At 41.5% G+C, this 71,711-nt stretch overlaps 2 protein-coding genes across 2 annotated transcripts in view; both read right to left on the reverse strand.

Moving 5' to 3' along the window:
* Nucleotides 1-2,879: 2,879 nt before the first annotated feature.
* Nucleotides 2,880-44,071, reverse strand: HAL (histidine ammonia-lyase). The gene is made up of 20 exons (XM_001364336.3): nt 43,641-44,071; nt 39,537-39,597; nt 39,422-39,449; nt 37,781-37,855; nt 37,609-37,681; nt 37,439-37,505; nt 37,197-37,234; nt 36,970-37,095; nt 35,464-35,603; nt 31,088-31,135; nt 29,536-29,683; nt 28,736-28,831; nt 28,563-28,621; nt 25,835-25,915; nt 18,075-18,140; nt 17,829-17,994; nt 13,082-13,216; nt 9,193-9,301; nt 8,903-8,972; nt 2,880-5,032 (listed from the first exon to the last, which is right to left on the reverse strand). Exons 1-20 carry the CDS (start codon nt 43,885-43,887, stop codon nt 4,871-4,873), a joined length of 1,995 nt encoding a protein of 664 aa, XP_001364373.1. The 5' UTR covers nt 43,888-44,071; the 3' UTR covers nt 2,880-4,870.
* Nucleotides 44,072-49,890: 5,819 nt separating this feature from the next.
* Nucleotides 49,891-71,711, reverse strand: part of LTA4H (leukotriene A4 hydrolase) — a 34,500-nt gene continuing 12,679 nt past the window's right edge. Inside the window, exons 4-19 of the mRNA XM_056798670.1 lie at nt 71,033-71,101; nt 69,556-69,660; nt 65,260-65,312; nt 63,856-63,928; nt 63,324-63,464; nt 62,562-62,585; nt 61,479-61,549; nt 60,208-60,319; nt 58,039-58,183; nt 57,134-57,237; nt 55,861-55,931; nt 55,277-55,331; nt 53,845-53,940; nt 53,061-53,143; nt 52,014-52,118; nt 49,891-50,161 (exon numbers count right to left, since the gene is read on the reverse strand). Of these exons, the coding sequence (XP_056654648.1) occupies nt 50,044-50,161; nt 52,014-52,118; nt 53,061-53,143; nt 53,845-53,940; nt 55,277-55,331; nt 55,861-55,931; nt 57,134-57,237; nt 58,039-58,183; nt 60,208-60,319; nt 61,479-61,549; nt 62,562-62,585; nt 63,324-63,464; nt 63,856-63,928; nt 65,260-65,312; nt 69,556-69,660; nt 71,033-71,101 (1,425 nt within the window). The 3' untranslated portion in view covers nt 49,891-50,043. The remainder of the gene's footprint in view (nt 50,162-52,013; nt 52,119-53,060; nt 53,144-53,844; nt 53,941-55,276; nt 55,332-55,860; nt 55,932-57,133; nt 57,238-58,038; nt 58,184-60,207; nt 60,320-61,478; nt 61,550-62,561; nt 62,586-63,323; nt 63,465-63,855; nt 63,929-65,259; nt 65,313-69,555; nt 69,661-71,032; nt 71,102-71,711) is intronic.

Raw genomic sequence — 71,711 nt, forward strand, 5'->3', positions numbered from 1 at the left:
TCCATAAGAAAAAGGTCCAGATGGATTCACAAATAAATTCTATCAAATACTGAAATCAAATACTGAAATCAAATACTATCAAATATAAAAAAATTCTATCAAACACTGAAAGAACAACTAATCCCAATATTATACAACTATTTGACAGAATAAGCAAAGAAGGAGTTCTACCAAATTCATTTTATGACACAAATATGGTGCTGATCCAAAAGCCAGGCAGGTCCAAAACAAAGAAAACTATAGATCAATCTCCTTAATGAATATAAATGCAAAAATCTTAAATAGTATACTAGCAAAAAGACTCCAGCAACACAAGGGTTATTCACTATGACCAGGTAGGATTCATACCAGGAATGCAAGGATGGTTCAATATTAGGAAAACCATCCACATAATTGACCATATTAAGAAGCAGACTGACAAAAATCACATGTTTATCTCAATAGATGCAGAAAAAGCCTTTGATAAAATACAACACCCATTCCTGTTGAAAATACTAGAAAGTATAGGAATAGAAGGGTCTTTCCTAAAAAATAATAAACAGTATATATCTAAAACCATCAACAAACATCATCTGCAATGGGAATAAACTAGAACCCTTCCCAATAAGATCAGGAGTGAAACAAGGATGCCCATTATCACCTCTATTATTTAACATTGCACTAGAAACACTAGCAGTAGCAATTAGAGAAGAAAAAGAAATTGAAGGTATTAAAATTGGCAACGAGGAGACCAAGTTATCACTCTTTGCAGATGACATGATAGTCTACTTAAAGAATCCTAGAAAATCAACCAAAAAGCTAGTCGAAATAATCAACAACTTTAGCAAAGTTGCAGGATACAAAATAAACCCGCATAATCATCAGCATTTCTATATATCTCCAACCCATTTCAGCAGCAAGAATTAGAAAGAGAAATTCCATTTAAAATCACCCTAGACAATATAAAATGCTTAGAAATCTATTTGCCGAGACAAACACAGAAACTATATGAACACAACTACAAAACACTCTCCACACAATTAAAACTAGATCTAAACATTTGGAAAAACATTGATTGCTCATGGATAGGATGAGCTAATATAATAAAAATGACAATCCTACCCAAATTAATTTACTTATTTAGTGCCATACCCATTGAACTACCAAAAACCTTACTGAATTAGAAAAAACCATAACAAAGTTCATTTGGCAGAACAAAAGATAAAGGATATCCAGGGAAATCATGAAAAAAAAATGCAAAGGAAGGAGGACTTGTAGTCCCAGATCTCAAACTATACTATAAAGCAGTGGTCATCAAAACAATTTGGTACTGTCTAAGAGACAGAAAGAAGTATCAGTGGAATAGACTTGGGGTAAATGACCTCAGCAAAACAGTCTATGATAAGCCCAAAGATCCCAGTTTGGGGGACCAAAACCCATTATTTGATAAAAACTGCTGGGAAAATTGGAAGACAATATGGGAGAGATTAGGTTTGGATCAACATTTCACCCCCTAAACTAAGATAAATTCAGAATGGGTGAATATAAAGAAGGAAACTATAAGCAAATTAGGTGAACACAGAATAGTATACTTGTCAGATCGTTGGGAAAGGAAAGACTTTAAAACCAAGCAAGAGCTAGAAAAAAACTCACAAAATGTAAAATCAATAATTTTGATTACATCAAATTAAAAAAGGTTTTGTATAAACAAAACAAATGTTTCCAAAATTAGAAGGGAAGCAACAAATTGGGAAACAATCTTCATTACAAAAACTTCTGACAAAAGTCTAAATACTCAAATTTATAGAGCTAAACCAATTGTACAAAAAAATCAAGCCATTCTCCAATTGATAATTGGGCAAGGGACATGAATAGGTAATTTTCAGTTAAAGAAATGAAAACTATTAATAAGCACATGAAAAGTGTTCTAAATCTCTTATGATCAGAGAAATGAAAATCAAAACAACTCTGAGGTATTACCTCACACCTAGCATATTGGCTAACATGACAGCAAAGGAAAGTAATGAATGTTGGAAGGGGTGTGGCAAAGTCAGGACATTAATTCATTGCTGGTGGAATTGTGAATTGATCCAACCATTCTGGAGGGCAATTTGGAACTATGCCCAAAGGGTGCTAAAAGACTGTCTGCCCTTTGATCCAGCCATAGCACTGCTGGGTTTGTACCCCAAATAAATAATAAGGGAAAAGGCATGTACAAAAATATTCATAGCTGCACTCTTTGTGGTGGCAAAAAATTGGAAAATGAGGGGATGCCCTTCAATTGGGGAATGGCTGAACAAATTGTGGTATATGTTGATGATGGAATACTATTGTGCTCAAAGGAAAAATAAAGTGGAGGAATTCCATGTGAACTGGAAGAACCTCCAGGAATTGATGTGGAGTGAGAGGAGCAGAACCAGGAGAACAATGTACACAGAGACTGATACACTGTGGTACAATTGAATGTAACAGACTTCTCCATTAATGACAATGCAGTGATCCTGAACAAGTTGGAGGGATCTACAAGAAAAACTACTATCCACATCTAGAGGAAACACTATGGGAATAAAAACACTGAAGAAAAACAACTGCTTGAATACATGGGTCGAGGGGGATGTGGCTGGGGATGTAGACTCTAAACGAACATCCTAGTACAAACATCAACAACATGGAAATGGATTCTGGTCAAGGACGCATGTGATACCCAATGAAATTACATGTCAGCTGCCGGAAGGGTGGGTGGAGGGGAGGGAGGGAAATAATGTGATTATTGTAACGAAGGAGTAATGTTCTAAATTGACTAAATAAACTAATTCAAATGGAAAAAAATAAAATTCATGTTACTCTTTAAATGTGAATATGACTATAAAACAATTAATCACAACAGTATGAGGCCAAGGTGAGTTTTCATAAATAGCTTTTTTTATTCTCATAAAGTAACATTTTTATCAGTCCTTTATTTCAAGAATAGACTCCCTATCCCTGTTATCTCTGACCATTGACATGTTGAGACAGATCTCCCTCCTCCGTGATCTTTCCTATTCTGAGTCAGATGAGATACTTCATTCCTTGCACTGTTTGATTTCTCCTAGGTATGCAATCTGTTCCTAACTTTCAATGTACTCTTTATGTATAAGTCTCATTCCTATTTTCCCCTTCACCCTCATATTAAAGATTTCTAGAAGCAGTGAGGAGTAATTCCAGAGTCAGATTGTACTTGTGTGACCTTGGGAAACTCCCCAAGCCTCAACATATTCATCTGTAAGTCAAGTCAATAAGTATGTCATTAAGCATTAATCATTATGTACTAGGCACTCTCTTAGGCATTAAGGATACAAATAGAAACAAAGGAGGACAGTCCCTGCCCTCAAGGAGCTTACATTCTAATGGGCAAAGGCAATACAGAAGAGAGAACTAAGAAGGGGGAGTGGTAAGAAAAGGATGCCCTACTCAGAAGTTCTTTCCACCTCCACATCTTGGGTCTATACCATTTTTTTATTTCTGTCTTCCATGGTACCTCAATTACAGTGGCTGATTAGTAAACAGAAAACCTATAATGAGAATTCCAAACTCTACACATAAGTTGATTTCACTGTTGGCATCTCTGTCCTTTTGGGGGAAAGATGATGCTGTTGATTTTGTGTGTTTCTTCTACTCATTTATTGATACATATATTGTATGCCTGCAGTAGAATGTAAGCTTCTTGAGGGCAGGGACTGTTTTTATTTATCTATCAACAGTGCCTAACACTGACTGAAATATAGCTGGTGCTTATTAAATGTTAATTGATTGATAAAACTTAGTTATTTTGGACTTGAACACACTATATATTTGCTAAGAATTCTTATAAACTATAATACTTGGAGTTATTGGATATTAATTTTAATATTACAAATAGAAGAAAGATTTGCTTTCTAACTTTTGTTGTTATTTAAGTTTTAAGTAGTAAACTCTCTCCCAAGATTAATACTTAGCTACTGAATATTTTTCATGAGACCAGAATTTCTTTGTGAAATTCACATCAGATTGATAGGATACAAAGGGAAAATTTTGAAAAATTTGAAAAAAAAACAGAAAAATTTGAAAAATTACCAAATATCCTAATAGCTTGAGCAATGTAAAAAGGCCAGTCAAGTTTTACCAATTTTTCTCCAGCACAAGAAAAAAAAATCCCTTCTCAAGATTGATTCTTTTCTAGGATTAATTTTTGGTCTGGTCTCTAGGATCATATTTCAAGTTGTAGGGGAATTATGATTTTTAGGCAGGTAGGTGGTGTAGTGACTAAAATGCTGGACTTGAAGTCAGGAAAATTTGCCTCAGACACTAGTTGGGAGACCCTGGGCAAGTCTCTTAACTTCTTCATGCCTCAGTTTCCTCAACTATGAAATAAGAGGTTTGGACTCAAGGGCCTCTAATGTGCCTTCCATTTTAAAATCTATGAACCTAAGAGATCTACATTAGTACATGGTGTATCTTATAAGGAATGAAATCTAAAATCCTTGAGGGACAATGTCCATCTACAGTAATCAATCTAATTAAAAATTTCCCTAACTTCCATTTTTCTCTGAACCACATAGTCAGCCTGGCAGTAAGTTATGAGAGAGAGAGAGAGAGAGAGAGAGAGAGAGAGAGAGAGAGAGAGAGAGAGAGAGACAGACAGACAGACAGACAGACAGACAGACAGACAGACAGAGAGAGACAGACAGACAGACAGACAGACAGACAGACAGACAGACAGACAGAGAGACAGAGAGAGACAGAGAGACAGAGACAGAGACAGAGACAGAGACAGAGACAGAGACAGAGACAGAGACAGAGACAGAGACAGAGAGAGAATGAGAACAGAATGAATCTGTAATCTGCTTGATCCACTATGAGAACCAGGGACCCCTTACAGATCTTCTGATTCAAGGGGATCATGCTTGGCATTTGCTCTGCTGTGTAGTGAGCCCAGCGAAAATGCTGTGGGAGAGATGGGTCTGGATTCAGGGAAGAGTTCTTGATTCTGCTCCATTCTGTATTTTTCAATGTAAGGCACAGCTACTTCCCAAACCTAGCAGGGACAAGAAAGACAAAAACAAAATTGTGACATTGAAAGGGCACTTCATTTTTTAAAATCTGTTGAAAGTCAACTACCCTTAGAGTCAGAAACTATAATTGACTGGAAATTTAGCAGCTAGTAGCTTATGGTTATCTCAAATTTTTGTGTCTCCCATTTCACTAAACCTTGGATTATGTCAGTATTTCTTAAAAATGCAAATTTAAAAAATTTTAATTGAAAAATTATAAACTTGAAAAGGTCTAAATGTCCATAAGACTTCATTCATTCATTCAATGAGCATTTATTAAGTATCTGCCATGTATAACATGTTGGGAAAGAAAAGACAAAAGGAAGAAAATTGTACCTTCCTTCAAAGAAGATACATTTTACTGTGAAGAATCAAAAATCACACAGATAAGCAAATGTAAGGGAGAGAACACTGGTGGGGTTCAGAAAAAGGTTTCTTGATGAGAAGGTACCTGATTTGAGTCTTGAAGGAAGGTAATATTCCTAAGAGGTGTAGGTAACAAAGAACGCAAGTTTGGGAAACAGCCAGCAGCCCATTTTGGCTGGAGTATAGGGGAGTAACATGTAAAAAAGATTGGCGAAGTAGATTGAAACCAGATAGTGAAGTGCCCAGTTGATGAAACGATTGTTGGCCCCATATTGATTAGAGCATTGGGACTGGAGTTAGGAAAAACTGAGTTCAAATTTGGCCTCAGACACTTACTAGTTATGCCACTCTGTGCAAGTCATTTAACCCTATTTACCTCAGTTTCCTCATTTGTAAAATAAACTGGAGAAGGAAAGAAGGAAATGACAAACCACTACAATATCTTGACCCAGAAAAGGCTAAATGGGGTCACAAAGAATCAGACCCAACTGAAAAAATGACAGAACAAAAATAACTGTGCTAGGTGCTGTGGACACATTAAAAAATCCAGACAGTCCTAGGGAAGGCTCTATCCACTGGGTTCTCACTCGACTAAGGAAGGAAAGTTCTGAGTACTTCTTTTTTAGTCAATCACTTATAATGTGGACTTTATAAATATCAATATATAATGATAGTATGAGTAGACATATACATATTATCAGTGTATAGGGATACTACATACATATACATATGTATATGAGAGAGAGAGAGAGAGAGAAAGGGGAGAGAGAGAGAGACAGAGACAGAGACAGAGACAGAGACAGAGAGAAAGACAGAGACAGAGAGAGACAGAGAGAGAGAAAGGAGAGAGAGAGAATGGGAGAGGGAGAGAGAAAGGGGGGAGAAATTGGGAGAGAGAGAGAAAGGAGAGAGAGAGAGAGAGAATGGGAGATGGATAAAGAAAGGGGGGAGAAATTGGGAGAGAGGGAGAGAGACACACACAGAGAGAGAGAGAGAGAGAGAGAGAGAGAGAGAGAGAGAGAGAGAGAGAGAGAGAGAGAGAGAGAGAGAGAGAGAATGGGAGATGGATAAAGAAAGGGGGGGAGAAATTGGGAGAGAGGGAGAGAGAGACACACACACACACACAGAGAGAGAGAGAGAGAGAGAGAGAGAGAGAGAGAGAGAGAGAGAGAGAGAGAGAGAGAGAGAGAGACAAAGAGAGGTATGTGTTTAATCAAAACTTTCCAGTTAGCATAAGGTGGCTCAGAGCTCTAATGGATGTTAGGGGAAACTGGTTTTCTCTTAACTTGCATGCTTGGTCCTCCTCGCTTTGCTCATCTGCCTTGTTCCTTTTCTTTCCTACCCACTTTCTCTACCCTCCTTCCAAAGATTCCAGCACTAATTATTGGTAGTAAACACTGGTGGAAGTACTCTTTCCACCCAACAGAATGATAAACAGAGTTCCTGGCACATGGTAGGCACTTAATAATTGTTTATTGTTTACTGGTAGGTTATTTCTCTATAACATAATAAACTGCCTTTGAGAATTGCTGTGGCCAAAAAAAACCTCAGGTAAAAACCCTCTCCAAAGACTTTGGTGAAAGACTTGTAAATACTCTCAGATTCAGTGGATAATTTAAAGTTAGTTTTATGGAAATGCTTTTTTTCTTTTTCATTTTCTTTTGTGACAAAGGATGACTCACTGGGTTGGAGAGGAGAAAAATACATTAGGCAAAAAAGCCAAATAAAAACAAAAAACTATTTAGAAAAAAAAGACTCATCCATCAGTTTCAAAGAACTTTTAGGGTTTGGGGGTCTGAAGCAGTAATTTCAATCATTTTAGTCATGTCTGAGGTTGGATTTGAACTCAATATGAGCTCAATAGAGTTCCATGGCCTGAAGTCAGGAAGACTCATTTGGCTGAATTTGAATCTAGCCTCAGACATTTACCTTGTTTGCCCCAGTTTCCTCATCTGTAAAATAAGTTGGACAAGGAAATGGCAAACTGTTCTAATATCTTTGCCAAGAAAACTCCAAAATGCGGTTATGAAGAAGTGGACATGACTAAAATGGTTGAACAACAACTGGTTCAGAGTTTGATACCTCTGCCTAACACCAGTGAAATTTATGATCCAGATCAAAAACACCTAAAAGTTCTTTGAGACAAATGGGCAAGTCTAGGCAACACTCTTATTGGTTTGTTGATTTACTTAAAAGAAAAACTACTTGACTAGGGAAGCCCTGGACCCTCTCTCCTCATCTCCCCATGAAGACTTGATCTTCCTTCCTTCCTTCCTTCCTTCCTTCCTTCCTTCCTTCCTTCCTTCCTTCCTTCCTTCCTTCCTTCCTTCCTTCCTTCCTTCCTTCCTTCCTTCCTTCCTTCCTTCCTTCCTTCCTTCCTTCCTCCCTCCCTCCCTTCCTTCCTTCCTTCCTTCCTTCCTTCCTTCCTTCCTTCCTTCCTTCCTTCCTTCCTTCCTCCCTCCCTCCCTCCCTTCCTTCCTTCCTTCCTTCCTTCCTTCCTTCCTTCCTTCCTTCCTTCCTTCCTTCCTTCCTTCCTTCCTTCCTTCCTTCCTTCCTTCCTTCCTCCCTCCCTGCCTCCCTCCATCCCTCCATCCCTCCATCCCTTCCTTCCTTCCTTTGAAATTTTTATTTAATTGATTAAGATAATTTTCTCATGGTTACATGATTTATGTTCTTTCTTCCCCCCCCCCCCCCGCCCCACTCCAGTAGCCAATGTGCAATTCCACTGGGTTTCACATGTAAGACTTGCTCTTTCTTGACTGAAAAAATATAGACTATGAGGCACTTTCCTCACGGTAGCCCCTGAACATTGTTAGTGCAAGTGCTATTACCATCCATTACTTTTCCCCATTTTAAAAATGAGGCAACTGAACTTGAGGGACTTGCCCAAGGTCATGCAACTAAGTTCTTACTTAGTTCTCTTGAACTGGAGCTCATGCCTAGATCTCCCAGCTTCAAATCCAGGGTAATTCCCACTACACAACAGTGCTTCTCATTATCAATGAGAATCAATGTTTAATGCACCCTAGCAGTGACTTGCCAAATAACTCCTTAGTGGTGAAGAAACATTCAGTTAATCTCATCTCTTCCAGTGAGGAGTCTGCTCCAGAAGGATGTCTCAATGCCATCAGCAATGGTGCCATTTTACTTTCTCATAATGACTGAGACCAATGTGGTACAGCAGAAAACATGCTGGATTTGAAGCCAGAGGTACTGACTTATTCTCTGTGTGTTCTTGGGCAGTCCCTTTACATCCCTGAGCCTCAGTCTCCCCATCTACAAAACAAGGGGACTAGAGTAATATGCCCTTCAAAGTCCCTTCTAGTTCTAAAACTATGACGCTAAGTTGCTTCTTCACCAATCTGGACCTCCATCTCTTCCCTTATCCGTAAAATGAAGGAGTGTTGACTCTGATGGGCTTGAAGATCCTGTCCAGTTCTAAACCATGAGTCTATGGCCAATTGATAAGGCCCAATGGAAGACCTTGCCTTTTGATCAACAAGCAGCCGGTGAGTTGCTTCAATATCTGGAGCCATGACACGATCTTTTATCCAAGGCCTAGAGAGAAGAAAGACCATGGTTCATTCATGATCATCATCATGGTAACAATAATAATGGAATTTTGATAGCACTTGAAGGTTTGCCCATCCAAGTACACAAGTTATGGCATTTGCTACTCACAACAACCTTGGTGGGAAGGTCAAACATTAGCAAAACATTAACCACCTGCCTTGGGTGACAGTTTTTAACCTCTTGGAAAGTGTTTGTTTGATTTTACCTTACAACAGAGCGCACAAGGTCGTAGACCTTCTCCAATGGAGTGGTTGTTCTCAGGGGGCGTAGAAACTCAATGCCCTGACAGGCGGCGAGAAGCTCAATGGCCAGCACTAGAAGATAGAATTGTGGAAAGGTGGGATTGGGTTTTTTACAAAGTTTAACTCAAGGATAGACTAAGCTACATTTTCACCAAGCCAAATGGATACCCCAAGAGGTGGAGTTTCATCCTTAGTCCTGACAGGTCTACAAGTATTTATTAAGTAAGTACTATGGGGGGCAGCTGGGTAGCTCAGTGGATTGAGAGCCAGGCCTAGAGATGGGAGGTCCTAGGTTCAAATCTGGCCTCAGCCACTTCCTAGCTGTGTGACCCTGGGCAAGTCACTTGACCCCCATTGCCTACCCTTACCACTCTTCTGCCTTGGAGCCAATACACAGTATTGACTCCAAGACGGAAGGTAAGGGTTTAAAAAAAAAAGTAAGTACTATGCCATTAAATCTTGTTTGCCTCAGTTTCCTCATATATAAAATGAGCTGGAGGAAGAAATAGAAAGTTACTCCAATATCTTTGCCAAGAAGACATCAAATCTGGCTTCAGACACTTCCTAGCTGTGTGACCCTGGGCAAGTCACTTAACCTTGTTTGTCTCAGTTTCTCATCTATAACATGAGCTGGAGAAGAAAATGGCAAATCACTCCATTCTCTTTGCCAAGAAGACCCCAAATGGGGGTCACATAAGAGTTGGACATAACTGAAATGATTGAACAACAACAAATACAGATGCCAGGCCCCATGCTAAGTGCTAAGGATTCCAAGAAAAACAAATGCAGGCTCTGCTCTCAAAAAATATACATGCTAATGAGAGAAAGAACATGCCAGTGATTATATACGAACAAGATATTTGCAGAATCAGTTGGAGATATTCCCAGAGGGAAGGCACTAGCTTTAGTGGGGATCATGAGAGGCTTCTTGTAGAAGGTGGACTTTTAGTTGAAACTCAGGGAAGCCGGGCATTTACATTCCATACATTCCATATGTCATCTCTAGCTGGGCAAACTTGACAAGTTATACCTCTCTGGACTCCATTTGTCAAATGAAGCAGCCTGGTTCTTTAATGTGTGCTGTCTTCTGTCATTTGATTGTGAGTTCCTTGAGGGCAGGGAATGTCTTTTTTAAAAATTATTCATTGAGGGGGCAGCTGTGTAGCTCAGTGGATTGAGAGCCAGGCCTAGAGACGGGAGGTCCTAGGTTCAAATCTTGCCTGGGACACTTCCCAGCTGTGTGACCCTGGGCAAGTCACTTGACCCCCATTGCCTGACCCTTACCACTCTTCTGCCTTGGAGCCAATACACAGTATTAACTCCAAGACAGAAGGTAAGGGTTAAAAAAAAAATTATTCATTATACCTCTGGTGCTCAGCAGAGTGCTTGGCAGACAGTAGGTGCTTAATAATTGCTTACTGGACTGGATTTATTAGAATAGATGATGTCCATAGAATCATAGGAATCCAAGCTGAAGGGGACCTTAAAGATCATAATTCTAATAAAGTGGAGGAATTCCATGTGAACTGGAAGAACCTCCAGGAATTGATGTGGAGTGAGAGGAACAGAACCAGGAGAACATTGTACACAGAGCGGATACACTGTGGTATAATCGAACGTAATGGACTTCTCCATTAGTGGCGGTGTAATGTCCCTGAACATTCTGCAGGGATCTAGGAGAAAAAACACTATTCATAAGCAGAGGACAAACTGTGGGAGTGGAAACACCGAGGAAAAGCAACTGCCTGACTACAGCGGTTGAGGGGACATGACAGAGGAGAGACTCTAAATGAACACTCTAATGCAAATATTGACAACATGGAAATGGGTTCGAATCAAGAACACATGTGACACCCAGTGGAATCATGCGTCGGCTATGGGGGGTGGGGGGAGGAAAAGAAAATGATCTTTGTCTTTAATGAATAATGCTTGGAAATGATCAAATAAAATATTATTAAAAAAAAAGATCACAATTCTGGTTTGACCTTTTAATTGTACAGATGAGAAAAGTGACTGGGGATGAAGGGATGGAGATGGGATTCCAGAAACCAGCTAGTTCAATCCCTTCATTTCACAGCTGATTTGCTCATAGCCACACAGTTAGTAAAGTGGCAGAAGGTAGAAGGATATCCACATAGGTCAGAACACAGTAGACCATACTTGCTTATTGTTTTGACCTCCGTTTTCCCAAGGGTGATTGTTGGGTTGTATCAGTCATATCTGACTCTTTGTGACCCCATTTGAACTTTTTAAAAATTTTTATTTAATTGATTAATTTAGAGCATTTTTTCAAGATTACAAAAATCATGTTCTTTCCCTCCCCTCTCCCCAACCCCCTCCTATAGCCGACGCACAATTCCACTGGATTTTACATGTATCTTTGGTCAAGACCCATTTCTATATTATCAATATTTGCACCAGGGTGATCCTTTAGAGTCTACATCCTCAATCACATCCCCATCGACCCATGTGATCAAGCAGTTGTTTTTCTTCTGTATTTCTGCTCCCACAGATTTTCCTCTGAATGTGGATAATGTTCTTTCCATTTGAGCTTTTCTTGGCCAAGATCCTGGAATAGTTTGCCATTGCCTTCTCTGATTCATTTAATAGATGAGGAAACTGAGGCAAATAGGGTTAAGTGACTTTTCCAAGGCCACATAGCTAGTTAATATCTGAGGCCAGATTTGAACTCAGTTATTCCTAACTCTAGGCTTTGTACTCTATCCACTAAACCACCCAGCTGCCACATCCTTACTGTATAGCCAAGTAAAGAGAATTGGGATAGTTACCTAGAAAGATCATGCAGTCCTCCAATCCCATCCCCAGAGCCCACAGCTTTGTTTACCTATATTTATTTATCCATTTGGAATTTGGAGTCAAGTCCAACCATGAATCACTTGGTTCTCTCTTTCACTGCTGGTTTAGATGGAAAGAACACTGGATTAGGCAGCAAGTCCTCTGCCTCTAACTCGGTCTATGACCTTCATTCAACAAGACCCATAGAATCTCTAAGCCTCGTCTCTTTGTGAAACAAGGGCATGGGGCTAGCTGATTTCCAGGGTCATTACATCCTGACATTTTCGATCCTGGGTTCGAGTTTCTTCATCTTGGCTATTCCTTTTTATTTGGGAGGGGAGGTGAAGGTGAAAACCAATCTGATTTGTATAGCTCAGACTTACTAGGCTATACAGTTAGGTGCTCTGTGAATGTGAGGACAGGCAAAGATGGCATCATCTCAGAAATCAGTGTGTGTTGGGATGCAGGGAGGTGGTTCAGTGAATAGAGTGCCAAGTCTATTGAGTTGGGAAGATCTGGGTTCAAATCTGACACCAGACATTTTCTAGCTATATGACCCCATTTGCCTAGCCCTTGCTCCTCTGTCTTAGAACTGTTACTAAGACAGAAAGTAAGGGTTTAAAAGAAAGAGAGAAATAAAGAGAGAGAGAGGAACAAAGGAAGAAAGGAAGAACGAAAGGAAGGAAGAGGCTTTGAGAGGTGATGGATCACACCATCAGAACTTTAGATCTGGAAGGACTTTAGAGATCACTGAATCTAATCCTCTCATTTTCTAAAGCAATTTGAGTTTGCAAAGGAGTTTACAAATATTATCTAATACTCATGACAGCCTTGGTGTTGGGGTGGGTGGGGTAAGTGCTATTATTATCCCCATTTTTTAGATGAGGGAACTAAGGTTTAGAAAGGGAAGTAATTAATTCAAAGTCACACAATTAGTAAGAAGCAGGCATGAGAATTTGAACCCAGATTTTCTGACTCTAAACCCAAAATTATTTTAACTGGCAATAACATTTTGATGAATGAGTCCTATGAAATCAGCAGTCTAGCTAGCATTACCTTGCTCCACATGTTCAATAACTCTGAGGGCTTTTCTCGCAGCCCATCCTCCCATGGACACGTGATCTTCTGTAGCGGCACTGGTTGAGAGAGAATCCACAGAGGAGGGATGGCACAGGGCTTTATTCTCTGAAACTGCGAAAGTCCAAGGTGAATCAATTAGATACTACTCACTCCAAGCAGGGGACCTGGAGTCAGGAAGATCTGAATTTAAGTCCATTCTTAGACTTTTATTAGCCATATAAATGTGGGCAAGTTACTTACCTGCCGTTTGCCTCAAATTTCTCATAATAGCAGTTAGGGCAGCTGGGTTGAAAGAGTGTGAGGAAGACTTCTTTTCCTGAGTTCAAATTCAGCCTCAGAAACTAATACTTGAGTGACCCTGGGCAAATCATTTAGAAATGTTTGCCTCAGTTTCCTCATTTGAAAAATGATCTGGAGGAGGAAATGGCAAACACTCCAGTATCTTTGCCAAGATAATCCCCCAAAATGGGGTCATGAAGAGTTGGACATGACTGAAATGAATCAACAACAAAACTTTGCTTTTGCTAGATAGGAAGGAAACAGTCAGGTCTATATAAGATAATGAGTTCCCAGGATGGAGTCGAAGCATTGAATGCCTCTGTACATTAATGCCTAGAGACAGTTAACCTAGAGGAGAGAAGGCAGGAAGGAGACTCTGAGGCTCTATCCAACCAAAGAGGTAATATACCTTTGGGTTCCTCTGTAGGAAGAACTGGCTAGACTGTAAGCTCCTTGAAGGCAGGGATAGTTTCACTTTTCACTTTCTTTCCTTAGTCTGGCAAACATAGGGAAATGATGAAGACAGCATTTAGCCCTTCATTCCAAACTCCTTGCTTGTCTCTGGGGCTTCACCATTCACCTTATCTTCCAGGTTCACAACCTTTGGGCCACCTTTGACTCATCCCCTTCATCTTAACCTCTTCTGTCTAATCAGTCGCTCATTCCTGTCTACTTGGTAACCTTGCTCATTTCCATCTTTCCTCCCCATTCCTGTCACTGGCCACCTGGCTTGATGGAGTGGATCCAGAGGGCCTTGAAACCAGGCAGGACTCATACCAAGGTCTGCTTATCATACAATGATTTTGGTCCTCTTTGAGGATAAAGGGCAATGGCCAACCAACCAACCATCAACCAACCAGCCAGCCCGCCAACCAACCAACAACCAACCAGCCAACCAACCAACCATCCAATCAGTCATGCAACCAGACTCTGGTACAGACATACTGTCTTTGGCACCCTCGGTGCATCACTTCATTTCTCTTCCTCTAAGGTTAGCCCTCTAGGTCAATAATTTGTGGAGGGGGTGCCCCTCTGAACTGGTGAAGGAGATTTCTTCATCTGGGAGTTTCCAATATCAATGGCTTCAATCTACCCTCTATTGCTATACTACCTCAATTGTGCTGTCATAACTCAGTCATTTCAGTCATGTCTGACTCTTCATGATCCCATTTGGAGTTCTCTCAGCAAAGATCCTGGAGTGGTTTGCCAGTTCCTTCTCCAGCTCTTTTTACAGATGAGAAAACCGGGGCCAACAGGGTAGAGTGGTTTGCCCAGGGTCACACAGCTAGTAAGTGTCTGAGGCTGGATTTGAACTCAGTTCTTCCTGATCCAGGCCCAGAGCTCTATCCAACATACCATCTAGTGGTTCATACTACCTCCATATCAAACCATTTTACCCCCTTCCTAGATGCTTGTGTTAGCCATTCTACTCTCTCCTTTGTCTTTGCTCCAATTCATCTTGCCAATTGATGTCAGAATAATCTCTCTTTGGAAGAGATCTTATCATGTCACTCCTCCTCTCTAAAATCATCAATGGTTCCCTATTGTCTCCCAATTAAAGTTCAGACTTACTGGCCTGACACCCCAGGTCCTCTTTAATCTGCTACTGCCCTGCTTTTCCAGCCATATGCCATATTATTATTCTCTTTAAAGATTTCACAGAAAAGGGGATTTGGTTCCCTAATATGCTGAGTTTGCTTCATATATTGTCACATCTTTATGTATGTTTTTCCCTATTTGTAAAATGACCTTTACACTCCATCTCCCCCCTTTACCTACAGTATTTCATCTTGTCTTCTAAAGCCCAACTCATTGGCTAGCACAGTGTCTGGCATCTTGAAGATCCTTAATAAATGCTTTTTGAATGAAAGGCTACCACCTCCAAGAAGCCTTCTCTGATACCCCTGATTGGTAAAGATCTTTGCATTTCTCCAATTCATTTATTGCAGCAACTAGGTAGCTCAGAATAGAATGTTGGAGTCAGGAAGACCTGAGTTTAAATCCAGCCTTGAACACTTACTAGCTCTGTGTCCCTAGCCAAGTCACTTAATCTCTGTTTACCTTAATCCACTAGACAAAGAAATGGCAAACCTCTCCAGTACCTTTGCCAAGAAAACACCATGGACAGCACCAGTGTGCTATGGTCCACCGAGTCATGAAGAGGCATGAACAGCAATGCATTTACTATTTACTATTGTATATTCTAGTTGTCCTGATGAGAATCTAAGCTCCATGAGGGCAGGTGCTGGGTCTTTACTTAAACTCTGCATCTCCCCTAATACCCAGTGCTTTGGCTTACTGCTCTGTACCTAGTAAGAGCTTAATGAAGAGCAGCAGTTAGATGACTCTAAATTGAGAGCCAGGCCTAGAGATAGGTTCAAATAGTCATAGGTTCGAATCTGGCCTCAGATACTCTACAGCTGGGTGACCCTGGACCAGTCACTTAACTCCCATTACCCAGCCTTTACTGTTCTTCTGCCTTGGAACCAATACACAGTATTGATTTTAAGATGGAGGGTAAGGGTTAAAAAAATGAGCTTAATAGAGGCTTAACTCTTTTACAGCATTTCTGATAGGTGATCATTGCTAGCCTCTTTTTAAACATTCAAATAGCAATGAGAATGTTAACTTGAAGAGGCCACTTTGCTCAAAACTGTCTCCTCCATTCTCTTTTGGAGAGTAAAATTCAACCCTGAGAGATTCACTCTTTAAGGTTTTTCCACATCTGAGAGGTCAATAAAAATGGAGATATAAAATTATAATAGTTGTAAAGCTAAAAGGGACCCCAGAAACCATCTCATCCAACTCCCTTGACTTATAGAGTGTGGTAGGTCTCCATTTTTTTTTTTGCATCTTGGTTTACAAGTTCTCTCTCTCCAGCCTCTACCACAAGAGGAAAGAACTAAGGCCATGCCTTTCTGGGCAGCGTCATGAATGGGATTTGAACCCAGGTTTAATGATTGCAGAGCCAGTGCTCTCTCTCTGCCGTGCGGTGCTCCCTTATAAAGGTGAAACTGGGGCATGGCATCAGGGAATCAGTAAGCGTCTGAGGGAGGCATGTAGGATTGTCAATTCTTTCGGAGCCTTTACAAGTCTTATATAGCCTCACACCAAGGAATACTTCACCCGCTGGATGCATGCAGCATGGGAAGGGCCCTGAGGGTTGGAACAGAAGGGAACTAATGGCTTTGTCACCCCTGAGATCTGACGGGAGGGATTCTCATTAACAACCTCCCAGGAGAATGATTTGCTTGTTGAGAATTCTAGGATTTTGTCTTTTCGCCCAATGGATACTCTGTCTGTCCATCCCACTCAAATGGATCTTCAGCTATTTGGAGCATCTTTGCATAGGGGATAGGATACTAGACTTGGGAGTGACAAAGACCTGGATTCAAATACTGCCTCATCAGATGCTTACTAGCTATGTGACCCACCTAACACCTTAAGTCCTCCCAGCTCGTATTCCAAGAGTTTCTAGACCAAGATGGTAAATAAAAGAATTGGGATTTGAACCCAAGTCCTCTGCCTTCAGTCTCATTGCTCTTTCCACTGTTCCTTATGTCTTATTTCTGCCAACATAAACAAGACAGTAGTTATTAGTTGTTCTTTAGTCATGTCTAACTTCTTTGACTCGTTTGGGATTTTCTTGGTAGAGATACCAAAGTGGTTTATCATTTTCTTCTCCAGATGTTTTTACAGATGGGGAAACTGAGGCAAATCAGATTAAGTGATTTGTCCAGGGTCACAAAGCTAGTAAGTGTCTGAGGTTGTACTTGAACTCAGGAAGATGACTCTTCATCAGACCCTAATATATCTCATATGCTGTTCAATCATTTCAGTTGGGTCTGACTCTTCATTACCAATTTGGGGTTTTTTCTTTGCAAAGATACAGGAGTAGTTTGCCATTTCCTCCTCTAGCTCATTATACAGATAAGGAAACTAAGTCAAACAGAAATAAACTTGACCAAGGTCAGTAGCTAGATAGATAGGACATCCAATCAACAGGACCACAGGATATCTATCACCCAATCACCAAGCACAGTTTATGGAACTTTGTGCCTAGAACAGTAAGACCTGAGTTCAAATCCAACAATTACTAGCTGAGTTGTATAACCCCTGCCTCAGTTTCTCCAACTATAAAACTAGGAATTATAATTGTCCCTATTTCACAAGGATTGTTGTAAGGACCAAATGAAATATTTGTAAAATGCTTAACACATCCTCTGGCACATAGGAGGCACTTAATTAATGCTCATCCTCCTCCCTTTCTTTCTCTTCAGCTGATTCTCATGAGACATGGCTTCACCTTCCTGAGCTTCCTTCCATCCCTAGGCACATCTGGGCTTGTCAGGGTCTCTCTTCCCCAAATGCAGTCTGGCCAGAACCCTGGGGAAACAACTCCTGCCCACATGCTGGTTCCTGAGGCAATAGACGGAGTTCTTACCCAGAGCCGCCGCTGTGCAGTGGGCAATCATGAACCCCGAATTCAGGCCCCCTTCAGCCACCAGGAATGCAGGCAATTCACTGAGTGCTGGGTTGCACAGTCTTTCAATTCTCCGCTCACTGATGGACGCCAGTTCATGGACGGCTATCGCCAAGTAGTCCAGAGCCTAAGGAAATAACTCTGGGAAGTTATGTTGTCTACTCTTAATGATATTTCCAGAGGAAGAAAAGAAGGTTCAAGACTTACTTTTGCTGGGTATTCACCATGGAAATTCCCCCCAGAAATGGTCTCTCCTCTATTGGCAAAAACCATCTTTTTCAGAAATGTCAAGGCTTCAATGGAACAATGGAGCATAAATCTAAAAAAGTGGGCTTCCAGGCTCATTTTGGACAGGGGGAGAAGAGGGAGGAGGAATCCCTTTGGCTGGGCTCACATGAGGGCGAGCAAGCACATACATCATCTTTCCTCAAGTTACCAAGGGGGCTGTTAGGTGGTACCCTGGAGAGATCATTGGGCCAGGAGCCAAGAAGACCCGAGTTTAAATATGGCCTTAGACTAGCTGTGTGACCCTGAGCAAGTGACTTCACCTCTGTTTGCCTTCTCTGTAAAATGGGGATAATAATAGACCCTACCTCCCGGGGTTGGTGTGAGAATGCACTTTGGAAACTAGACATGCTAGTTTTACACACGCACACACACAAAGTTATACATATATAAATATATGTAAATTCCCTTTCTCTGTCTATATATATCTCCTATTAGGCATATATCCATATAAATAGTAAATCATATATCTAGGATACATTTATAATCATATAATAGAATTTGTATAGATGTAAAATTAATATTTATTTTTTAATTAATAAAATATGCAAACATATTTTTGAAGTATGCCTAATTAAATATTTATAAATGTTATGCTATATTGTTATAGGTGTATAATTAATATTTATAAATATATAGCCATAGACTATATGCAAATTACATGTTTATATTATATGTAATTATTATAGAGATGTGATTATTCTAATTGTATATTTATAGTTATATTTAATTATATATAAATTATATATGTATATATATGCACACACACATATATATGCTATTTATTATTTATTAGAACAAAGAAAGGCATGGTATGAATTTTGACCTGGTGCTAAGATTTAATCAGTTTGGCAAGCTCCCACTGAAGACTATACCAATATAAGCCAACTCCTATTCCACACATTAGAATATTAGGGAGCTGTCTGGGGCACCAAGAAAATAAAGGACTTGCAAAGGGTCCCAGCCAGGGGATGTTGGAGGCCATAACTGAATGAAGGTCTTTAGACTCTGCAGGCAGCTCTCTCTCCATTACATCATGGTAGCCTCTCTGCAGTCAATAATAAGAGATGCCAGTCATCTAACAAAAAATGGAACAGTAGAAAGAACACTGAGGTTGTTATCAGATGATCTGTGTTCAAATCATGCTTCTCATTTATTAGGTGTGTGACCTTGGGCAAGTCACTTCACCTTGGTCCTCAGTTTCCTCTGCCATAAAATGATGAAATTGGATTAAATGGCCAAAGTCCTTTCCAGCTCTAGATGTGTGATTCAGAGTACTATACATGCATTCTCATGTTAGGCATTATTATGATGAGGAATTCAAAGATCAGAGAATTGCCCGTATTCACGTAGTTGGTAAATATCAGAGATGGGATTTGAAGCCAAGTCTTCATGACTGCAAATCCAACCTTTTACTCACTAGGCTACATTGCTTCTCAAAAACTTGGGTGCTACAAACTTTGTCTGCCAATACCAAGAATTTATTAGTGGAATGGCTGGATTGCAATGCCATTTCCTCCCTTTATGTTAGCAGCATGTAGCTCAACTAGGTATATGCCTGTAATGAAGAAACAGACTTGGAGACTTACAATGGCTTTTCTGGAAAAGCCATTGTAAGTCTCCAAGTCTGTTTCTTCATCTGTATAGTGAGTATCACAGCATATAGGTCTAGAATTAGTAGTATATAGCCTCCGTCCCTTCATTTTATAAGAGAAGAAATTGAATATGAAGAGGAAAGGGGCTTTCTGATAATCTCATTGCATTGTTAGGGAAGTCCAATGACATCATGTCTCTGAAAGTTCCTTCCTTCCTTCCTTTCCTTCCTTCCTTTCCTTCCTTTCCTTCCTTCCTTCCTTCCTTCCTTCCCTCCTTCCCTCCTTCCCTCCTTCCCTCCCTCCTTCCTTCCTTCCTTCCTTCCTTCCTTCCTTCCTTCCTTCCTTCCTTCGTTTTTTCATTTCTTTCTTTGTTCGTTTGTTCGTTTCTTTCTTTCTTACTTTCTTTCTTTCTTTCTTTCTTTCTTTCTTTCTTTCTTTCTTTCTTTCTTTCTTTCTTTCTTTCTTTCTTTCTTTCTTTCTTTCTTTCTTTCTTTCTTTCTTTCTTTCTTTCTTTCTTTCTTTCCATCTATCTTAGAATTGACACTAAGTTGCAAACATCAACAACATAGAAATAGGTCCTGATCAAGGACACATGTAAAACCCAGTGGAATTGCACATTGGCTACAGGAAGGATGGGGGAGGGGAGGGAGGAAAAGAATATGATTCTTGTAACCAAGGAATAATGTTATAAATTGACTAAATAAAATTTTCAAAAAAAAAAAAAAGAATTGATACTAAGTATTGGTTCCAAGGAAGAAGAGAGGTAAAGGCTAGGCAACTGGAATGAAGTGACTTGTCCCAGGTCATATGTCTAGGAAGTATCTGAGGTCAAATTTGAACCCAGGTCATTCCAATTCCAAGTTGACATTCTATCCACTGAGTTACCTAGCTGCCCCATGGAGGTTTTTGTAACCTGAAAGTGCTGGATACCTAAAAGCTACTATTATTGTTAGTGCCTTTGAAGACTAAGTTGCATGAGAATGTGACAGCCATGATCATAAGGGCTATCTTTCTTTGCATCTTGAAATCAAAGACAATTAATCAATAAACATATGTCAAGTGTTTTTAGACCAGTTGGAGGTACTGTGGATAAAGCACCAGACCTGACATCAGAAAAACTCCTCTTGCAGAGTTCAAATCTGACCTCAGACCCTTCCTAGCTGTGTGACCCTGGACAAGTCACTTCACCCCCATTGCCTAGCCCTTACCTCTCTTTGGTCTTGGAATCAATACTTAGTCTCAATTCTACGACAAAGATTAAAAAAATAAATCCAACCAAATATTACCTTATTTAGTGAAAAAAGAAAGAAATCAAACGTTTAATTATTATCGCTATCAGCCATTCGTTGTTACTGTTTGTAAAACTCTCCATGCCTAATTTCATAACAAGCCCAAGAATGGTGATTCTGTTTCATGTTATTTCTCCAGTGGGCACTGTGGAGAGAGAGCTACGGAGTTAAACCCCAGGCAAGACCACTTGGAACAATGGCGAAGCCGCCCCACTCTCAAGGCTGCCCCACTTGGCCAGACTCTCTCCATTTCCTCAGCAGATGTAAGAAGCGAGGTCTCACACATCTACTTTCCCTCATTCCTGAGAAAGAATTTCCCTCTGCCCGGTCGAGATGGCTGCTTTCATGATCAGATTGCCAGACCACCCACTTTTCTCTTCAGTCTAAAAATTCCAAGTCCAAGAGAGCAGCAGACTTTGTTTTCATCCCTGATCTCCCATGCAAAGCTTCCATCGTGTGAAAGAATGTCCCTTGAATATTGAACAAGCACTAAAAAGCCAGACTGGGTAAATGGTGCTTCCTGGGATTTAGCATCAAGTCTTTGGCATTGTCAGATGGTTCAACAACAGAAAGGGCTATGGTTTCCTCAATGTAAAATAACAGGAGAGATGAGGCATCACCACCCATTCTGCCATTGTACCCTCTGGATCAACTGATTTGCAGCTGAAACCTCCCCCTCTCTGTGTGGTCTCCCCAATCAAATGAGAAAGACTCTTCTTCCTTTTCCAAATGGGGAAGCCCAGTACCAACCATGGTGCTTTATACGTACTGAAGACTTCATCAAGAAATGCTTTTTCACTTATCCATTCATCCATCCATTCGTGCATCCAGGCAGACGTTTGCCCAGGTTGTCCCCCAGCCTAGACTCCATGTCAGTTCCATCCTGGCTTTTCTCTATGTGGCTTCCAGGGCTCAGCTCAGGATTTACCTCCTCTTTGAAGACTGTCCTCATTGGGCTTCCAGTCATGAGAACTTACTCCCTCTTCAAACCACATTTGTCTCTGTATGGACTCTCCGTGGATGTACAGTACATACAATCCCCCTAGGTTACCCAGAGTAAGCTCCTCTGGGAGGGAGAAACAAGCCAAAGAAACGCAGATCTTTTGGGTCAGCATAAAAGATGGGACCTCGTCCATATGGACCTAGAGCTCCCCTCCTACAGACTGAGGAAGGAGAGAATATCAACCACTGGGGGAATCAGAAAAGGTGGTCCCTGAGCTAAGCTTGAAGCTTCCTTCTGAAACAAGGGTTTTAGAGGCAAAGATCAGAAGGAGCCTTGCCCCTATTTTGTCTTTCTTTACCCATGCTTACATGTTGTTCCCCCCTGACAGAATGGAAGCTCCTTGAGGGCAGGGTCTGTTTTATTCTGGACTTCATGGCCAAAACAACCAGTATGGTTCTTGGCACTTAGAAACAGGATCAATGATCTAAAGCCAGTCACCTCATCTGATCCTTTCAGTTATTCAATCAACATTTATTAAGTTCCTACTATGTGAGGCAGCTAGGGTGGCAAAATGGTTAGAGACCCAGCTACAGACTCAGCAAGATCAAATTCTGGTCTCTGATGATAGCTGTGTGAGCCTAGGCAAGCCGTTTTAACCTCTGTCTGCCTTGGTTTCCTCAACTGTCAAATGGGAGTCAGAATAGCACCTACCCCCCAGGATTGCTGTGAGGGTCAAATGAGGTGATAATTATAAAGCATTTGGCACAGTGCCTGGTACCCAGTAAGTGCTGCTTAAATGCTTATTCCCTTCCCCCATCCTCTGCTCCATGCTGGACACCAGAGACCCAGAGACCAAAGCTAAATCGTCCCTGGGCCCAAGAAGACTAAAGGGGCAAACAATCTGCCCCCCTACAGATGCAAGGCAAGGCTGGGGTGACTGTGAGGGGAGGAGCTGAGCACTGAAGGGAATCAGAGATCCCCAAAGGTAGGGGCTGAGGAGGGAGGAGGTGTCCCCTGCAAAGGAGGTGAAGGGCAGTGTGGGAGGAACCTCCAGAAGGCCATTTAGGCTTGGTGGGAGAATGGCTGGAGAGAAGCCATCGGTGAGGAGTCTGGAAAGGTAGATGGGGCTGGGGGGGACTGGAGTGGAAGCGCCTTACAGGGCAAGACCCTGCTCAGGTCCCCTCAGTACCTGGCACATAGTAGGTGCTTAATGATGGTTATTGAATATGCCTCAGATACTTCCTAGCCCAGTGATACTAGTCCTTACTGCTCTCCTGCCTGGGGACCCATACTTGGTGCCAGCCCTAAAAGAGAAAGTAAGGGGGTGTTAAAATGATTGTCCACTGGCTGATGGGTATTAGGCCATAAGAAGCCAATTGGAGGCTCTCCACTATGAAGAATTCGTGACAATCCTCCTTGGTATAAGCTGGCGATTCCAGCTGTACAACCAAACAGGACATTAAACATTCACCTCCCTCTTCCTTCCAGAAGAGGCCCCTGGAGCCCCAGGGGAAGAGCATTATGGCGGGGCCTTTCAGGAGAACCAGACAGTGGCTGTCTGGCCCTTCGCTAACCTGGGCTGGGAGATTAAAGCGAGCATTTCAGCCCCTGGGGTGGTCCAATGGGCACTTCTTCATGAATACTAAATCGAGAATAAGAATCAAAGTAAGAGGCAGTGAGAGGCAGGGAGGGAGGGAGGGAGAAAGAAGAGAGGGAGAGAGAGAAAGAGAGAGGGAGAGAGAGAAGGGAAGGGGGGGGGAGAGAGAGAGAGAGAGAGAGAGAGAGAGAGAGAGAGAGAGAGAGAGAGAGAGAGAAGGGGAGAGAGAGGGAGGGAGGGAAAAAGGGGGGAGAAGGAGGGGAGGGAGAGGGAGACAAGAGATGGAGACAGAGACAGAGAGAGAATGAGGGAGAGACAGAGGGAGAGAGACAGAGGAGGGACAGACAGACAAAGAGAGAGAGACAGAGGAGGGAGAGACAGAGACAGAGTAAGAGGCAAAAAGAGAGGGGGGAGAGGGAGAGAGAGAGAGGGGGAGGGAGACACAGAGAGAGAGAAGTAGAGAGAGACAGAGAGATAAGAGACAGAGAGACAGACAGAGAGGGAGGGAGATGGAGAGAGAGATAAGAGAGAAAAGGAGGGAGAGAGAATAGGGAAAAGGGGGAGATGGTGGGAAAGACAGAGATACAGAGAGAAAAAGAGAAAGAGAAGGGAAGGAAAGGGAGACAGAGAAAGAAAGGGAGAAGGAAATGGAGGGAGGAGAGAAAGAGACAGGTAGAGAGGGGGAAGGAGAGAAAAGGAAAGAGTATGCAGACAGAGATAGAGATGCAGATAGAGAAAGAGACAGAGAAACAGAGAGAGCGACAGACAGACAGACAGACAGACAGACAGTGGAGATTGGGATGCTCTAGAGCCTGGCACTTTCACAAAGCCTGTATTGTTTCCAAAGAAAGATTTAGGCCAGTCTGCCTCCTGACTGACAGTGTTAACTCCTGGGAATGTAGGCCCGCCAGGACGTTTTGCAGGATTTCTCTTGCAGTCCCCTTGTGTGTCCAACATGACAAATGGTCTCTGGAGCAGAGATCCTCTGCCTGGCGGCGAGAAGAGGCCCTTTTTGTGTGAGGCTGGAAGCTTCCTTGCCACTTGCCACACAAGCTGAAAGCCCCTTTCTCTCGGAATCAGCTGACGTCTCCTTCCTAAATCAAACCTCAGGAGGACACATGAAGCTACAGATTCCAGCCAGGAAAATCCTAGTCAAAATCGGTACTAAGAGAAGTGCCTTTTGTGAAGTGCGTCGGAACATCCCTGAAGAACCCAAAAGGCATTAAATGAATTTGGTCGGAGCCCAGCCAGCTGCAGACAGCCATTCAGGCTGTCTTGCTCCAGTCTGTGACGTGCACATTTCCCATCAGGGAGTGTAGTTAGGGCTATTGACCAAGAAGCTTGGGACATAAGGAGGGGCAGCTGAAGACAACGGCCCTGTATGATTAGCTCTCCCAGCTGGTCCTGCCATGGTGCTCTTTGGCCAACAATGGGCAGAAATTGGACAGATGCAGATTTGGGTTTGCTTCCTCACATCTTGCCTTGGGAGGTAGTAGGTTTCCTGTCATCAGAGGTCTTCCAGAGGACGGTGGATGACCACTTCTCAAGGGATATTGTTGGAAGGAAGTGGGGTGCTATATACTAGATGGTCTCTGAGGGGTCATGGTGGATAGAGAGCTAGTCTCAGAGGCCCAAAGACCTGAGTTCAAGTTCTGCCTCTGACACAAGCTGTGTGTCAATGCCACCACACTATTCTCTAAGATGAGGTTTCAAAGAAGGTGTCAACCTGTTTGAGTAGGGGGAGTTTCCTCATCTGAGACTTTACAGATTCAGTCTTATATTCTTTACAGAGGTACCATGTTATAGGAGGCAATGTAGCATAATGGCCTCAGAACCAGGGAAATCTGAGATTGAATATTACTTTTGACATAACAGTAATAACCAACAAATAATAGCTAACATTTCTATAGCACCTGCTACATACATGTGTGTGCTAAGCATGTTACAAATAGTAGCTCATTTGATCCTCACAACAACTCTGTAAAGTAGGTGCTATTGCAATCCCCATTTAACAGTTGGGGAAACTGAGGCAGACAGAGATGGGTTATGTCTGCCCCATTTAACAGTTGGGGAAACTGAAGCAGAGGCAGATGAAGTAGCTTGCCAGGGTCGCATAGCCAGCAGGCTTCAGATTTGAAAGCCAGGTTCTCAGGACCCCTCTGTGCTGGGATGCCTCCTTTATTTTAAGATACACATCTAAAATATTCATTTTCCCCAGAGCCCAATCTCCTTGGAGCCCGTGGGCTGAAAAAGGATACGGGATTGTCCGTGGCACTGTTAATTTCTGTCAGGATGATGTCCTTCACAAAGGCTATTGTGTCATTCACCACACCATGGACCTTAAAGAGAGAAAACAACAACAACATGGAATTAGGATCAACCAGCTCCAATTCTTTTCCCCTCTGGCAATCAGGGATTCCATTTCACTACTCCTCCCTCCAGAAACAATTCAGCCATTAGGCTGGGCTCTGGACTAGGCACTGGAAAGAGAGAGAGAGAAATGGCAGGGTCCCTAATCTCAAGAGGCTTCCAGTCTAAGAAGGAGACTGGTGTATCGGAATAGAGCTGAAATGAGAAAGAAGGTAGAGTCAGAAAAGTATTCGAGGAAAATGTGAGGGAAGAGAGGAAAATCTGAGCCTTTGCCAAAAAGGATAGCCAGTGGAAATCATGACGTAATAGCAGTTTGAAACGAATCCAGTTTAATTTATAAATTCACAAGGACCTCGCCTTGATGCCACAGTGAAGACTCGAGTTTAATGAAGCATCTTCTTTGACCCCATGTCTAATACAAAAGGTCTCTCATTATAAATGTGATCTCACCTTCTAGAAAGTCCTCACAGATTCCCCTCTTAGGGCCATGGCATTCTCATGCTCAGAATAGTAGAGCCTCCAGAATAAATAGAAATTCCTCCAGGTGCTGGTTGAAATCCCTCATGATCTGCTTCCAGCCTAAATTTCCAGGTTTGTCACATGGTCTTCCTCTCCATGCACTCTATGATTCCACCAAACTGGCTATGGGATGTACCTAAACTTAGTATTCCATTTTCTTCCATCTGTACTTTTGCCCATACTTTTTCCTGTGTCTGAAAAACACTTCCTCTCCACCTTAAGAAATCTTGACTTTCTACAAGACTCAAATGATGTGCTCACTCCAGGAGGAAACCCATGCAGATTCCCTCTACCTCTCTCCCTTAGTGTGCCTTCCCTCCTCTGATAATCATATAGACACTGATCTGTTTACATGGGTTAAGTGCTCCATGTTTGTGCACTGACTCTCCCAGTGGAAAATAAGATCCTTGAGAGCAAGAATTCTTTTTCTCTTTTCTTTTCTTCCTTCTCTTCTTCCTCTTCTCCCTCTTCCTTCTTCCTTTTCTCCCCCTTTGTTCATTCCTCTTTCTTTCTTCCTCCCTTGATTTCTTATCCTTCCTTCCTTCCTTCCTTCCTTCCTTCCTTCCTTCCTTCCTTCCTTCCTTCCTTCCTTCCTTCCTTCCTTCCTCTCTCTTATTTCTCTTTTTCTTCTTTCTCTCCTCCCCTTTCATTAACTAAAATTGATTAATTTGTTCCTTTTTTCTTTCTTCCTCTATTTCTCTTTCTCTCTCCACTCTCCCTCCCTTTCCTCCCTCTCCTTCCTTCTTTCCTCTCTTCCTTCCTTCCTTCTATCCTTCCATCCATCCTTCCTTCCTCTCTTCCATCCTTCCTTCCTCCTTCCCTTCCTTGTTCTTTCTTTCTTTCTTTCTTTCTTTCTTTCTTTCTTTCTTTCTTTCTTTCTTTCTTTCTTTCTTTCTTTCTTTCTTTCTTTCTTTCTTTCTTTCTTTCTTTCTTTCTTTCTTTCTTTCTTTCTTTCTTTCTTTCTTTCTTTCTTTCTTTCTTTCTTTCTTTCTTTCTTTCCCCAAAGAAGATGCTATCCCTATTTCCTCTTTGTGTGTGTGTGTGTGTTGAAGAATCACAATACCAAACACATGGCATGGAAATATATGGAAATGACATATTCGAATTTTAAAATGGAAAAGAATAGTCACTCTTGCATAGCCATTCCATTCTCTTATAGGGAGGATCAATCACATTCCCAATGAGATGGGCAAGATAGTCTTTTAATGAGCCCTAGTGGAAATGTGAGAAACGAGGGCAAGAAACATTAAAGCAAGCCGATTTTTTGCCTGGGGCTCAGATTGAGGAAAGGGTTGGAAGTAAAGGTTTTTGCCAACTATCTGAAGAGTTGTCATCTGTAGTGGGTATTTCACTTGTTTTGCTATGCCCCAGAGAATAGAACCAGTGGCAATTGGCATAAGGAAGAGAATATTAGATTTGACTTCATAGGATTTGGGTTCAAATCTTCCCTCTGATAAAATTCCTATACAGTTTTGGCAAGTCACTCCCCCTTTATGGGACTCAGTTTCTTCATCTATAAAATTAAAAAGTTGGATTAAACAGACTTTGAAGTCCCTTCCAAGTCTAAATCTGTGTTGTTATGACTTGAAGGCATCAAAAATCCCTTCTGGATATAAATATATGATTCCATGATTCTTGGACCTCTAAGGTCTTGATAGCTACAGTCTCTGACCCTATGAAGTTACAAGAGTTTCAACTGATCCCAAGTAAAATCTTGCTTATAATTAAAGTTGGCCACACAGAACATGCTACAACAAAATCAGGGTAAGGATGAAACCACTTGTTAAGTCATTTTCAGTCATGTCCTGCACTCTGGAACTCCACTGGAGGTTTTCTTGGCAAAGATACTGAAGTGGTTTGCCATTTCCTTCTCCAACTGATTTAACAGATGAGGAAATGGAGGCAAAAAGGGTGAAGTGACTTGCCCAGAGTCACATAGCTAGTGCTTGAGGCTGAACTCAGAATAAAGGGGTCTTCCTGACTTCAATGGCAGCACTCTATTCACTGCACTACCTAGCTGATCCACTATGTGGTATTTTTCTTGCTCCCCACCAAGTATTCTCTTATTTAAACCACTAAACAATATGTTCGCTTCACCTGTGGACAGCAGCGCATTGTGTAGGCATCCTGCACTCGATCACAAAATCTGTGACTTTCTGCAAGAAGGAAAGAGAAAGTGAGACAAGGGGAAGTGTATCCTGATGTGCTGACATTCTTCTCTGACTCCAGCACCCAAGCAGGCAGAGACATTTCCTCCAGAGATCTCCCACCTGCTATTTCTGATGGGTGGTGGTCAGAATCCAAGAGGGACCGAAACCTGAAGGCAACCTCGATTTGTCCCCGGTGAGGACGCAGAGCATGGATGTCTGGAATGAAGAAGATGAAATACCCTGAGATCTCTGTCTTCCACAGAGTAGAACAATGGCTGGTCTGGGTCAGATTCAATGGCTCTCCCATTCTATAAAGAGCTCAGGACAAGTAGACAGAAATCCCAGGGTGAGTCCAAGACCTGACGCTCAATGGCCCAATGACTTGTGCCCAGGGTGTTTGATCTCTTAGCCTCAGCTGCAAAATGGGGATAATATAGCAACACATAGAGACAGTACTTTAGTAACTACAAAGTGCTATATACATGTGAGATGCTATTATGAATTATTATGTGTCCTTGAGACTAACAAATTGCCATTTTTACTATCTGCTTCATAAAGTGATGATTCCTTTCATCTCTCCTAAATTCATCAAGCAGAATGATCAAAGGGTTATAGACTTAGAACTTGAAGGCACCTATGGGTCATCTAGTCCAACCCCTTCATTTTACAGATGAGGAAACTGAGATCTAAGAAGGATAAGTGACTTAACCGTGGTCACACAGTTTGTAAGGACACAGTACCAGATTCCCTGATTCCAGTTTGGAGATTTGATGGAGGAAAAAAAATCCATATTCACTCAAAAGATCCCCTTTGTTATTTGAGAGGCTTTGGTTTTCAGTGCTTTCTGCATCACCAATTCCTGAATCTTCAAGTTCTTATTGGCTGACCTAAGCACAAGAGAGGCAAGTACCAATACCAACCTGTATCAAAGGCTTTGGTGGTGCCCTTCAGCACCTCCAGTGTCAAAGCAGCCACAATATCAGCTTGTCTTGCGATGGCACTTGCTCTTTCAACTGCTTCACAGCCCAGGGATGTGATCATTTGGGTCCCATTGATGAGAGCCAGACCCTTGGGAGAAAGACACATAGACATGATTGTTAGAAAAAGTGTAATATAGTGGAAAGTATTTAAATTTGGAATTGGAGGGTTAAGGTTCAAATTGTGTATCTTTCATTTGCTGCCTATGCCCTTTGGGCAACTTAAATGATCTTCTCCGATCTTAGTTTTCTCATCTGAAAAATGAAGGGTCAGTTCAGTAGATTGAGAGCAGACTAAGAGCTATTCTGGCCTCCAATACTTCCTAGCTATGTGCCTCCGGACAAGTCACCTAACTTCCATAGCCTAGCCCTTGTCCTTCTGTCTTATAGCTGTTAATAGTGCAGAAAGTTAGATGGTCTTGTTTCTAAGATGGAAGGTAAGGGGTTTAAAAAAAATAAAGTGATTGGACTAAATTAATTCTATGATCCTTTCCAATTCTGAGTCAAGTCTGACTTTGTTTGACTTATTTTTTCTAGCAGACTTTTTACCTTGTACTCAGCATAGAACCATCAACCACAGTTTGAATGTTATTCAGTTGTGAAATAAAGAGAACGTAAACTGGAATAGAGAAGGTTAACTGAAGGGAAACTGTTTCTTTTGCAATGACATCTCCATGCCTCTACCACAGTTGTTGGCATTCGTGTTCAATTTTTCATGTCCCATTTGGGGTTTTCTTGGCCAAAATGCTTTAAGTAGTTTGCCTTTCCTTCTCCAGCTCATTTTACAGATGAGGAAACTGAGACAAACAGGGTTAAGTGACTTGCCCAGAGTCACACAGTTAGTTAGTGTCTGAGACTGAATCAAACTCAGGAAGATGGGTCTTCCTGACTCCAGGTTTGACACACTCTCTCCATTGAAACCTCAACTCTAACCCTTCCTAAGTGACCTTGGGCACTTTATTTACCTAGATCTTTAGTCTCACTTAACTTATCTGTGAAGTGAGGGAGTTGGATTAGATTTTCTCTGAGGTTCTTCCCAATTTGAGATCAATAACTCATAAGACCTTGGTTTGCTGATCACTCTATTGCAAATATCAATAATATGGAACTAGGTCTTGGTCAGTGACACATATAAAACCCAGTGGAACTGCTCATTGGCTATGGGAGGGGGTGGAAAGAGGGAGGGGAGGGAAAGAACATGAATCTTGTAACCAGGGGGAAATAGTCTAAATTAATTAATTAAGTAACAATTTTCAAAACTAAAAAGAGATTAGACTTGGTTTGACTCCTGACTGATCCATAAGAGGCTGGTGACTATGCAAACTGGCCTCTATAGAGTGTGCTACGGTTTGTAAAGCACTTTACAAACATCATCTTGTTTTATTCTCACAACCACTCTGGGACGTAGGTGCTACTATTACTCCCGTTTTATAAATGAGTATGACAGGTTATAGATTGACGATTTTATCAAAATGGCACCTTTAAGAGACATTACCTCTTTTGGCTTCAGAATGACTGGTTTCAATCCGTGGGCTTCCAGGACCTGTAGAGTGATTGACAAGACATGGGAAGATTTCAGAAATAATTAATGACCTGATTCTATATCCCTGTGTATGCCAGTAAAGGGGTCTTTAAGATCAGGATGTATTTGACGGGGAAACTGTATAGGTTCGTGTCTCCAGCTCTAGCCTTAGCCCTTCTCCAACCTATCCCATCTTCGGTTTAGTTTTCTTTATTTTTGTTTTAACACATCATTTCTCTGCCTCTAAATGACCAATGGTCTCCGTGTTGGTGGCTGCACTGCATCTCAACTGCTCTTCCTTGCTTTCAATGTTCTTAATCATTGGACTCCATTTTGCCCGTGCTTCCCACATCTCTACCACCAACCTTCCACTCTCATGTGAATCTGCCACGTTCTATAGCCTTGCTCGTGATCTTCCCATCTACAGAAAATGCTGAGTAGGTAGTAAGTACAATGGACAGTAGGAAGGATCTGGGTTCAAATTTGTCCCCTAATATTTTCTAGTTCTGTGACCCGAAGCAAGTCACTTAACCATGTTTGCCTAGCCCTTGCCCCTTCTGTCTTAGAGTTCCGACAAAGACAGATGGTAAGAGTTTGGGTTTTTTTTTTTAAAGGAAAAGCTCCCGCTCCCTCTCCTTTCCAACTATCTGTTTCAGTAATATTTTATTTTTCCCAATTACATGTAAAAATAAGTTTTCACATTCTTTTCTAACAATGTGAGTTCCATTCCTCCTCCTCCCTCTCCTCCCCCTTCCCAGAGAAAGTAAACAATTTTCAACCACCTGTTTCTCAAGGTCCTTCCTTCTCTGATGGTGCCTCGTCTGATCACTCCAGCATCCTGTAATCTCACTTTTCTCATAACTCCTCTATCACTTATCCTCTGCAATCCATTTATGTATCCTCAGCATGGGTTTCTCTGCCTCAGGTTGCTCTTCTCTCCGATCCATCCTCCAGAAAGCTGCCATGGTGATGTTCCTCAAATGGAGATCTTTCTATGTCGCTATTGTCCTCAGTAGACTCCAATGGCTGCCTCTTACCTCCACGATTAAATTTAAGTCCTCGTTTGGCATTCCAGGCTCTTCATAGCTTGGCCCACTTCCCAACTTCTCAGTTTTCTTACATTCTACGCTGCCTCTTGAGGTAGCTATGCTGGCCAATTGGTGTCCCTCAAACATGACACTTCATCTTCCATTTTGCCCATTTGACACTTGTCATCCACCATGCCTGGAATGCTCTCTCTCCTTGACTCTGCCTCTTAGCATTCTTGGCTTCCTTCAAGAATGCTCAAGCACCATTGGCTCATAGAAATTAGTTCCATGTTCCCTCTGAGATCACCTTCTAATTACTCTGTATGTATCTTACACACACACATATATATTACATGCATACATGTGTATGTAGATATAGATAGACCTATACGTATATAATCCTTGCCTTCTGTCCTAGTAGAATTGATACTGAGAATCAGTTCTAAAACAAAAGAGTGGTAAGGGCTAGGCAATGGGTGTTAAGTGACTTGCCCAAGGTCACGCAGTTACTAAATGTCGGAGGCCAGATTTGAACTCAGGACCTCCCATCTCTAGGTCTGGATCTCTTTCCACCAAGACACTTAGCTGTCCCTATTGTGGAATACACATATGTGTACATACATACACACATATTATTATATATATTTTTAACATGACATCTCTCCTATCAGACTGGAAATTCCATGAGAGGAGAGGGTTGTCTTTGCCTTTCTTTGCAGCCTTAAAGCTTAGCACTGTACCAGGTATACAGCAATTGCTTAATAAATGTTTGTTGACTCCTTGCTAATGCTCCACTTCATAGCATAACATACCAGCACCATAGCAAACATGTTTTTTGCCTTGGGACAAACATTCAAAAAATACTCCTGTAGGTTCATTTTTTTAACCCTTACCTTCCATCTTGGAATCAATACTATGCATTGGTTCCAAGACAGAAGAGTGGTAAGGGCTAGGCAATGAGGGTCAAGTGACTTGCCCAGGGTCACACAGCTGAGAAGTGTCTGAGTTAAGATTTGAACCCAATCCACTGAGTCACCCAGGTGGCTACAGGTTCACTTTTAAAAATAAATCAAGTTGAAGAAAGAGAGACAAAGACTCTGGAATATAAAGAAGATGATTTGCTGAAGGGCAGATGCTAGCCTGTGGAAGACCACAAGGAAACTGTCACTTAGCAGTTTCCTTTTTTCCCCTAATTATTGCTTCACTTTAAATGAGAAGCTCAGTTGTTTCTGTTATGCTGAAGGTACTATTGACCCCCTCTAATTTTCAGCACCTTGGACCAAAGGTCTCATCACCTTACCCTATTTATGGTTCTGTCCAGCACAATGCCTAGTATTTAGCAGAGGTTCAAAGAATACTTGCTGATTGTTGAACATAGAAATGTGGATGTCATATCAAAAGAAAATCCAGGCAAAGAAGATGTCCCCAACCCTTCCTCTCAAGAAAGGAGCACGAATAGGAATTGCATAAGGCTACAAACTAAGTTAGAAGGTACCATAATGCACAGAGTGCTGGGGCTGGAGTCAGGAAGACTCATTCTTCCTGATTTCAAATCCAGTCTCAGACATCTCTTAGCTATGTGACTGTGGACAAGTCACCTAACCTTGTTGACTTCAGTTTCCTCATGTAAAAGGAGCTGGAGAAGGAAATGGCAGCCATTTCAGTGCCTTTGCTTAGACAAATGGTTTGCCATTTCTTTCTCCAGTCTGTTTGACAGATGAGGAAATTGAGACAAAAGAGATAAATTGACTTCCCCAGGATCACATCTTCTGAGTAAATGTCTGAGACCAGATTTAACCTTATGAACATGAATCTTCCTGATTCCAAGCTCACGGTGCCATCTGGCTGCCCCAAGGTCTTCAAACCAAATGTAAATACCTCTTGTTGATTTTGAAGAGGGAATTTCCATCAGGTGTAGTTGGACTAGAAGGGAGGCCCCTTCCTGCTTTAAAAATATGAGCTTTCCTAATTGCTCAGGGAAAACTATCCACTGTGGTGATAGCTCAAGCTCTTATTCCTTCTTTTTTTCTAAACTAAATTCAAGAAACAATTATTAAGTACCTACCCTGTTCAGGGAAGTCAGGCACTCTCTGAGTCCCTTCCTGATTGAAAATTCTGGCTTTTGTGATTGCTCAGGGTCCCATTCTCTATGTTGTTGACTGATTATACCCTTAGTTTCTCCTCTCTTTAAGCTAAAATTTTAGCCAACAACTTAATTATTGTTAATAATACCTACTCAGTTTAGTGATTATGAGTTTACTTTTGCATTTTTCAGATTGTGAAATGTCCCTCTCCCTACTTTCCCTTTTTCTTCCCCTCTCATTCTCTCCCTCTCCCTCTCTCTCTTTCCCTCTCTCCCTCTGTCTCTCTCTGTCTTTTCCTCCCTCTGTCTCCTTCCCCCTTTCCCTCTGTCTCTCTCCCCCTTCCCTCTCTCTCTCCCTCTTTCTGACTCTCTCCTTCCCTCTCTCTATCTCTATCTCTCCCTCTTTCTGTCTCCCTCCCTCCTTCTCTCTCTCTCTCTTTCTCTCCTCCTCCTCCAACTCCTCCTCCTCCTCCTCTTCTTCTTCTTCTTCTTCTTCTTCTTCTTCTTCTTCTTCTTCTTCTTCTTCTTCTTCTTCTTCTTCTTCTTCTTCTTCTTCTTCTTCTTCTTCTTCTTCTTCTTCTTCTTCTTCTTCTTCTTCTTCTTCTTCTTCTTCTTCTTCTTCTTCTTCTTCTTCTTCTTCTTCTTCTTCTTCTTCTTCTTCTTCTTCTTCTTCTTCTTCTTCTTCGTCTTCTTCTTCTTCTTCTTCGTCTTCGTCTTCGTCTTCGTCTTCTTCTTTCTTCTCTCTCCCTCCTTTCCTCCCTCGTCCCTCTCTCTCTCCCTTTCTCTCTCTCCCCCACTTTGCATGCATTCACACACATACACGCTTGAGGTCAGGGCAAAGGGGTTGATGCACATTGCATCTTGGTAACATCAAACATGAAGGTCCTAAGATCATAGATCAAAAGTTAGAAGAACTTTAGAAGCCATCTCCTTTGACTTTGTCGTTTTATAGGTGCAGAAACTGAGTCCCAAAGTGATTTGCTAAGGATCTGGATTAGGATTAGCACTCAAGACCTCTTTACTCTCATCTAGTGCCTGAGCCTATGCTGTTTCCCTCACAGACCATTATAGCTCTTCAGGAGGTGAAATTTCTGTGGGAAACTTCCCTGTGGATTCTAGAATAAAGTATTTTATCTCTAGGACCAAAGACGGGACCTCCTAAATCAAATCAAACCCAGCTTCCCAGATACAGATTGGCAATCACAGAGATGCACATGGGCGTCCCTGAGATTCCTTACATATTTGGCATCAGCCCAGCCACTCTTTGGAGACCACATCTTCCCTTCTCCTATAAGGCCAAGGGCAAGGTGAGAAAGTGGAGCCAGGTCTCCGCTAGCTCCAACAGTTCCTTTCTCTGGAATGTAGGGCAGGCAGGATGCTAAGAAAGAGAAAGAGAGAGGGAAAAATCAGGCTGCCATTACCCTCCCTTTCTCCCCTCTCCACCTCACCCTACCCCAAAGCTGGCATTATTTATTATTACAGATAGCCACTATGTTCCAGCAAAATCTGGTGTATGAAATCACAGATTTAGACCTTGAAGACAATACAGAGGAAACTTAGTTTCACTCCTTGATTTTGTACTCATGGAAATTAAGCGACTTGTTTAAAGTCATCCTTTTGTTGTTCTGTTGTTCAGTCATTTCAATTGTTTCTTGGCAAAGACTCTAGAGAGGTATCTCATCTCCTTCTCCAGCTCATTTTACAGATGAGGAAACTGAGGCCCCAGAGAAATGACTTTCTGGGCCCCTGGCTCCAAATCTAGTGGATTTCCCACTACACCATTGCCTTTCTTGGAGTTCTCTCCTGGTTCTGGGATTTCATGATTCCATGATCTGTCTAAGTAGTCAGAACAGAAGTGGTATGGCTGAACTCCCCCAAACTAGACACTCTAGTACCCTCGTTATATCATTATTATGTATGAATGTCCAATGATGCTTCACAGTGGAACTTCCCTAATCTAAGTACAAAGTATTTCCCACCCAAAAGAGTTGGGCAGCATTCCAATCATCTCCCTAACTGGCTCCGTCATTTTCTGCCACTCAGTCATTCTCTCTCTTACCCTCAGTTTCCCACCTGTCAAATGAGGGGGTTGGTCTAAATAGCCTCTAAAGTACCTTTCAGCTTTAGAAGTGTGATGCTCTGACTATGGGGGTTAAAGTTCTAATATTTTAAGCGTATGTAACTTTGTTCTTTGTAAAAATCAATAATAATAATATTTTCAGTTGTTCAATCTTTTTTTTTCCCCAGTCATGTCTGACTCTCTAAGACCCCATTTGGGATTTTCTTGGCAAAGATACTGGTGGATTGGTTTGCCATTTCTTCTCCAAATAATGATAATACCGCATATCTATTAGTCCCTTAAGGTCTGAAAGGCACTTTACATGCATTATATCATTCGATTTTTCCCAACAATTTTGTTGTGGAAGGTAGATACTACTATTTTCCCCATTTTACAGATGAGGAAACTGAGACTGTTTCCAGAATTATAGAACTAGTAGTTGTAAGAGGTGGAATTCAAATCCACGTCTCCCTGACTCCATATTCAATGGAAAATGAAGTTAAAAGATATATTTTGACATTAAAAAAAAATGGAACCTTGCCTCTGGTAACATTCATCTGCCTTATCTCCCTTTTCTAAATTTTTTTCCTCTTCTTCCTGTCCTTCCTACATCATCCCATTGACTAATATGATAACATTCTGTTTTATATTAAACTCACAGCCAACAATGCATCCAGCCCATTACCGTTAAACATTTCGATCACTTGTTTGAGAGTTTCCAGGGAAATTCCACTGTATCCTTTGGCTAACACATTGATCCTCAAAGCCATGAGCATCCGGCATCTCTCTGGGATCAGTGGCTTCCCAACACCTAGGAGAACATCAATAGAGCAAATATGTCTCTTCCCCAGGCAACGCCAGCCCTTCTGGCATTCAAAGAAAAACCAGAAGGTTCCAATAACTTCTCATTACCTGAGGAATGGGAACGCACTAAATTGACCTGGAGTTCCCTAGGAGAGGAGAGAAAGAAAAGGTTATTTTTAAACTTCAGTATGGGTCTCATCATTTAATAATTTTCACCAAAATGATGGAGGTCAGTCAATAAGCATTTGTTAAAGGATGATATGCCACCAAACTGTCCAGCGGCGTTATGAAATTAATTCACAAAGAATCCAAGTAAATTCCTCAGGGGAAAAAAAATGTTTCCTACCTACCTTAGCTTACTGATGGGGATAACGGTCCGGGCAAATTTTCCAAATCCAGTAGTGATTCCATAAACAACTGAGAAGGAAAACATGGGACAGATTAGCCATAGGCACTCATCTCATTAAAAAGGGGATACTACCCAACATCTTTAAGCCCCAAAGGAGAATAGAATGGATACCAGTTTTCTCCCTCACGATACTTTCTATGACTTCTCTGGAGTCTTGGACTTTCTTCTCAGCCTCTGGAGTAAGCTAGGAGACAGTAGATAAGGACCTCAGTTGAGCTACTTTCCCAAGGTGGGGCAACGGCAATGGGGGGGGGGGTGTCTCTCCCCTGCCCAGTATATTTACCTTGATTTTGTAGAGTCCTTTTCCTAGATTGACCAGGTCCTCAGTGGTCAGACTATCTCCATCTAAGGCGATATACTACTCGAAAGAAGCAGATTTGAGTGAGGGGAGAACTCAAGGGGTACAAATGAGACACTAGAGTCAGTGGGGTGAGGTGGCAGCACCCCTTAAAAGCCAGGCCAATCATGGGCTTCACTGAGAGGCAGTCACTGCTGGAATGAGGAGATGATCCCATTCTTTTCAGCTCTATTCCTATGACACCTAGAGGGCTTTTTTTTCCAGTTTGGGAGGCTATAATTTAAAGGGGACATTAATAAGCTAGAGTATACAGGAGGAGGACAAAAAGAATGCTCAAGGAACTTTGCTACCTAAGCAGGGAACTCGCTGGAGCCAGTAACGTTTACACCTCAGAAATCAGCCAACTACAAATTAGGGCTTGATTTCTTCCTGTCTTGTTTGTCAAGACTTTATAAAGTGATGGAGAAAATGCTGTGAATGCAGATTAAACTGAAAAGTTTGTTCTGAATACATTTTGTTTCCTAAAACCCGGTCGTTAAATATTTACCAGCATCCCCTTGCATTTAAGTGCAGAACTATTGAGGCTGTTTAGCCTGAAGAAGCAACAATAGAGTAGGGAAGGGAGAACATGATAATTGTTTTCAGGAGTTCCTGAAAACATGTGGAAGTCATGTGGAAGAGGGATTAGACTTATTTTATCAATTGGGAGCAGAGGGTAGATGTTGGCCAACAGGTTAGGACTGATAAATGCCCCAGCAATTCAAGTCACCTGCAAGTGGAATGGGCCGCCCTGGGAAGCAGTGGTTTCCTTCACCTTGAAATGCTGTTAGCAGAGGATGGAAAACCACTCCTCAGATCTGTTAGGTTTCCAGTATGGGCCACTGAGGTCCTGTTCAGTATTAAAATTCTGATATTCTGAGGGGCAGCTTCCTCAGAATTGAATGTGGGCGCTTTAGAGATTTCACCACTGGAGTAAAATGGGACTACATCACTACATGATTTTTAAAAAATAGTAGATTCCAAAATAGGGGGTGGGAGGGACAACTAAGCTGTGTTAAAGACAGCAAGAATTGGCACACGTTCTCAAAATCTCTCCTGTGGCACCAAGGGTCTCATGTGTATCCATAAGTCCACAATTATCTCATGGGAACCTACTACTTACAAGGCTTCATAATATAGAATGCAACTCCTTGAGGGGCAGGGACTATTGTGGTTTCATCATTGTATCCCCCATGTCTTGGCACATAGGTGCTTACTAAATTCTTTCCAGATTGGATCATGCCGGTGTCCTGAAGATGGGTAAATTGTCTTACTATATCTATCATTAGTAAGAGCTTCAAGATACTTCCCTTTATACAACTACAGTTACCCTGGTGGCCTGAATTTTCCAACCAGGAAGTTGTTGAGATACTGGAGTGGTCTGCCATTTTCTTCTCCAGCTCATGTTATAGACGAGGAAACGGAGGTAAACAGGATCAAGTGACTTGCCCAGTCATTTAGCTAGTAAGGGTCTGAGGCCAGATTAGAACTTAGAAAGATGAGTCTTCCTGACTCCAGGCCCAATACTCTATCCACTAGCTGCCTAGCTGCTGCTTCCTACCAGAAAGACCATTGGTTAAATCCTACCTTGTCAGGTTCCCGGTATTTGCTGTATCTGAGAAAAGCCTGTTAAAGGAAACATCTATGCAGCAGAGAGCTGGTGATTTCAGAGAAGGATAAGATGTTGCTCAGAAAAGGATACAGATAAACTCCTTCTGGCTGAGATGGAATGAAATCTGGAGACATCACATCCCCTTCTATCACTGAAACAAGAAGACCGGTGAGTCTTAAAGGATGCACAGCTGGAAACTCCACTCAGAAATTGCATAGTTCAAATAAGTCAAGGCCATGGCATGACTCATTTCTCATCGATAATTTAATCAATAGAATAGAAACTGTTGCTCATTTTTCCCCTCCGAAGCAAAGGCATACACTGAAATAATACAGCTTGAATAGTAACAAAACACCTGCCTAATAAAGGGTTAGGTCTCACACAAATAAACATAGCATAGCAACAATGGGAAGATGAGTCCAAAAGTATTAATTTAAGGAACATATTTGGTCATGGTAATTCACACTCCCATGTCACAGGGCGCCAGTGTCTGATCAAACTACAGAACACATACAGTGTTTTACAAAACTTAACACACTATATAAATGGTAGTAGTTATTATTTTCTCTTTATGGGGTAACCTCATCCTGCTCCCCCTGAGCCCACCTGACTGGGCTGGCTCCTCTCCCTTTCACTTCCCCTCTTTTCCAGTCTTCTTACACATTACGCCTCACTTCGTGATCCAGTGACAACAGTGGCCTTCTTACTGTCTTTCCCACAAGACCCTCCATCTCCTGCCTCTGATGCCCTCCCTCCTAGCTCTCTCCCTCCCTCTGCCTCCTAGCTTCCCTGGCTTTCTTCAAGTCTCAGTTAAAATTCCACTTTCTTTAGGAAGTCTTTCTTGACATCCCATTTAATTCTAGTATTAAACTTCTGTTAAATGTTTTGAATTTATCATCTCTCTCTGTCACTGTCTGTTTCTCTGTCTGTCTATTGATCTATCTATACACTCGTCCATCCATTTATCCATCCATTCATCTAGATATCTATCTATTTATCTGGTTATATGTCTATCTATCCATCCATCCATTTGTTATCCATCTGTCCATCTATCTATCTGTCTGTCTGTCTGTCTATCTAAATATCTATCTGTCCATCCGCCTATCTATGTATCTACCTATGTATCTACCTACCTACCTACCTACCTACCTACCTATCTATCTATCTATCTATCTATCTATCTATCTATCTATCTATCTATCTATCTATCTTTCTATCTGTCTGTCTGTCTATTTGTCTGTCTGTCCATCTGTCTGTCTATTTGTCTGTCTGTCCATCTGTCTATCTATTAATCTGTCTGTTCATCCATCCACCCATCCATCTATCTATCTATCTATCTATCTATCTATCTATCTATCTATCTATCTATCTATCTATCTATCTGTCTGTCTGTCTGTCTATCTATCTTTCTATCTGTCTGTCTGTCTATTTGTCTATCTGTCCATCTGTCTATCTATTAATCTGTCTGTTCATCTATCTATCTATCTATCTATCTATCTGTCTGTCTGTCTATCTATCTGCCTGTCTATCTATCCATCTATCTATTCATCTATCTGCCTGTCTGTCTATCTGTCTGTCTATGTCTGTCTATCTATCTGTCTGTCTGTCTGTCTGTCTATGTCTGTCTATCTATCTGTCTGTCTGTCTGTCTATGTCTGTCTGCCTGTCTATCTATCTATCTATCTATCTGTCTGTCTGTCTGTCTGTCTATTTGTCTGTCTGTCTGTCTGTCTCTATGTCTTTGTTTCTATCTGTCTGTGTCTCTATCTGTCTACAAATCTATCTACCGATGGGCCTATGTATCGATGTGTCTCTGTATCTATCTGTGTCTATGTCTACGCATGCATGTAGGTAGGTATATATGTATGTTTATATGTGTCGATCTTGTTTGTATATTGTCTCCTCCATTAGATTGTGCCCCCAGAGAGCAGAAACTGTCTTTTGTCTCTCTGTATTCGCAGGGCTTACCACTGTGCCCGGCCCATAGTAGGTGCCTAACAAATGTTAATTGACAGACTGCAGCTGGACTCTGAACTCTCAGGAATAACCCTCCTTAGACTCAGGTGCATCTTATACAAATGCACAGACTCTAACTGATGGTCTGGATGTCTATAGGAACAGAAGGAAAACCGAGGAGATGGGGAAATCAAAGGTGGACGATAATAGTCATCAGAGGACCCTAGAGCTGGAAGGGAATTTAGAGGTCCTCTCATCCACCCCCTTTATTTTAAACATGAGGAAACAGAGGCCAGGAGAGAGTAAGTAGCTGACCAAAGTCATCAAAGCAGTATGTGAGGCAAGATCTGAATCCAGGTCTCTCGAGTCCAGGGCTCGCATTCTGCACCATGCTGTATGAACTGTCAATGAATGAAACATCCTCGCCACTTACTCTCTGTGTGACTTATACAAGTCTCTCTTCATTTCTTTAGGCCTCAGTTTCTTAGTTTAAAATGAGGGGGTTTCTAAGGTCGCCTCCAGCTTTGAAGCTGTGGTCCCCATGACAGAGATGTGAGGGACTAAAAGGACAGAATGCGACATGATGTTACAGATGTCAAATAGAACACATAATTATATATAAGTAAATATATCATGTAATTATCTAGCACATATAAATATATTCTATTATATTTCTATATAATTTTATATATGATCAATCAATCAATCAATCAATATTTCTTAAGCACCAACTATGTGCCACGCATGGTGTCAAGCATATAAATGTAAAACAATAAATAAATGTGTGCAGGCATGTTTTTATATGTGTAAATCTATATGATACAAATATATACTTAATACTACGCCTGGCACGTAGCAGGTACTTAAGAAATACTGACCGATTGGTCAATTATATAGATTGTTCGATGTGGTCACCCTTATGGGCATTTTTCTTTACTATAAAGGAAGGTCAAGTCTGAAGAGGGTAAGCCAAGGAGAGTATGCCAAGAAATGACCAAGAAGTACAAACAAAAGGCATCAACACCATTAAAAAAACAGAAACTAGAGGGCAAAAGGAGGCAGGCATTAAAGTACAGTGAATTTCGTTATTCAGTTTCAGTCATGTCTGACTCTTCCTGACCCCATTTGGGCTATTCTTGGCAAAGACACTGGACTGGTTTACCATTTCCTTCTCCAGCTCATTTTACAGATGAGGAAACTGAGGCAAACAGGGTAAAATGACTTGCCCAGGGTCACACAGCTAGTGTCTGAGGCCACTTATTAAAGTCAGGAAAGTAAGTCTTCCTGACTTTAGGCCCATCACTTTGTCCACTGGGCCACCTAGTTATGTAGGACTTAAAGTAACTCCTTAAAGAAAAATAAAATAAAATACCTTCCCTTTGCCCTGCTCCTTTTCCAAGAACCACAAATTAAAATAATAACTGACCTTCAAAAGCTTAAACCATTTCTCCCATTCTAGGCCTCAGTTTTCTGTAAAATGAGAGTGTTGAACCAAATAATCCTATAAGCCCTTCTTTGCTCTGAGACTCAGTTTCTTCATCTATAAAATGAAGAGGTTGGAATAGATAACCAAGTTCTAAGAGCCTCAGTTTCCTCATCTGTAAGATGATGAGATGGGACCTTAATGGCCCTTCCTTGCTCTGAGACTCAGTTTCTTCATCTATAAAATGAAGAGGTTGCAATAGATAACCAAGTTCTAAGAGCCTCAGTTTCCTCATCTGTAAAATGATGAGATGGGACCTTAATGGCCCTTCTTTGCTCTGAGACTCAGTTTCTTCATCTATAAAATGAAGAGGTTGGAATAGATAACCAAGTTCTAAGAGCCTCAGTTTCCTCATCTGTAAAATGATGAGTTGGGACCTTAATGGCCCTTCTTTGCTCTGAGACTCAGTTTCTTCATCTATAAAATGAAGAGGTTGGAATAGATAACCAAGTTCTAAGAGCCTCAGTGCCCTCATCTGTAAAATGATGAGATGGGACCTTAATGGCCCTTCTTTGCTCTGAGACTCAGTTTCTTTGTCTGTAAAATGAGGAGGTTGGGACAAATAAGTGACCTGTAAGGGCCTCAGTTTCCTCATCTGTAAAATTATGAGATGGGACCAGATAACCTCTCTGGTCCCTTCCAGGTCTCAACCAATGATCCTCCAAGCCAAGAAGGATGACTCTGAATGGTGTGTTGAGATATCTCCATTCGTGGTCTACTTCTGCTTGACCTAGAATCCTTCCCACTTCACTTACCAACTTCCACAAATTCATTGTCCTCCAAGGCAACTTCTAACAGGTCATCGTGGTCCAGTAGACCCAGCCCTTTGCATCTCCGCACGTAGAACTTCACGTCATCCACCGAGGCGAACCCTCCATTGTCCGGTTTGTTCTTGATGTACCTCCTGACAGCCTCGCGGCCCAGCCACATCACCGTGAGGCTGCTATCCTGACATGGTACAGCCAGCCATTCCCCTCGGACGTGGACCGTATATCTGGGCATCTTCTCTCTCCTGGAGGTCTGTTTCCTGGGATGATACCTCTGTGACCCAAAGAGGACCGAGGCACAAAACAAGTGTGCGTTCCCCCAAAGGCTATGACCTAGAAGTCAGCCCACAGAGAAGGAGGGAGGCCAATCAGAGGCGTTTTACTCCAGAGATATTGCCTGCTCATGCCCATGAGGTCACTGCTTGGAAAGAGCTCCATCCACTCCCAAACTGGGTCAGGAGACACACCTACTTATCTAGCTTGGGAGTGAAAGAACCAATGGCTCCGATGTTATCTTCACCCTAGAAATGTTTTAACCCAGGATTGACTATTATGATCGGGGTGGGATAATATTTGAAAGGAAGGAATTGATTTTTTAAAAAAATAAGTTCTCTCTCCCTTTGCCCTTTGGTCTATGCATGGCAACCAAAAGCCTGCCTGATCGAAGTGAGAGAGGGGACCTGAGGCTTTTGATGAAACTCAAGGAATCAGCTACATTGGAAATAAACATATTTAAAATGTTTTATTGAGAATATATTGGGGGCAGCTGGATAGCTCAGTGGATTGAGAGCCAGAGCTACAGATGGGAGGTCCTGGGGTTCCAGTCTGGCCTCAGATACTTATCAACTGTTTGACTCTTGGAAAGTCATTTAAGCCTGCTTGCCTCAGTTTCCCCATCCATAAATGAGCTGGAGAAGGAAATGGCAAACCACTCTAGCACCTAGCCAAAACAAAGGGTTGCAAATGAACAACCAGACTTTTGGGATGGAGCCAATTTGGAAATTGGCTGGACCTATTTGTTACAAGGTGAAGGAAGGGAAGGGAATGGAAAAAAGAGATTTGTTCATGGAAAAAAATCATTTTTAATTAATTAAATTTTGATTGATTTTAATTTAATGTTCACTGACCATGGCAGACACATTACCAGCAGAGAGTGGGAAATTCTCTGCATTCTCTAGCTCTTTGAGAGCCCCTTGGAGGCACTGAGTAACTGAGTTTTCCAGAATCACACAGTAATTATGTGTTAGAGGCTTGATCTCAGGTTGTCCTGCCTCTGAGGGAGGTTGTCTGCTCCCTCAAAGCACTGGGAGAGAGAGTTTCCTCATGAGGAGTACCCTACTCGAGTACCAAGGCTTCTCATTGGATGAGTTTATCCTCCATTCAGCTAAGCTTCTCCAGGAAAGAAATCATGTTCCCCAGAGCACTGAGTGTGTTTGTGTTGCCTGGTCTATAGCTAATGATGTCGAAATAAAGATTCTTGACTTACAAGAAACCTTTGGGCTAGTGGTAATAATGGTCCATTATCAATAGAGCAGTTTTAAAGACCAACATGCAAAGACCAATCCAATAGCTATAGTTTTATAGAAAGAAAAAATAAAGGTCAGCATCACAGAGAATGGAAGGAGCAAGAATAATGTAGGAAATCAGGTGCTCTGGAGTGATGGATGGCAGGTGTGCATGCCTAATGTGGTTGTTCAAGTGTGCCTGACTCCATGATATATTTGGGGGTTTTCTTGGCAGAGATATTGGAGTGGTTTGCCATTTCCTTCTCCAGATCATCTTACAGATGAAGAAACTAAGGCAAACAGAGTTAAGTGACTTGCTCAGGATCATTCACAAGTGTCTGAGGTCAGATTTGAAGTCAGGTAGATGAGTCTTGCTGACTTCAGGTCTGGCACTCTATCTACTGTGCCACCTAGCTGTCCAGTGTATACCTATAGCTCATTTCATTAATGGTCTAAAGTATATATATACTAATACCTGCTTATTTTTCCTCCCTTTCTCTCTCCATTCCTCCTTCATTTCCTTCCTCCTTCCCTCCATTTCTCCCATTTGTTCCTTTCCTTCCTTCCCTCCCCTTCTTCCTTTCTTTCTCTCTTTATCCTTCTTTCTCTTTTCCTTCCTCCCTCTTTTCCTTCTTTCTTTGTCCCTCACTCTTTCTCATTCCTTCCCTCCCTTCCTTCATTCCCTACTTTCTTTCTTCCTTCCTTCCTTCCTTCTTTCCCTACTTTCCTTCCTTCCTTCCTTCCTCCCTCCATCCCTCCTTCCCTCCCTTCCCTCCTTCCCTCCCTTCCCTCCTTCCCTCCCTTCCTTCCTTCCTCTCTCCCTCCCTCCTTCCTCCCTCCCTTCCTCCCTCCCTCCCTCCCTCCCTCCCTTCCTTCCTTCCTTCCTTCCTTCCTTCCTTCCTTCCTTCCTTCCTTCCTTCCTTCCTTCCTTCCTTCCTTCCTTCCTTCCTTCCTTCCTTCCTTCCTTCCTTCCTTCCTTCCTTCCTTCCTTCCTTCCTTCCTTCCTTCCCTTCTTTTGACTCAACCCATTTCTAAAATGAACCAGTCTGCCCTTCCTCGAGCATACTAAAGCCCATGCCCCACCCCACTCCCCTTGCTGGTGCTGGATTTACTTCAGACACCAAATGCCTTTAGCCTTAGTTCAAGACTCCCCATTAGCAGAGATTACAGAGGATCATCATCACAACTGCTTCCCCCTAAACTCCAAAATCCCTGCAGGTATTAAAAAAGGGAAGGGCCATCACCTGCTTGAACGGGTCGGTATTCAAAAGTGAAGCATTTTTGATGGAGAAGGCACGTGACCGGTGAATTAAATCATGGAAACTTACCATTCAATCTCCTAAAGACAAAATTTCATTTTTCGATGGTTTGAGTCTCATGTGCCTTTGGGACTTCCCTCCCCATCTATATAGCTTCATCAAAGGTTCCTCTTAACTGAGGAGCCCCAGGTGGGAGGAGAATACCAAGGGCAAGTTTTTTTCTCCAGGCATTGAAAGATAATTGTGATTCTGTACTTTTTTAGTGAAATCAAATAACATAAACTGAGCTGCCATGTGTGGGCACTTGGAGAGGAGGAGAGTTTCCGGATTCAAAGGCACTACCGGTTTGTTGCCCTCTGGGAGTTCCCAACCTAACGGGAGGAGAGAAGCCCTACCTACATGAAATTCGAACTTGAGAAGAGAAAGCTCAATTGTGTGGTTCAGACTAAGAATATTATTGTAAGAGATTGGAGAAAGGAAAAGAGTAATTTAAGTTGCTGGAGTCAGGGAAGGAAGAGGCGGGGTGTAGTCTGGCCTTGAGTGCTGAGCAGGATATGAGTAGGCAAGGGTAGGGCTATTTCAAAGGAGTGATAGACTGGTATAACCTGTATCAGAGTATTTACTGCCTTGGGTGGGGAGGGAGGACCACAAAATGCCAGAGAACGATTGTCGGAATTTATTTCTATATGAAATTGAGAAAAATAAAAGAAAGTTTAAAAAACAAAGAAAGAATGTGATAGAGACAAAACCTGTGATTTCATCTGTCTAGGAGATACCCAGGTAAGGAGATTCCCTCTTCTAGTTCATATGGGCACCTTTTTATTTTATTTTATTTTAAAACCCTTACCTTCCATCTTGGAATCAATACTGTGTATTGATTGGGGTTAGACAATGGGGGTTAAGTGACTTGCCCAGGGTCGCACAGCTAGGAAGGGTCTGAGGCCAGACCCTTTTAAAAAACTGGTAGTGAGTAATCTGAGGCATTTAGAGGTTGAGACACTTGGCCAAGGCCAGAAAACTAGGATGTGCCAGAGGCAGGACTTGAACTCAGGTCTTCTTGGATCTCTATTCCACCCTCAAGAAGATTGTGAATTAAGACATGGAAGTAGGAAGGGGTATAGCTGGGATAATAGGCTCAGAACTTTGGATGGTGAAGGGACCTGAAAGATAATCAAGTCCAACCTTCATTTTACAGGTGAGGAAACTGAGGCCAGTCAAGACTGTGCTAGTGGGAAACAGCAAGGACACCAACTTGCTTAGAGGAGCAAGAGGCTGGTATTGTTGAGTAATGGTAGATCCGGGTCATTTCTATCTTAGCCTAAGACTTAGCTCTCTGTGATCAAAGAAAAAGGACATATATGAACAAAACTATTTAGATCAGCTCCTTTTATGGTGGCAAAGAATTGGAAGCTGAGGGGATATTCATCAATAAGAGAATGGCTGATAAAATTAGTATAAGATTGTGATGGAATATTGCTGCACTATAAGAAATGACAAGGGGGTGGTTTGGAAAAACTTGGGAAGACTTACAGGAATGGATGCAAACTAAAGTGAGCAGAACCAGGAGAAAACTATACCGCACGATGTATGGTGTGATCAACTGGGTGACTTAGTAAATCTTAGCAATAGAAAGATCCAAGGCAATTCCAAAGGACTTTGATGAACAATGCTATCTACCCACAAAGAGAGAACTGATGAAGTCTGAGCAGATTGAAGCCAACTTTTATTATATTCTTAGTCTGTTTTCTTTTGCAACATGGCTAATATGGAAATGTTTTTCATGTCTGCACATGTATAATCTATATCAATTGCTTGCCTTATCAAGGAGGAGAAAATGAAGGAAAAGAAATTTGAACTCAAAATGTAAAAAAACAAATGCTAACATTTTTCTTACATGTAATTGAGGAAAAAAGTAGGAGTGGAAGAAAAAAAAAGACAGCTCTCTGGTCCATTCCTAGTGGGGTGACCCTGGAAGAGTCAAGCTCTTTGAGCCTCATCTACGAAATGAAGAGGTTGGAGTCAGTGACCTCTAAGATCCCTTCTAGCTCTAAATAGACGATTCTATGATTTATATATTTTAACATTTTCCTCAGGTGATGTTTCAAACTTGTTGAACGTCCTCTTAATAACTTAAAAGAAATGACAATAGAAGTTGTTGGGGCTAAGGTGAAAGAATCATGACTGAGTTGGATATAAAGGAATGCAGTTCAAGAGATTGCTTAAAATAAAATATAAAATTTAATTGGGGGAGGGAGACATCTAAAATGGCCTTCGGGTAGGGAACTCCCAGAAATCCTCTCTCCACCAGTGCGGGTTTGCATATTGCCTTGTAAGTTAAATTTGAGAATTGTCTGGGACACTGACAGGTTTCATTCCAGCGCCTTTCCTCTTTAGCCTGGAGTTTGCCTTGTGTCTTCTCCGTTAGACTGGGAGCCCCTTGAGGCAGGAATTCTTTTGCCTCTTTTTGTATGCCCAGCGGTTCACACAGTGCCCAGCACATAATAGAGGTTTCATAAATGTTAACTGATAGAAGTGACTTTCCCCGGATCACACAGTGTTATCAAACTAATTTGTGGTCTCTTCCCTACCCACGCCTTGGTTTATTGAATAGCCCGTGAGTGCAGGTGTATGTAACTAGTACATAAGAGTAATAAATCAGCTTATTCCCCCAGTTATTCATGCCATTAATACTTAGCACTGCAGGGTGCTCCTCTGTGGCTGAGGAGGTCAGCTGTCTAGTGCATCTCCTAGACTCAAGGAGCAGGAAAAGGCCACTTGTTCTCAGCGCCAGCACAAAGTGTTATGTACTTCTCAGAATGTAGTTCCCTTCATTTTTGTGATGCCTCGTCTTTTTTAACAGATGAGGAAACTAAGGGGGGTGGCAGTTCAGTGATTTGCTCAGGGTCACAAAAGTGTCCAAGAGAGGATTTACCTCCATCTGGTTCCCTCCTGAAAAAAAAAAAAAATCTGCCCCCTCCAAAATCTACTGGTTTTGAAAACCACACCAAAATTACTAAAGAATCCGAAGGTGGTCTGGACCTTGTCAGGTGGAGAGGAAAGTCTGGAAACCAAGCAGAGCTGCTGCGCAGATGGAGGAACACACCAAAAGCTGATCCCTCATCACAGGGCCAGCTCTGTCCTGGGGACCCCCAACCCTGAAGGCAATCTGTCTGATTTCTGTCCACAGGTGACTGTCAACTAGCTCTGGGAGGGCATGAATTGATTCCCAAGACCGAAGAGCTCGTGTCCACGCTTCCAAGACTATTTAAAAAGTAGAAGACAGAGGGGGTTGAACTCTCGGAGGGCAGCAGCTTTCAACTAAGCAAGTGAATCATGCATTAGGCACATTTGGGGACAGGAGCTTGGGGCTGGGCTGGGGGACCCTCTCCTCTCATGCATCTGACATCTTAAGAACCACTAAACATGGCAAGTTTCCTAGCGCTATGGAATTCTTTGTGACAAATGAGAGGCAGCTTTAAAAAATTTAGCTTTGGTTTTATTTTGGCAAAAAATCACTGATAAAATAGAAAACAAATCTGCACGTAAATAGGAATGTGATTACAAAGTGAGTCACAGACTATATGCTTCAGTCATTCACTGGCAGGCACTGGGTGGGCAGGGAAGTCCTCAGTCCACTTTCAGATCCTTCCCCACCAGCATGGCAGTCACGGGATGCATACTAGCTTTGTGTTGCTGATAGGCACTGAGAGCCAGACCCCGGGATTTATCGAAGGCAGCTAGATCCCTGCAAAAGATTTGTACGTACTTTTAACACAATTTTACATAATTTAATACAAGGGTAAAGTGCTCCAGGATAGGCTAAGGGACACTGTGCATCTGTTTTTGTTAATCAAAAAAAAAACAACAACCCGCCTTCCCTCTGCAGTTCTCAGCTGCTTTTCAAGAACAAAAGTAGACTGCAAACTCCATGAAGGCCAGATCTGCTTTAGTTCTTTGTATCCCCAGTGACTAGAACTGAGCCCCCACAAAGTTGGTATTTAATAAATGCTTCATTTCAACTTGAAAAGAATTTAATTTGAAAAATAACTAGTTAAAAAGCTTAAGGTGACTGAATTACAAAAGGAGAAATCACAGTAGCTAAACTACTGAAGCCAAATAGGAGCCAGTAAGCAAGGGCATGGCCTGCCTCTGCTTATTTGTAAGCCTGCATAGTTCCTAAAGCGATTATTCAAATACAGTCTTTAATATCCTCTATCAAACTGGACTCCAATCCATTGAAACCCCAAGATAGGAAAGTTGGAGATCATCATTCTTCTCTACCCCCAAATACTTATACTGCTGTCTTTTCCTGTAATCTGTTGGGAAGCCCATCTCCAAAGAACGAATTATTGGAGACATCAGTACTTCGAGAGAAGTCGTTGCAAAGCTGGTATCCTCACTGCTGACAGAGCCTGCAAGCCTCCCCCTGGTTCTGGGATGGTCTCCCGGGGCTGCTGGGAAAGGTTCTCCTGTCTCTACAGACTTGTTGGGGAATACCAGGGTTCATCAGAGCTGTTATCCTGCATCTCCACAATGTGAAATAAATGTGACAGATATGGAGTCAGGAAAGTCTGAGTTCAAGTTCTCCCCCTGGCAAGTACAAACTGTACCAGTCTCAGCAAGTCACTTCCCCTGTGGGGAGGGCTCTAGGTCTGGCTCTCAACTGCAAGAGGCTGAGACGGCGGCCCCCATCAATGCAAGCAGAGGTCCAGCACCTATTCCTTGTTCTCACCAATGGTGGAGATGGAAACTATGGCATCTTGGTGATCATCTGGAGAGAACAGGCACTGAACCCACTGAGTAGACTGGATTTTTTTAACTTTCTTAAATAACTTTTTATGGATTGCTGGGAAATCTTCCCTAATAACAGCACTAGGGAAACTGATCTAAAAAGGCTTATGGATACTTTCCTTAAAAAATGAACTAGAAGTCATAATCCCCATGCCACAATATTATCATCATCATTGTCATCGTCATCACGTGGATTTCTTTATACAAAAAGTGTTTTAACCACAATTTTTAAAAAATGTGTTTGTTTTTATGGGTTTGAAAAGCCTCCCCCCTCCCCCCCCCCATCCATTCCTAAAACAACTCAGGACATGCCCTAGCTGTCTGGCCATTTTTGTCCCTTACTGTGGAGGTACTGCCCCCACTACAGCCTCCTCTTCTCCCTGCCTTGTCCCTAGTCCCTGAAGTTCATAACCCCCTATCCCCTTGTAGAATGTGAGCTCCTGGGGGCAGTTGGGTGGCAGGCTGGGTGGACTGAGAGCCAGGACTAGAGATGGGAGATCCTGGGTTCAAATCTGACTGCAGACACTTCCCAGCTGTATGATCCTGGGCAAGTCACTTGACCCCTATTGCCTAGCCCTGATCCCTCTTCTGCCTTGGAACCAATACACAGTATTGATTCTAATATGGAACATAAGGGATTAAAAAAATAAAAAAGAACATGAGCTCTTCCATCTATCTTTCTGTCCTCAGCACTCAGCCCTAAGCCCTCACCAAGTAAATGCTCAATAAATGCTTGGATTGAATCATATCAATTGACCCATCATCCTTGTGTTGGGGCTCAAGAGACCCTAATGCCAAGCTCTTACTTGAACAAGGGGCGTGTAAATTTCAGTCTTCCTTGTCCTGTCGCCATTTCTAGCGCCAGAGGGATGGCGTCCTCCCACTTGGACTGGATACAAAGGCGCAGCCATCTGAAGAGAGAAGACAAAGGATCACAGGCCTGAGAGTGGGCCTTGGCCAGGCACTGAAACCAATCCTCTTTTTAACAGAGGCTGAAACTGAGGCCACGGTCACACAGGTGACCCTGTCAGTGACAGTCAGAATCTAAACTCAGCAGCTCTTGACTCTATAAACAAGGATGGTCTCAAAGGGCCTGACATAGTGACTTTCTCTGTTTTATTATTGGGGAAATTGAAGTACCAAGAAGTTAAGTCCTTAAACATGTCACACTGTAAGACTGATAGAACTCAGTATAAAAAGCAAGACACACACTATACCTGATTTTAATCCTTTTCTAATCCCCTTATACAAAATAACCAGCAAGTAATGATAGTTCGTTCTCAGAATTGGTTTATAGTAATATCTCAGACAGAAAATGATTTCTAGATCTTTTCAGAAAATTTGAAGTTCAATCTACCAACACAATTAAATTCCTTTTAGAGCACTTCCTCCCCCTTGAAGGTTGCTTGAGATTGAGAGTCCAGTGAGTGGGTGCTAATGAAATGTATCATTCTAATGTCTGATCCATCATGATCTGACAATTCAGCCACAGCACCACTGTGAATTTTAATTGGGGATAGACAAAGTACTCTGAGTCAGAGAACTAAAGTGAAAACTTGTGAGAACAGAGGGGCGGTACACAGGTAGTTTTGGAAGCCTGCTTACCACAGGGATTCTTCTTTCCTAATGTTGTTAAAGCAATGCATGTACATGTCCCACAAACATTAGGAGCATGACCCTCCCCAAAGATCTCAGTCCATTTCCCAACAGCCTGACTGATTTCTCTAGATTTATCCAGAGAAATTCTCTGGATTTATGATTGTGACTTTCTCTGCCCTCCCTTTCCCCATGCACTAAATGATTCCACTGTGGAATGTTTCCTCTTTCGAAGAGCCCACTTAAAGATTCCAGACCTGAAGCGTAGTTCAGAATTTGTGACAGCATTGAAATTGTACAGCTCCTGCATTCGCTTTATGTGTGATATTGGAATTGGTGCCTAAAAGAAAAACAAAGCATGATGGGCCACTTCAACTGTATTTTTTGGAAGAAAGAAGTTGGAGACAAAGAAATGATCTTAGTGGAAATACCAAGAATTTTATAAACTGAAAGAATTATATTGGATATGATCAAACAGAACAATTGATTCAGAAACAAGTAAGTTTTTTATGTGTTTATTATTATTATTAAGAAAGTTCTGTGAGGGGGGCAGTTAGTTGGCTCAGTGGAGTGAGAGCCAGGCCTAAAGATAGGAGGTCCTGGGTTTAAATCTGGCTTCAGACACTTCCTGGCTAAGTGACTCACTTAATCCCCATTGACTAGCCCTTACCCCAATTCTGTCTCAGAACCAATACACAGTATGACAGAAGGAAAGGGCCTAAAAACAGTCAAGAAAACATCACTCTCAGTGGGGGTCCTTCAGACTTCACCAGATACTGCCAGAGGGGCCCTAAACACAAAATAGGTTTAAAAGTCCTGTTCTGCAGTATCTCTGGCAAATGGTCATCAGGCCTTCCCCTGAAGACATTACATGCCAGGAAAAAGAGGTCAGAAAGGATGGAAGCATCATGTGTTTAAATATTTTTTGAAGAAATGCCTTTTATAGATAATTTCTTCACTATTTCTTCCCTAGGCTCTAATATTACTCTTGGTTCTTCCCATCATTGTAATTTCCAATACTTTGATACACAGAGTACTCACCGCCAATAGCATCAATGCTAGAAACTCAACCAACTGATGAGATGACATATCCTTTATGTCTGTTGAACAGAATGTGCTCAAATCATCTTCTTTGGCCTAAAAACAAAACAAAACAACCTCAAAGCCTCATTTTATCATCCAGGTTTATAAGTAATATACAGGCACATGCATTAAAAACCAGAACTAAAGCCAGCTTCCAGTTCTGGTTTTCATAGCTTCTCCCCAAGAGCCTATAGATGCTGCTACTATTAGAGGGAACAGAATTTTGAACGGACTCATTCCTCCATTCCTTTTTAAAGATACAGTAGTAGCATCTACAGTCTCTTAGGGAAAGCCTATGAAAACTAAGGTCACATAAATAAGTAGAAAACAGAAGACTGTGGATAGAAATTTTAAAATCCCAAGCAGTTAAAATAAATCATTCCCTTCCTTCTTGCCAGTAGAATAGGGTTTTTGGGTTTTTTTTAAGATATATTAAAAGAATTCAAAAAAATTTACAAGTTACTTTGCCAAAAATTCTTGGGTCAGGGATCAAGCTATATATTTTTCTGAAAAAGTGAAAGGTCACAATCCAAGTGTCACCTCTAGTTTTCTTCTCAAGCTTAGTTAGCATGGTGCCTGGCACGTACTAAATGTGCTTAATACTTGACAGGTGGCTTCTTTCATTGCTCTTGGGAGAGAGAAAAAAAAAAGAAGTAAAATTCATATCTTCCTCTCATCATTTAGGACAACCAAGGAGGCATGGGAAGAGCAGTTTGGAATAGTCAAAGCTTCTAACACCTCAGGAAGAGCAACATGTAGATAAGCTCACTTTCCAAGTCTGAAAGGTATATTTGTAATAACTCACATTTATAAAGCAACTTAAGGTTTGCAAAGCACTTTACAAATGTTATCTCATTTGATTCTTATAAAGAACTTGGGAAGAAGGTGCTATTATCCCCCATATTTTTCAGCTGAGGGAGATTCTGTGACTTGCCCAAGGGTCACTTAGCTTGGATATGTCTGCAGCAAGATCTGACTTCAGGTCTTCCATCTCCAAGGCCATCCCTTAATCTACTATACATCACTGGTAGTCAATACCGCCTCTGTTGACCAACACTTTCACAATAAATGTGTCAGAGAACATGGTTGATTTCTGCAAGGGGTCAAACTAAGGCCCAAATCCAAACCTCTGGTTCTTGAACTCAAAACTGAGGCCAATATGTTGCCCTGGAAACATGCCCTATGAGCCCCAAGGCTCAGCACCTCAGGCAGTGTGGCAGTGATGGAGACTCAAGTCTGCCTGCCAGCCTCTGCTTCCCTACCACGGAGGTTCTTGGGAGATTCAACTGGCAGCAGCAACCTTCCCAAGGCCAGCAGCTAGGTGACATCATGGAGAGTCCTGGATAAGTCATTTTTTAAAAAGAGCCTAGAATCCCACAGTACTACTCACTGTGATCCACCGTTGGCTCAAGTCAATACAGGTTTTGGTTAGAGTCATATCATACCTGAAATGATGGAAGACCAGAGTTTATGAAGACACAAATATCCATCTCTTTTTACTCCATCAAAATATCCTCAAGGTCAAACACAGGGGAAGAACAAGGAAGCCTTGGAAACATGGGATTTTCTACCTGAAGCATCACAAGGAAAATCTGATCAACACATTTCAAGAACTGAGAAATTGAGACGAATGAAGCTTCAAACTCAATGTGCCCTGTATTACTACAAATTGGCTGGAAATTTTCACTAAATAGCAATCATGTGCAAAAAGAGGGTGAGTGCATGTGTCTGTGTGACTGTCTATATGTGGGTGTGAGAAATGATGAAGGAAGCCCAATCCCACTGGGCTCCAGTAGGAGAATGACCAGCATGACTCATGCTATTGGTGCTTGCCAGTAGACATGGTTGGTATGGGCAGAGCTGAGTTTCCATTCTGCCTGCAGTGCCCATCAATGATTGCAGGAAGAGGACAAACCTGGCAACTATAGGGAGACTGGGGACAGAGGGGCATCACCTTCTCAAGGAAACACTTACTTTGGCTTTACAGGTGGCAGGCCAGGAGAGAAGAACCAAGCATTCCAATCCACTTCATTAAGAACATCAGTCTGCAAGCAATTGAGAAAATTACCCAGTAGCCACATGAGAACCTTCTCTGCCAAAATTAGGATCCCATACGAGTGCTAAAATCTTCAATATATGAGATTATAAATAAAGGATATCATAGTAGTATTAATATAATTAAGAGATAGTTAGGATAGTAGGTAGAGTCCTGCTAAGACTGGGTACAAATTCTGTCCCCTGACCCTTACCTCCTATGTGACTGATTCTAGACAAATCACTTAACCCTGTGAGCCTTTGGCAACTCCCTAGTACTTGTTTAATAAGGTATACATGGGCTGCCATCTGCACTAGCAGAAAGAACAAGGAATACCCCATGCTGACAAAATCAGTTGTGTATTACAAAAATAACAGTAGCTGGTATTTATAGATTTATATTATAGTGCAAAGCACTTTACAAATATGATTTCATTTGATTCTCACAACACTGGGAGGTAGGTGCCAGCAGGATCTTCATTGTACACTTAGTAACATGTAATTACAGTAAATGGGCCTTATGGCAAGTTTCCAGAAATATGGGTGCTTCTATGTCTTGTGCTGTTGGTTTGTTCTTTGTTTTTGAGGAAGAGGGCCAATGAAATTATGGGGAGATATCTTGACTTGTTCTGAATTAGATTTAAGTAAGGCAGAGTGGCACAAAGTCATCAGCTGCACTCTCTCTTCCAAAGTCATGCAAGCCTACTGACAAAAGTCAGGATGATTGGCAATGGCCCAGAATGCAGAAGATGGTCTTGGGGTGTTCAACGTGTGGCCAAGCTCTAAGCCCTTTGCAGCATCTGCCTCCACTAACTTCCTGACCATTAGAACAAATTGTTCTCATCCACCCACTCCATGGGGCCTCATCTTTATATGTTTGGGGAAGACATCCCCCTAATTCACTGATGGGTTTGTGACCCAATTGGTTATCCTCATCATGCCTTCTGTATTGTGCAATGCTTTGCTGAATGATTAATTAGAAAATCAGTTTTATTGTAGAGAGAACAAAAAGGGAACATCTAATTAAAACTCAGAGGAAAATCCTATAAAATCACTGATGCTGTCTGTTTGGATCACATTTTAAGATTCAAATAAGATGAGTGCATTTATTTCTCAAAATAATTCTAACCCACTACCACCAAATGGCAAAGTAATTCAAAACAGTCTTCACAAAATGTGCAACAAGAATAAGAAAATGCTGTTTCCCCCTCACCTTGTCTTTGAAGTAGGAATACAGGAAGGTTTTCCAGTCATCAGTAGTTATGCTCTTGTAGGAAAATTCCTTAATATAAGCTTTTAGGAATGCCAGGAAGACCTCTAAGAGAAAAAGGGGAAAAAAGCAGTTAATGAAAGGTCTCTACTGGCTCAGCACTTAGGCCAGGCACCATGGAGAGTTCCAGAGAAAGCTCTGATTTGATCCCTGCTCTCAGGAGGATTGCAGTCTACTTGTGAATATAAGACTGACACATGCAAACATGGCCTCAGAAGGATGGGTAGGTTGTGGCTATGAAAGAGAGAAGGGACCTACTCCAAGTGGGGAAAATAAGGACAGAGGCAAAGGTAATGAGCATGGTGTGATTGGGGGGGGGAGAGGGGGGAGAAGAGGCCTTACTGGAGTAAAGGAGTCATACTAGAAAGTAGTGGGAGAAAGCATCATAAAATAGTGAGAAAAGCACTGGGGATGGAGTCCAGAGCCACCTCTGTGTTCTGATCCCACCTCTGACACACTTACTAGCTATGTGACCTTAGATAAAATATTTAACCTCTCTGAAACTCAATTTCCTCATCCACAAAATGGAGCAATAACAGAAGCAGCAAAACTCAGTGAACAGAGGACCAGCTTTAGAGATGGAAAGATCTGGGTTCAAATTCTGTCTGACTGACTAGTTGTGGGATCCAAGGTGACTAAGACTGTGTTGCAGGAAAGATGCCCCACTGCCATGGAAACGTTCAAAGGCCATGCAGTTCTACAATAATAGGGCAGGTTTTGAGCCAAGGTGCAATTATGAAAATGGCTTTGACAGAAGGTGGGCTGAACAGAGGAGCTTAAGGAAAAAGATTTGCCTTTCGCCTCTTCCCTCAAGGACAAAAATGAAGACAATGCCAAGCATTAATTACCTGGTCCTCCAAGAAGCTGTTCGAGATAAAAGAGCAGAGCAAAGCCTTTCTCATATGGAACAGAGGAATACACCTCATCGGGGTCCACATCCTTCAGGCTTACCACCAGTTTGGTGAAGGCATGGGTGTCTCCAAAAGTCTTAATCTACAAGAAATAAAATCCAGTGGACATGAATCTAGCTAGGCAGCTAGTCAGGGTGGGGGCTGCCATAATTTAGAGTTCTGAGCCTGGAATCATGAAGCTCTAAGTTCAAATCCAACTTCGGACACTAGCTATGTGACTCTCAGCAAGTCACTTCAGCTCTCTGCCTCAGTTTCCTCATCTATAAAATAAAGATGACAATACCATCTCCTTCCAGGCCTCTACAGGCCTTCCAGGATTATATCAAATGAAATAATAAATGCACAGTACCTGTCACATAGTAAGAGCAATATAAACTTTAAGCTATTATTATTTAATTTCTGTTTGCCTCAGCTTCCTCATCTGTAAAAGGAGGATAATAATAGTGGATAATAGCACCTACCTTTTAGGGTTGTTGTGAGGATCCAATGAGAAAATAACTATGAAGTGCTTTGCACAGTGTCTGACCCAGAGTGAGCACTTTTAGCTATCTGTTAGTTATCATCCACATTAAAATCTGTAAAACGCAAATGATAATATCCCGGCCCCCCAGGGTCTTATTATGAGAATAGAGTGAGATAATATATTTGTTAAGAACTTTGCAAACCTTAAAGCACTACATAAATGTGTGCTGTTGTTATTATTATGGTACTCTATAGTAAGCACCACGTAAGTGAATGTTGAGTGAACAAATGATCTCCTTTCCTCAAAGAAGACAGGGCAAATCTTTCTAGCACTTGATCACATGTGGGAGGGGACAAGTGAGCATTCAAATAACAAACTTTCTTTAATAAAATTCCCTCTGGTAACAATGGCTGACACTTATGGAGAGCTAAAGGTTTGCCTGATGCTTCCCATAGATTATCTCAGTGTAGTCTCATATCAGCCCTGTGATATGGGTGCTATTTTTAGCTCTCCTGTACAGAGTAGGAAACTGAGGCTAATAAAAGAGGTGACTTAGTTGGGGTGACACAGCTAATAAGGGTCAGAGGCAGATTTGAACTCAAGCAGGGTTCTTGGCAGGGACACTGGAGTGGTTTACCTTTTCCTTCTCAATTCATTTTACCAATGAAGAAATGGAAGCAAACAAGGTTAAGTGACCTGCCCAGGCTTACACAGCTAGTAGGTGTCTGAGGCCAGATTTGAACTCACAAATTTGACTCTTCCTAACTCTATCCTGGTGCTCTATCCACTGCACGACGTAGCTGCTCTTGGTATTCATAAGACACTAACAAAGTAACAGAAATATTGTGGAATGATCAACTGTGAAAGATTTGGTGACCCTCCACAATGCAATGATTCAGGACAATTCCAAGGGACAAAGAATGCTCTCCACCTCCAGAGACAGAACTATTGAAGCTGGAATGCAGATCAAAGCATGCGATTTTCCCCTTTAGTTTATTTGGTTTTTTATTGGGTAATTTTGGTTTTCTCTGATTGTTCTCTTACAAAAATGAACAATATGGACATAGGTTTTGCATGATAATAAAGGTATAACACAGAATGAATTGTTTACCAGCTCTGGGAGGAGGGAAGGAAGAGAAGGAGGGAGATGATCTAAATCATAGAACTTCAAAAAACTTATGTGGAAAATTGTTGCTACACATAAAAAGCAAAATATCTTTATAACAAAATCAATAAATAAAAAATAAAAACATGAGACACTAACAAGAAGCCATATAGTGATCTTTTTTGTTCTAATCCCATCCATCTCGGTCTTGAACACTTAGTGACATTGACACATTGAGTGACTTTGATCTAAAACGAACTTTATGTCCTTTGTTCCTGTCCCTTACAACACTGATCATCTTCCCGTTCCCACGTAAAAAAAAGATGCTTTGAGAATTAGCTACTGAGTTCCGAGTTGTGTGATCCTGTACAAGTCACTTAACCCCACTGCCTAGCACTTACTGCTCTTCTGCCTTGGAACCAATACTTAGTATCCATGTTAAGACAGAAGGTGAGGATTAAAAACAAGAATTAGCTCCTGGGCCTTACAAAGTTTTGTTGTGTCCTTGGAGAACAGCTCTGAAAGATGACCAACTTACCGAATTCTGTAATTCTCCCCATCCTCCCAAAGCGTGGAAATGTCTGAACTTTTCACCAAATAACTGACCACAAATATGGCGTTCCAGGTACACGGTATGTCCTTCGTTTAACCTAGAAAAGGACAAGATGGATTTTCAACAGCAGAGGGGAGGAAGGTTTCCTTCACACAAGCTGATTTGTATGTTTTGAGTTCCAGTCAATAAGCATTTATTAAGTCATTATTCTGTGCCAGGCACTGTGTCCAGCACTGGGGATACAGAAAGGGCAAAGCCAGTCCCTGCCCTCAAGGATCTCACAGATTAATGGGGGAGATGACACACACACACAATTGGACACAAACAGGTCCAGAGAACAAATTGGGGGGCAATCAGAGAAGGCACTAAGGAGGACTAGAAAGGGCTTCTTGAAGAAGATGGGCTTTAGGGGCATCTAGGTGGCTCAGTGGGTAAAAAGCCAGGCCTGGAGACAGGAGGTCTTGGGTTCAAATCTGATGTCAGACCCTTCCTAATTGCCCTTACACCTCTTCTGCCTTGGAACCAATGCTTAATATCGATTCTAAGACAGAAGATAAGGTTTTAAAAGGCAGGTGGGCTTTAGTTAAGACTTGGAGGAAGCCAAGGAGCTAGGGGTTGGAGGGGAAGAAGGAGAATTCTCCAGACATGGTGACTGCCACAGCAAATGTTTGGAACCCAGAAATGTGGTGCCTGTGTGAGGACAGTCAGGAGGCCCAGGGGTATGGATCAGAGTATGTGGTGGAGTGAAAGGTATGAAAAGACTAGCCAGGTAGGATGGGGCCAGGATAGGGAGAGATTTAAAAGCCAAATAATGCTTCACATTTGATCCTGGCAGCGACAAGGAGTCACTGGTAGTTACTGAGTAAGGATGAGATGGTCTGATCCCAGGCTAGGAATATCAATGTGACAACCAAGCAGAGGACAGTGGGAGAGAAGTCATAAATAAAAATAACTGATTCCCAGAGCAGGCCAGGCTGCACAGCTGAGCCCCAGTCCCCAGCAAGGGGCACCCAGAAAACACAACTGTCTGAGAGCTCTGGGGACCATTTGCTCCCAGAAGAGGGCTGAGGCCCCAGGCTGGACACTGAGTCAGCCTACACCTGAGCCCATTCAGGAAGCAAGTGATTGTTGGTCAAACACCTGCTCTGGGCTTAGGACGTGTCCAATAGAAAAAACTGGAGAACTAACAAAGGAGAAAAAACATCCACAATGTGTGCACAGATCAAGGATGATAAAGAACAATAAGAAAATCTTACCAAAAGTGATCCCAAGTTTTGTTTGTCACCAGGTTTCCTGTCCAGCTGTGAGAGATCTCATGGGCAATCACCTGAGGGAAGGGGGAGAAACTGTCAGGCTTTGTAAAGGGGCCCATCTTCTGCTCTCCTTACATGCATATAATTCAATTTCTCTAGAGCTTAGCATCAAAGACTTATTAAATATATTAGTAAATTAAAAAAAACCAAAACCATAAAAATATCATCTGGCAAAAAAAAAAGGAGGGGGGAAAAAAGAATAGTTTACACATGTATAAACAAAGTAAGATATTCAAAGATGTAAGGAATTGCTTTTTTTTTTAATTTAAGAGATAAGGACAGGTTAAGTGGCACAGCAGATAGAGTGCCAGGCTTAGAGTAAGAAAAGCCTGGATTCAAATCTGGTCTCAGTTACTTCTTAGTTGTGTGACCATGGGCAAGTCACTTAATTCTGTTTGCCTAGGTCTTGCCTTTCTGTCATAGTTATTAAGATGGGAATTAAAGGTTAAAAAAATTTAAAAGATGTTCTTTCTTAGTCAAAATCTGCTTGTAGTAGAGATAAGGAAAAAAAAAAATCCCACAAGTATAAAAATACCCTGACCTCACCCCTTGATTCTGTTGTGAAACTGTCCATCATTAACGGTCCCTGGGCTGAGGTCTCCAGACTCAGTCAGCCATAAGAAATTTTCCTATTTTTTATTCCTTTTATTTTGACTTCAAAACAACACATTTTTGGAGATGAACAGGACTCCTGAGATCCCCCAGTTCAATCCTAGAAAGAACACAGGTCTGGACAAGTCAAGTGATTTGTTCAAAGTCACATAGCAGCAGAGAGACCTCTCTCAGTTCAGGGTACTTTATATTGGAAGATGCTGACTCTTCTTATTTCTAGTAAATTCACAACATGCAACTATTTAAATCATAGGAACAAGAAAGAAAAAACTAAAGCAGATAGAAAATCATAATCTAAATATGGTTCATAATCTTGGCTTAACATATGTCTTATAATAACCCAATAAAGAGCACAAAGTTTAGTTGTTTCAGTAATTCTTTACACTGAGAAAATAGTAAGTAAGCTTTACTTACATTTGAGAGTGACTTGTCACCTGCCTGAAACACAAAAAAAGAACAAGTTATTTTAGGCTAGAAATTAAATTCCAAAAGGTATCTGAAGAGAAGTTGTAGTTATATCTTGTTCTGTGGAATTAAGGACCACTGGAAATCTGTGACTAGGGCCTTTATACTCTACAGGATACACTTGAAAAAAGAAGAAAATGCATGCAAGACAGACCACTTGAGCTCATGATCCCATCTCCCTAGTTATTGGTGGGAGTCTCTAATACTAATCCCTGATAGAAAGCTCCTTCTTTCAGGTCTTTTGTTGCATTCATTGGCTATTTTTCTTCTCTTCTTTCCCTCCTTCCTAACAAATTATATTGAAAAGGAACAAAGGCATGTGTTTTGCAAAGACAGTTCTCTGATCTGTGGGCATCTGACACACTTACTACCATGACTGTGGGCTGCTTATGTGCCAGATATGGCTGGTGTAGTTCCATTGGCCAGAGGATGTCTAGACAATGGAGGCAAGTACCATTTTAGACTTATGCTTCCAGCAAAATCCAAAATCTTTTTAACTTAATATTTTCTCTAAGTATGAAGGTTTTTTTAAAAATGTAACAATAATAAATAGCTTAATAATTTATAATAAAAATAATCATGTTAACAAAATTAGGTAAGAGAAGGCATTTGTTTCTACAATACAAAGAAACTATAAAGTTTCTTCCCATTTTGGTACATTTCTGAGAATAACCTAGTAACAGTCTTCAATTATACACTATTAGCACTTACCAATAAAGTGGGAGTCACAAATGTAAGGCAAGGATTTTCCATGCCACCATAAGGAAAGGAAGGTGGCAAGACCAGCAAGTCATATTGTCCCCATACATAAGGTCCTCCCAGATCTTCAGCGATTTTCAACATCCGTTCAGTCTGGAGAAAGTAATTCAGATTTTTTTCTGTAAAGGGTCTTATTTAATATTACACTTAACAGTTATACAATACTTAATAAGACGCTAGGTTCACTTCTCCCAACTTCTTTGCAAAGGCGAGGGACATGGGTATGGAACACTGTATATATCATCAGATTTTTTTCAACATGTTGGGTTCATTTTGCTGAATTTTTATGTGTCCTTTTTATTTTTTATGTATAGGACTGTTATGGGAGGGGGAGGGGGAAAATACATTAAGAAATATAATTGATATAAAAATAAAATAATAATTATTTAAGAAAATAAGATGGCATGTTAATTAAAGAATTTGTTGACTATGAAAAAAATTAAAATAAATCACAAGGCTTAAAAGTGAGAAATCAATCACTAACCTCAGAAAATTCAAAAGCAGACTTTTCCACCTGTTCTTTCTCGGACCACACCAATGTTCTTGGGCCAATCTTTCTGTAAAATTTATACTTCAATAAATTTTTAAAATTCAAGCATATCTTTTGATATTGCATTTAACTCAATTCCCTATGCTGAAATGAAGAAGGGGGATTTACTGGGATATTGAGGAAGAGATGGGTCTTCTATCCAAACTCATGTTTTTCACATGGCTATTGGTGCACTGTCTAAAGGGAGGCCTAGCCTGGCCCAGGAGAGGAATAAGACAATAAGTACCCTCCTAAAATGCTAGGATTCTCTTCCCAATCTAGTCAAGACAGCTAGCTTAATCTGTGGGGAGGAGGGATCTGTGAACTTAAAAATTCAACAACTACATTTCACCATAATTGGTTACCTTTGTAATGCTACATATTTTATTTTATGCCTTTAAAAACATGATCCTGAGAAGGGATATATCCATAGGCTTCTCTAGATTCTGCCAAAGGGATGCAAATCACAAGACAAGTTAAGGGACTCCTGTTCTAGAAACACAGAATTATAGCTGAGTAACTAATAGATAGGAATAGAATTCAAGAAAATGAATCCTTCTCTACACCTGGAGGATACCACACCCACTGAGACATAAAGAGGCAAATGGGCCAAACCACTTGGCAAACTTTAAAGTGTAATTATTGTCAACAACTATGTCTCTGCTGGAGTAATATAATAGCTTAATAGCCCTCTTCATGTGGGCTCTCACTGAAAAAGATTAGAGTAAGAACAAAACAAAAATAATTTGCTTTTCTTTATTTCATTCAGTCTGTGCCCCCCGATACTATCCCTACCCTGGTGACTCCGAGTACAAGAAGATGGGCATGCTACTGACGCTGTTTGCTTGGAGCAACAAACAAGTACCACAAAGAAGAGATATGAGAAGATGTAAGAACAGCAGGTCCATTGGTGTGGTACACTGCATATGTTTTCAGACAATTGGTTTTGCCGATTTTTTCTTCTCCTTTTTCTTTTCTTTAAAAATATTATTTGTTATACAAGATGGCTCTCTGGGAGGCAAGAGAGAGATACTGGGGAAAATGCTAGTGATATAAAAAAATGAAAGCTAAAAATTAGAATTTATTCTTAAAAATGAAACTCTATGGACAAATGATGAAAAAGAGGGCTGGCTAACTATTCCTACAAACAAAGAATGCTATAAAAGCAAGGGAGTCTTTAGATTAGAGTACCTTGTAAATCTAAAGGGCTTTGCTTTATGCTCCCCAAAGGGAAGACTAGGGATAAATAAAGAAGCTGCTAATTAATTAACCTCTATGAAAAGTTCATGGGGCTAATTTACCTTGCTACGCCAAGTCTGAGCTTTCTACTAATTTCAAACTGTGTACAAAAATACTCACCTGCTTTCCAAAGCTCCAACGACGAGAGCTATCAGATAACATGGTATTGGGACCTATTGGGAGGCAAAAAACAGACAAACAAAGAAACATTTGCATTATGGTCCCAAAGTGCCACCGTGGAAGACAAGGGATGTCCAAAAATGAAATAAATTACCCCTCGAATCCCCTTTCCTGGGAGAAAACCAAGGATGGTCATCTGTCACAATAAAGCTACATTTTGAGGAACCAAATTGCTCAAGCTTCTGAAGTAACCTATTTCAAGATGAATTTCTCTCATTTCCCTTTGGTTCCATGAGGAAGGAAGGCCTTTGATCTTAGTTCATCAACTTGTTTGAGCCTTATTTCACAACTTCTGTCATTTGTGGATTATGGTTAACAGTCTACTTTAAATATCTCTTAAAAATGAAAGGCTATTATATATTTTCTCTGTTTTATCAGAATGCCACCCATCAAGGCAGCAGGTACTTTGTCTCTGTGTTGTTTTATTGCTAATTATCACAGGAACACAAATGTTTCCAGAATTCCAGAAGTGGCAGACCTACCCCACTTCCTCTTCTAGCATTTCTGGTTTTACAAAACATTTCTTTATGTTAGCTCATGGCATGACATGGGGAAAATTCCTTGAATAAATTCTTTACTTAAAGGGTTTTTGTAAGATGTGGTTTTTGGTATGACACATTTAAAAATACATTTGCAAGCAGCAAGATGGCTTGGTAGATTGAGAGCCAAGCTTGAAGACAGGAGGTCATGGGTTCAAATCTAACCTCAGATACTTTCTAGCCGTATAACCCTGGGCAAGTCCTTTAAACCCCACAACCTAGTCTATACTGGTTTTCTGCCTTGGAGCTGATACTTAATGTCATTCTAAGACAAATAATAGTAAGGGTTTAGATAAAAAAAACAAACAAAAATTTGATGGGAGCAGGTAGTAGCACAGTGGATAGGGTTGGAGTCAAGAAGATCATTTAACCCCCATTGCCTAGTCACTGGCATTCTTCTGTCTTTGAATTGATTCTATGACAAAAGGTAAGGGTTTAAAAAACTAAACCAAACCACATTTGACATAGAAACAGCATGTGCCTGGTACACATGACTCCTCAGTACAGATCACAGAACTTCTGAGCTGAGGAAGACTAAAGAGATTTTTGTTCCCAACCATGACCTGAAGGCTGACTCTTGTGACAACAAGGATGGGGCCCTCCTCTAAATTCCACAAAAAGACCTCTGGGGACAGGGAATCCTCCATCTCCTGCAGGAGCTCATTCTGCTTTGGACAGCTCTCAGTACAGCAACTTTCTTCCTTAAACTCTCCTGAAATCTGATGCTGCTAAGCAGTACTTAAGAGTTCTTTCCAGAAGAACTCGTCTAATCCTTTACCCCATTTGTTGTATCCTTCAAAGACTTGAAGCTGGCTCTCAGGCCCTTTACATCTCCCCTCCTCTGACCAAACTTCCTCTTTTCCTATTACCAAGCCTGACAGGAGGCAGCTTCCAGGCCTGTCACTATTCCAGCTACCCTCCCTGCATGGGGCTCTGACTTGACAATGTCTTTTCTAACACACTGTGTGTGCCTAAAGCTGAATCTGGATGTGGGATTCACTGGGGCTATGGCAGGACCATGTCCTTTGGTTCCCTCCTAACAATGGGTGCAGTCTGAAAACAGTGGCTGCCCTGAAGGGCAAAGAAACTGCCCTCACTCAGGAATGCAAGGGGAGGCTAGGTGACCACTTTTCAGAGATGTCTTGTTATAGAGGAGATACATGCTTCAAGGAGAGACTGGGCAGGTGGCCTTTGAGCTAGCTTCCAGGACTGAGATGAGATCCCTTTCTTGGTCAAGGTAGAACAAGCAAGAGAAAAGATGTAAGACAATTCATAGCCCCAGAAGCAAAGCTTAAAAGTAAAGGGCATTCTAAATACCAATGTTAACTTTGGCTCTTGTCACAGGCTGGCACTTGTCTCTCAACCAGTTTTGGAATGTAACAAATGGAATGTGATGGGAGAATAGCTGGTGCCCAATCAGTGACAAAGGTCTTGAGGAAGACCCCCAGCATTGATGAGTCAGATGAGATAAACAAAAGTCTCATAATATGGGCTGTGAAAGGAGGAGTTGCAATCTGCATGTGAGAAGGGAGTTCACACATGGATGAGATCACTAATCCATTGGAGTACAGATCACAACAAATGCAGACTTCAAAGGAATCAAGGAGGCAAAATTTTGGCAAGTGAAGCAGAGAGAAGAAAGCAGAGTCAAAAGAGTAATCCCCAGACCAATGACAGTCAAGTAAGAAAAAGGAGAGGTCTGAGGCTGAACCTAGGATTTCATGGGAACTCCTAGACAAGGAAACTCTCTCCCCCAGTGCAAGTCACCACCTTCTCTAAAATTAAGAAAAAGAATTAATAATGCTTTAAGGTGTGTGGGGAACTTTATATATGTAACAGCTCAATTCTGATTAATGAAAATAATGAATACTCTGAAGTGAATATCTGGATTCTAATTTGCACTGTTTGAAGTTATATTTATGTAAAATATATCAATTAGTTTCTAATGGAAATATACAGTAAGAATTCAAATAATCTGATCCCTTGAGGGGATTTATTATTCACACTAATTGAGAATTAGCTGAATATTATTTGAGCCTTACAACAACCCTGGAATGTAGGTACTATTATTATTCCGATCAGGAAACTGAGGCTGATAGAGCTTAACTGATTTGTCCAGGATCACACAGTTAGTAAGTGTCCGAAGCAGAATTTGAATTCAGGTCTTCTTGATTCCAGGTGTAGCATTCTACCACCCAGCTGCCTTGTAACTTTATAGTTTTAGAGGTCTGTGCAGCACTCTGAGAGAGTTGACCTACCTAAGATGAAATGGCCAGGTTGTAGCAAGCTGGAAGACTTGAATACAGATCTCCCTGGAATAGCCAGAGAAACCACTCTCTCTCTCTACTATACCATGTTACCTCTAAATAAATTAAGACAACATAAGTACAACAAATCTCTAGCCAAATACGAGGGACCACCCTGAGAAGGTTAGACTATTCAGTCTTCTATGTTTTGAACAAAGTATTTAGTGGCTCATGCTGACTGTGATGTTCCACATCACCACTGCCCACTGTATGTCTGGGAGGACTCGTCCCTTCTCTTCCTCAGAACAAGGTCACCTGACTAAGCCTCAGCCCCTACCAAACCCCAGGCCTGCTCACTAGGCTCCCTACCCCTTCTCTGCCCCACCCACCCCTAATTCTGGCTTTATTTATATGTTGTATTCTCCAGTCAGGGGAAGCTCCTTGGGGACAAGTACTGTGTTTCTGTCTAGTTTTTGTATCCCCCCAGTACTTGGCATCATGCCTGGCAAACACAATAAATGCTTCTTCATTCATTCATGTGTCATCTGCTCCTGCAGAAGATGAGTTTCTAGATATATATCCTCAGGGCTTAATGGTCAGTACTTAATGATTCTCATTCATTCTTTGGGCCATTACTTGGGTATATGCTTTGTCTACAAGTTTACATTTGTCTGCAACATTAAAACAAATATATATGACGCTCTATCCACTGCACCACCTAGCTGCCCCCACGTTCCTTCATTTTTGAGATCAGGAAACAGAGGCCCAAAAGAATGGCAAAGGTCACAGGATCATCTGTTTAGAGCTGCCCAAGTTCTCATAAATAGCAAGTTAGAAGAGTTGGGGCTGAAACCCAAGTCAGCAGAGGTTAGCAGTGACAGCTGGCTGATAAAACAGAGAAACATAGGAAGAGATCTATAGTTTTAGGACAATCACAAGACTATAACTTTCCAACATTTCCCTTCTCTTGTATGAAAAAAGGCACTGCTGTTGAAACATAAAATCTAAGTACTCTACCATGGGTAGAATACATTTAATATTAAAGAAATGTCCCTTATGATAAATTTAGCACTTTATACAAACCTATAGTCTCATACATTTATTGTAAAATGACAAGAGGAAGACCCAACTGCTTTGAGTAAATTTCTTTAAAATAAAGTCAGTTTCACTGGTTCAGTGCTTCCCCACTTCCTAATGAGCACTAAAGAGGAGGTACCTGATGCTTTCAGGTAAGTGCAAGATGATGTCCACAACTACCACCTATCACAGAAATCTAAGCTTTGATCTCTGAAGATAAAAAAGAGAAAAAAATGTTCAAAGGAAATAGAAAAGAGAAATAGCCTCATTTTAGATATGAATATTGTACCATAAACAATGAAGATGTTAAAGACAGAAAAATAGGGAAAAAAGGGCAATTCTTTGCAAACATACAGTCTAAACTGTGATCTTACTTTTTGTGTGAATTTATAGATTTTCCTACTGGAATCTGCGGGATCAGGAGCTTCTCCATCACGGACAGCACTCATGAGAGCCACCAGTTCATTGGGAACGGATACCTAATCAAAAAGAAATGTGAGTTCATTAGGAACAAAACTCAATCCTCAATTATTTAATATGCCTATGTTAAACAGTCTCCCTTTCCCCCTTCCTTTCTTCTTTTAGCTTCTCAGTATATGAAATGGGCAGCAGCCAGGCATCCACACGAATGTGGACACAAACTCTTAAGTCTGGCCTATACTTTGACAGACAGTCCCTGCTGGACTTCTGTTTCCTGGTTTGCCTACTTACTTTTTCTTTATAAAGACATATAAAATAAACATTGTGCCCCAAAACTGTCTGATGGGGGCATATCTGAGGACAAGGCCCACATGAATGATACCTGCTACTAATACAAAATTAAAAATCAGAACTTTCTAACAGTGAGAATTTTGAATGTTTAAAATTGCTTGTAGAGAATAGCTGAGCTATCATCTCTGACCTTATTTATGAAAGAACTTCAAGCTATTACAAAGGGATATTCTGAATTAATTTTCCCAGAGGCAAAGCTATAGGTCACAGGGTCATCTGAGGAGCTCTAGCACCATAAGTTGGGGGCCAAGTATTTTGGAAAACACCAGGATTAAGTTCTTAGCCCTAAAGGTTCTATCCATGCCCAAGTATGCATGTGAATTACTCAAATACATGTTAGGCCTTTGGGATCTCTTAGCTGGAGATGAAGGGCCTTAACTTGATTTTTAACCAGTGAGAGCAGGAGAATCTACCCTAAGTACAGAGCTGGGGGTCCAGCACCAAACTTTAGGCATCTCAGGCATCAACTCTTTTCTTCAATGAGGCAACTGAAGCCTTGAAGGAAGGTAAAGGGCCAGGAATGCTGGTCTCCTGATCTTTGGGGCTGTGCACTCCCTGTTATTCTGCTTATGTTCAGATCCTGGAGTTAGGAGATGCTCAGGAGGGTCCTCAAGAGACCCCATGTATTTGACAGACCTGGTTTGGTTCCTGATTCTAGGTGAGTGGTGCTTCATTCTAGGTGCTTATCTAGTCATTCTGTAACCTCTACCACTGAAGACATCTGTCCAAATCCTCTGGCATCTCTCAACACCCATGTGTGTGCCTCCTGAGCCTAAAAACACATTTAACCCTGAAAAAGTAGTTGTTTTCATTTTAAACCATTTTCAAAACCTTTCCCCACTTGGATGTCTCTGCCAGACTCCAAGGTGTAAACCTGGTCTGTTCCTAATTCAGACAGCTCTTCCCTCTATTCAGAGTATTGGGATGGCTCCAAGGGAAGTTCATAGCCCAAGGCAGTGATTTAGTTCAGTAAACCCTTCTCAAGTTACCAAATCTTCAGGTGCTGATCTAGTCACAACCACGACAAGTTGGGAAATGGGGGCCAGCTCAAAAAATTTCCTGGGAGGTGAGATTTCTTACCTCAGCACTGTAAGTGAGCTTCACTGAAGGAGTATCTTGGCACGGGAGAATGGCTCTGCAGTGGATGGCCTGGGCCAAAGGAAGTAAAGGAGAGCTCTCAGCTACATTTCACAGTGATGTAGAACTTCAGTGAATGACCAAAATGTGGTTGGTCCGTGAATGGAAACAGAACCTTTATTTCCTACTTTAATAGACTTTCATCATTCAGTAGAGGCAACTTTTTGCCTTCCTCCAATTTTCCCTGCATTTATTTGTTTGTCCATGGCTGTTTGCCAGCTACAGGATATGAGCTCCTTGGGGGTAGTGACTGTCCTTTGCCTTTCTCTGATTCCCAGTGCAATAAATATTTACTGACTGCCTGGCTAGAGAATCTCAAAAATTTTCAGCCCTGGGGTCAACCTTAGGGCAGCCCACAAGGGAAGAAAGAGCCCTCTCCTCTCCAACCTTAATATCTTTGTTCATGCTGCACCTTATTACACATATATCACATCAGTCTGGCCTAGTCTTTCCTTCAAGGTCAAGGCAAAGTTTGAGGGAACTCTGGAGGTCAGCCCCTGGTCAGTCAATGGAAACTGTTAGTGGAGACCCCAGTCTCGTGTTTACAGATCCTCATTTTTGGGAGACAGGGGAAAGGAATAATGACTCATCACCATTTCTCAGGAGGGCCACTGGGAAAGCC

Source organism: Monodelphis domestica, chromosome 5 (genome assembly GCF_027887165.1).
Source record: "Monodelphis domestica isolate mMonDom1 chromosome 5, mMonDom1.pri, whole genome shotgun sequence".
Taxonomy (NCBI): Eukaryota; Metazoa; Chordata; class Mammalia; order Didelphimorphia; family Didelphidae; genus Monodelphis; species Monodelphis domestica.

Excerpts from the sequence above, each read along its gene's own strand:
- HAL (XM_001364336.3), bottom strand. The coding sequence starts at position 43,887 with ATGCCCAGATATACGGTCCACGTCCGAGGGGAATGGCTGGCTGTACCA. Across the intron at positions 39,450-39,536 it reads CAGCCAGAAGGAGTTTATCT|ATACAGCAAATACCGGGAAC; the intron begins GTATCCTTTTCT and ends GGCTTTTCTCAG. Across the intron at positions 28,832-29,535 it reads CACCAAAGCCTTTGATACAG|ACATCCATGCTCTGCGTCCT; the intron begins GTTGGTATTGGT and ends TCTTCATTCCAG.